Source organism: Excalfactoria chinensis, chromosome 19 (assembly GCF_039878825.1).
Source record: "Excalfactoria chinensis isolate bCotChi1 chromosome 19, bCotChi1.hap2, whole genome shotgun sequence".
NCBI lineage: Eukaryota > Metazoa > Chordata > Aves > Galliformes > Phasianidae > Excalfactoria > Excalfactoria chinensis.
Genome location: NC_092843.1, coordinates 8046600 through 8117597, shown reverse-complemented (window position 1 = coordinate 8117597; position 70998 = coordinate 8046600). Strand labels below are relative to the sequence as shown.

Sequence of the window (70998 nt, the reverse complement as noted above, 5' to 3'; positions counted from 1 at the left end):
GCGAAAAACAATGGCAGCCAGGTCCAAGGTGACTGTGATCTATGCAACAGAGACTGGGAAGTCAGAAACATTAGCCAACAATCTGTGCAGTTTGTTCAGCTGTGCCTTCAACACTAAGGTAAGGAAATACAGATCACTTAAACTAAGCAGAAGATGAAGTTTGCTTAGTTTTATCAGGTTCTGCAAAGTTTTTCATTCTCTAATCCTGTGTTTTGTATGTTCTCTAAATGTAAGTTAGACCTTAGATACTGACTTTTTTCACATAGAATAATGCCTTGTAAATTTGGTCAACAGTCACCTGACAATCAGAGAGATCTAAACTAGTAGTTTCTCATGAGCTTTATATCTTCCAGATTCTGTGCATGGATGAGTACAACATCAGTGACTTGGAGAAAGAAACACTTCTTTTAGTGGTTACTAGCACTTTTGGAAATGGAGATTCTCCAAATAATGGAAAGGTACTTATTTACCTCAGAAGCACATATGCAACTCAGCTCAGAGACTGCTGAGATGAGCACTTCAGAGTTCTCTCTGGTGACCAGTGATAGGACCTGAGGGAACAGCATGAAGCTGCTTCAGGGGAAGTTAAGACAGAAATAGGAGATGGTTCTTTACCGAGTGGGTAATTGGGCACTGGACTGGGCTACTTAGGGAAGTCACCATGGCACCAAAATGCTGGAGTTCAAGAAATGTTTATGAAACACTCTTAGACGTATGGTTTAATTTTTAAGTAGCCTTTTGTGGAGTCAGGAATTGAACTTGATTCTTTTGGCTCCCTTTCTTCTCAGGGTATTCTGTGTTTCAAAGACAAGCTTTCATTTCTCATGTACATAAGGTATAGATCAGAGTCTCACTTTTAAATCAAAGAATATTTTTCTAACATTAAATGTTTAATGAATTTTTATACAGACATTGAAGAACTCCTTGCTCACCCTGAAATTGCTGAGAAAGAAAATTAGGTAAAAATAATTTGTTATTTTGTTTACATATGGTGAGTCCTTTTGTATTTCATTCATCATAACATAGCAGTCTTATTTGTGTCTCCTGCAGATACGCTGTGTTTGGTTTGGGCTCCACCATGTATCCCGAGTTCTGTGCCTTTGCTCATGCCATTGACCGAAAACTGTCCCAAATGGGGGCTTTGCAGCTTGTTCCAGTGGGTGAAGGAGATGAACTCAATGGTCAAGAAGAAGCCTTTCGCACATGGGCAGTCACTGCATTCAAGGTGACTATATAAATAATCTAGATTATGTGTTAGTTCATTCATTCATTTCAATTATTTTGGGGATAAAATAGGGAATAATGAAAGAAAGCAGAAGTGGATTGTTATCTGAATTTTGAACTTCCCTTTCATCATCTGCTGCTTGTCTAAATTGTAGGAGAAACAGGATCCCTTTTGTGTAATTTCTTAGTATTCACATAAAGTTCCACAAATCCTGCTGGATAATGAGACACCCAGTATAAGTAAGGATGGTAGCATCAGACCTCTTAATTTTGCTAAGTTGATCTTTTTTATTTTTTAGCTAGATTGATGTAGAAGTGGAAACTTGGCGAAATGCTGTAGCATTACTGAATTCAACAGATTCAATAAACAGCAGTCAGTGAAACTGAAATCTCCCCATAAACATAGCACCAGCAAATGAACAACAAACATATGACAATGTAATTACTACTTTTTTCTAGACTGCCTGTGACATTTTTGACATCTGTGGGAAAAACAGTATTCGGTTACCTGAGATGTACTCATCGGATGACAGCTGGAATCCTAAGAAACATAGGATAGTACATGACTCTCAAACCATGGACTTGACTAAAGGTATTTGAACTGACTTTCAGCTTCCTCTATCAATTTTACTTCATATAGGTCTGGATTGAAAGGTTGTCTGATGTTGGTAACAGTCATACTACAGCACTAGGTGGTGGAATTCCTGTAATGAAATAGTGGTCAAAGAAAAGAAGATATCATTTTACACTGAATAAATCATTACATCTTCCAGTACAAAAACATCAGAATACCAGAGCTGATATACATTTTGACAAACCCAGAAGAATTAGAGTTGAGATGCTCTTAGTCAGAGAAGCCATACATAGCGGACATAAAGGCTGACAAGAAGTATATGGTGTTCTAGAGCAGGCGTGGTTCAGTTCTTTTCTCTGTATTCTTGGAAGATCTATTAAACAAACCTAACGAGAGAATTTTTCATTAATCATGTCCTCTTTTCTCAACAGCACTGGCAGACATTCATGCAAAGGATATAATTCCAATGAAGCTGAAATTCAGGCAGAATCTTCAGAGTTTCAAATCCAGGTATGATACCTCATTCCTTTGAATACTGTGGTACATTTTATTAAAATCTTAAATAATTGAGATGTTTAGTTATAAACATCTCTTCCCTGTGTTACTGATAAATATATTCAAATTTTGTACCATTCTCAGTAGAAGTAAATCATTATTACCAGACCACAACTATAGTTAGGGACGCCACCTCTGTTTTCATAGTAGCTGATTTCCCACTGGAGTCTCTGGCAGCAGAGGGAACTATATAACTTGATGAATATGGCCCTCTGATATCTAAGTGTGGAAGGTCAGGTGTATGGTCCCTCTCCTTTGCTTTATCTGCTACCTGCCAGACAAACATTTACTTCATTTAGGAGGGATAAAATGGCTCCTTAATAGAGGGGAAAAAATAAAAGTTGAGGATAGAAAGAGATAGTACAAGAAGCTGCTATGGGTTTTACTACAAAGCAAGCTGAGACAACATAAAAATACAAAAAGATAATAAATGCACTGGCACCTGTCTTAGAAACAGCATTCATGGATGCCTCTTCAGCATCCTCTAGGAAATCCTCTTCATCCCTGTTCTAAATGCAGTGTTCTTATAGGATGTGCTCTGAGCAGCTGTATGTGTGAGCTATTCAGTCTTCAGTAGGGCTGCATTTCCTGTCATTGGCTGACTGCAGGCATACTTGTTCTATACTAGGCAGATCAGGCAGCACTTCAGCATCTTATTTGTTTTCATAGAAGTCCTTCACATCTCTGTACTTTTTTTTAAAGTCTCCATGAATTATTAAGTTAATCTGATAATTTGAGAATGAACAGTAAGCCCTTGCCAGCTCTCACTTCACATCTGTATCTTTTCTGTGTAACTTAAGGGAAATCCTGTCCACGTAATCATGGTCTAACTGATCTCTTCTTTTCTATATCTAGTCGTGTTACCATTCTAGTTAAGCTTTCCTGTGAGACTAATCAGGAAGTGCGCTACCTGCCTGGAGAACATATTGGGATTTTCCCAGGCAACCAGCCAGAATTAGTCCATGGCCTCATTGCACGTGTTAAGGATGCCCCTGCAGCTGATCAGACTGTCAGACTTGAAACCTGTACTGAAGGTAAGTCAGTTCCTTTCACATCTGATAACAGAGGATATTTGATAAGTTTTCCTAAAACTCATGAGAATTCTTATAGGCTGAATTTTGCTGATGCTTTTAAGTATTATTCTAATTCTAGATTCTGTTTTTATGTACTAAGGGGGTTCATAGTAACTTCACCAGTATTATCTGATATTTTGGGCTGACGCTATTTGTAATTCAGTTCCTAAATTGACTATCGACTGCAATGAAATCAGTCTACAGTTTCCTTATTGTGGTTACCTATCAATATCTTAAAATGGATTTATATGTCATGACCATTTTTTTTACATCTTAGTAGCTGCAGTCTGTGGAATCATGGGAATCTTAGGATGCAGAAAGATGATTTCCATCATTCTTTTCCCTTAAAACACAGTGTTTTGTTACCATGTGACTCTCTGCATCAGATTCTCTACTCACGAAGAGCTTGAAAGCTCACATTAACCTGTGGTCCAGACCTGTATGCAACCTAATCGGAAGTCATATTTTAAAAGGCACTGAGTTTTGCAAAGCACCACAGTTGTTAAATGCCTTGGGAATTGCCACATGATCTACTTCCCTTGTTTCCAGGTGGCTATTGGGCAAGTGAGAAAAAGATTCCTGCATGCACACTCTCCCAGGCCTTGACATACTTACTTGATATCACCACGCCACCCTCCCAACAACTTCTAAAAAAACTCTCCCAGCTGGTAACAGCGGAAGCGGACAAACAGAGACTGGAAGTTTTATGTCATGTAAGTAATTAGGGCTGGAGTTACACTAAAAGCGCTACGTAATGGATCCATCAGCGCCTTTCTAAAGCAGAAGCTTTAGAAATGCTTGTAGTGATGGTGTTTGAGTTCCATTCCTCTGTTACATATTCTGTGAGCGTGTAAAACCAACCACAGTGAGAGAAAGAAAGGGTGATCTTATGGTTTAACTTATGCGTGGGAATCAAGAGTTTTCTTCAGATCTGGTATTTCCTGTGTGGTTATGGGTGGGTCATTTTTCCTGCCTGTTTCTCTCACTTGCCCTGTGGTGTTTTTTGATGAGACACCATTAAAAAATCTCAGAGTTTGCTGAGGGAGATGTTGCAGAGGAGCTGTTAGGTATTTTTGTCATAGAATTTGATACTGACAAAGTAGAAGCGAAGTCACTTCAAGTAAGCAAACACTCGTAGGTGTGGCTACTGCTTTATTCTGCTGGGATCAGCAAACACTCAGTAAGTCCTCAACAGGACCTGAGCCTACACAGCTTTGTGGATATCCCATAGCCAGGGGGCTGAAAAACAGTATCTACTTCAGTTTCTATATCCTCTCTGAGAGAACATATATGTGAGAGAAATGATGGTGGGTATTTCTGTTTTTAAGAATTAAACAACTTTTTCAGGAAACCCCAGTATTAGTCTTGGGATGGTTTTGAGAATTCTCTGCTGATTTTCACTTCATTGCATATTTGATTTAATATAAAGTAGGAATCATATTTTAAAAGTTTCTTTTCAAACATTTCCTGAACTCAACATGGCCTGGTAACATTGTGATGGTAACATTGTGATGGTGACTTTTGGCTTTTAGAGCACAGAAGAATACAATAAATGGAAGTTCTACAACAGCCCAAACATCCTGGAGGTCCTGGAAGAGTTCCCTTCTGCTGAAGTCTCAACAGCTTTCTTACTGACTCAGCTGCCACTTCTGAAACCCAGATACTACTCCGTCAGTTCCTCCTGTGACATGACGCCCGGAGAGATTCATCTGACGGTTGCGGTGGTAAACTACAGGACAAGAGGTAATGAACTGTTGTGTTGTTTTTTGTTTTATTTCTGTCTTAATTAAATGATATTTAGTCTAAGCTGTGGTTCAGAACAATCTGTGTATGCTGTATGGCATGAAACATATCTGTAAGAGAAAGCTTGTGTTGTGATACCTGCAGAATAGTACATAGTACAGACGCTCGTACTGTATCAGGATTTGTTAAAATACTGCATCACTGGTGTAGCCTTGTTTTATAAATGATGACTAGATCATTTATATCCTTGTTTATAAGCATAATATTAAGTACAAACTATGCTTTTTTAAAAAACAAACACCTTTTGAATGCTTACAAATAATTTTTCTTTCCTCTGATTAGATGGACAAGGGCCATTGCACCATGGAGTCTGCAGCACGTGGTTGAACAAAATAGCTCTCAATGAAACAGTCCCGTGCTTTGTGCGCAGGTGAGTGAATGCCATAGTAAGAAGCCAAGAAAAATCATGGAAAAGGAATCATTAGGCAAATACTTGCTGTATAATTCAGTGAAGCTTTTTTCCCTGTACATCTCCTGAAGTTAATTCCCGTGAAATTTTCAGGAAACTAATGAAAATTTTATTGAATTCTAATGAAGGAAATTGTTCAAAACTTTTAGAAGTCCATTCAGACACGTTTTCTTAGATTCTCCCAAGTGTTAACACCATATGTATGTGGTGCAGACAGACTGGGGAAAAGGAGGGGGCAAAGGGGTGATTGCGTGCTGTTGTCTACCATGTGTGTCAGCTGTACCTTGTGACCTCAGGTAAGGGCTGAATCCAGTTGTTTTTTCTACAAAATCACTGCTGGTTACTCTCCTGAATCACTGGGCACTTATCAGTGTTTATTTTGTAAAGAAAAAAGTAGTGAGTCTGATTCTTCAGTCCTTCAAGATACATTTATCCTCACATAGAAAGGATAATGAGAAGATTCAAGGCAGTAGAGATGATCACTAGATATCATTCTGTCAGCCTTCTAGGAATACTTTTATTCTGAGTGTTATTTTACCTAATCAACATATTTTTGCATGTTAGTGCTGATGGATTCCGACTCCCAGAGGAGCCAGCCAAGCCGTGCATTCTTATTGGCCCAGGAACAGGAATTGCTCCATTCAGAAGTTTTTGGCAGCAGCGACTCTATGACTTGGAAAAGAAAGGTACTTAGAGGGACTGCCACTTGGGGGAGGCCAAAACTCATCAGCCAGAAGACATCTGTAGTCCTCCAAAGAAAATCTCTTCAGGTGGATGTTTTGTTTGGAGAACTACAAAACAGGTGGAGACACTTCTAAACTTTATCTAAGTAACCCATGTAAAGATTTGTCATCACAAGACTGAATCAAACAGTGCACTGAAACAGCCAATAATTCCATCCCACATGTGACCATTCTGGGAGTATACTATGTGTGTAAGTACTACGTTGTTCTACATCTGCCCAGCTCTCACAAAGGGGCCACAATACAGAAAGGAAATATTTTGGCCTGTCTCTATCATTTTGCTTGGGAAACGTGCTTCAGTAGGTGATTCCATGTAGTACTTTGAAGTATCAGGCATATTCAGTCCTAATGCAGATTTCAAATCAGGAGCTGTCACTCTTGCACACACACTCCTCAGAGTTTTAGCAAAGGACTAATTAGAAATAGTGGTTACATTGCCCAACTAAGTTGATATGACAGGGCTCTCTCTGAGGGCAGTAGTATGAGATGATAGGCCTTACTAGGAAGGCTAAAATAACTGTCTGATCTTGGTTTCAGGGATCAAAGGTGGTGACATGATATTACTGTTTGGCTGCCGGCAGCCAGATATGGATCATATCTACAAAGAAGAAGTAGAAGAAATGAAGAGGAAAGGAGTTCTGAAAGAAGTTTTTACAGCTTACTCCAGGCAACCTGGTCAACCTAAAGTAAGGCTGGTTCTTTTGTTCTTTAAGAGTTGGCCCCTTTAGGAAGGGTCCTCCAAGTTAATGTTTGGGCTCTGTTGAACAATTTTATTGAAAAACAAGACAAAGCAAAACAAAACTGTTTGCTTCATTCTGAACAAGTGACAAAAGGCCCCATTCCTCCAAAACGAAGGAGCCTCTCATTGTTCACTTCTGAATGAGCACCATATATGTACAGATGTGTTTTAAATCCTCACTGCCTTATTGATAGGTGTGGTAGACATACAATTAAACCTTTGAGTGCAAAACATCCTTTGAAATTAGAAGCTGGAACATTTTTGGAAACCTTACATTTGGCAGGATATGATAAGCCTGTGAGTTAGAAATGAGCAGGCTCTCATCATCTGTCACCATTTCAGTACTGTTTTTAGCTGTCTTGCCTCTCTAAGCAAGTCAGGAATCTTTGGCAGTGGTAATTGGTTCTAAATAAAAGTCTCTTAATGTACTCTGGTTTAATCAAGGACAGCCTTCAAAGTTGGGACTTGTAGAGAGAGCATTTAAGACATTTTTCCCCTCCTTTGCTGTCATGCACCATGTGGAATAGTTAGGATGTACTGAACCTTCCTGCGTAGGCCCACACTGAGTTTAGAAAAGCCAATAGACAAAGCAGCATTGAAGAGACCTTTTCTAATGATATATATTTTTTTCTGTTTCTAAGGTCTATGTTCAAGATATTCTTCAAAACAAGTTGGAAACCAAAGTGTGTAATATCTTGCATAAAGAGGAAGGGCACCTGTTTGTCTGTGGAGATGTACGCATGGCCAGGGATGTTGCTCAGACTTTGAAGAGGATACTTGTAAAAAACCTGAACCACACAGAACAGCAGGCAGAAGAGTATTTCTTCCAGCTAAAGGTATCCTGTGATGTACAAGGCATTCTTTCCATTCAGACAGTGCTCCAACACAGGTTTCAAAGTCACATTCCAAATCCTACAGGCTGTAATTAGCTTCTTTTCAGCAGCGTGCTAAAGAAATGTGCTTAACTGATCTGCTTAGTCTACTCACCATGATTTAAAATGGATGGTTGCTGTTTGGTTAGGTTGTATGAATGACATGTCATGCTCCTCAACTACATACTGTCATTCTGCACAGTATGTATTTTTTTATGTAGAATTTTTTGATTCCGGGCATTAGATTTGCAGTGTTTCCGGAGCATCAAAAGTTTGACACTTTATTGTATCAAAATAGGAATGTGAGTTTAAGAAATGAATGGGGCAGTCACTGAAAACACAGTGTCTGTGTATGGTGGGCTTTGGAGGACTGTTCTGTTAGCAGAACTTGTCTGGAGTTTGCATGTCTGCAGTTTGGTTCCTTTATTGGCAGCAGGAAAGTCCACCATCACAGAATCAGTCAAGTGAATGCTTACTTAATGTCACAGAAAGATTAATCTCTGGGGTTTTTGTTCTTTGTTTTCTTTTTCAGAGCCAAAAGCGATACCACGAAGATATATTTGGGGCTGCGTTCCCACATGAAGTCAAAAGAATATAAGAGATTTGCAACCCATGTTGGTCCAGGCATGAACCAACAGACACTGAATGTGATATTTGCACATTTGTTCTTGTTTCAAAAATCAAGGGATCAAATGCTCTTCTTTATTTGTGCTAAATGCTGCACATCTGATGGTAGGATTTGACTTCTAAGCTCTAGCCTTAAGTAAGAAAAATATGAAATTTAACTTCTGTTCTTCTCAGACTCTTTTAAGAGATTAACTTAATACTGAAGATGCCAATTATTTTTTTAATTCTATCTAGGTGTACATCTGTCATCTTTTGCAAATAGAAAACATATAAAGCCTAGTCACAAGGAAAACATAGAGGGTTGTGTTTTTTGCTATTAGTGACATTTTTTAGTTTTTTGCCATTGCTGGAAGTGATTTTTTTGTTTGTTTTTTTAATGGACTATTTATGTTTGAATTTATTTATATTATTGTTTTACTGTGCACATTATCTTCACTTCAAAGCAAGTAAGTAGATGGTTGTGACACTTGGAAGCGTGCAGTGATTTGTTGTATCTAAAGGAACTCTTGCAAATGTGATAAAATACAATGGCTTATGAGTGGAAATACCTGCTGCATGCACTTCAAATGTACGCATGTCAGGAGGCAGCAGTTCTGATTTCTGCTCTATATGGTTCAGGTACACCAACCTGAATTTTGTTGTTACAGAGCCTGTAACAATGAGGTTCAGAAAATTCAAAAGCACTTTGTACACTTGATATCAATGCTCTGACATTACTTGATTTGTTTGTAATAAAAGATACCTTTATATTAAGACAAACAGATTGGTGTACGTCTTTGTCCAGTTATCTTCAGCCTGAAAAAGTGCAGGTGGGTTGGTAGATGGAGGAGAACTGCTAAACACAGCCTGAGCTGGTAATTGAGCACCTGGTGAGGGGGTGGCTGGCCCAGGAAGCACAGGTGCAAGCAATTCTCCTGAGCTTCCCACCCGATTGCAAGGGGGTCCACCCTGCTCTGGTCTCATTAAGAGCAAGCCTCTGATGGGAGAATATCTCCTGGGTGAAGGCTGCTTCTTGAGGTGTGTTTTATAACCAGAAGACCCTCATCACCAATTGGGTATGTCAGCTTCTTTTTGTATGTGACTATTGGTATTTCTAATGATGCTTTGCCTGGTATCGCAAAGAACCCATCAGAAGCAGTTTCTCTGCTTCTAAGGGCTGACATGGGGTGTTCTCCAACCAGCAGTCCCTCCTTAAGCAAGGAGCCTATCTATGTGAGTTATGCAGCCTATCTAAGATGAGTTACGCAGTCTTGTTCCTGCTGGAGAGGTGTGAATCTTGCCTTGTGGGCTGTGAACTAAAGAATGCAAAATAACAATTGGAGCAATGTATATTGCCTTAGTTATATTTTGAGTTTGGTTCCTGGCTTTTGCAGTTCCGTCACAGCTTCTTTTTCTGAAATCAGCAGGAATTTATGATGACATTAAAAAGAGATTTTTCCTGTCATCCTTTGTCTCCAGGAGCTGGAATCCAGTGAAAGATTTGATGCTCAAAGTCAACAGTGTCATGTATGTGCAGTGTGTTCCACGTGTACTTCAGGGCAGCTTTAAACATGAGATTAAAAACTGCACCGTAGTTGAAAGGCTGTGGGCAGTGATGGTGGAGAGCAGGAAGTGTTGGACAGCAGGTAGAGAGTGAAGGACAGAGGAGATTCATAGCAAGTATGTGAGTGTTATTTCATCCTTCAACAAATTCTTTGCTTCCGAAGTTTTGAGGTGGGATGGATGTAGAATGAGGCAACTTCCATCTCTGTTAAGAAGGTTCTCAATAAGCCCAGGACTTGCTGAGCTCTGGACTCCAAATAAGTCCAACATAGGCAACAGAAGTTCTATGTTTTAAAGTGCTAGTGTGCGCCTTGCACTTTCAGGAGGTGTTTTATAGCACGGTGTGTTTGCCCTGTGTTTATCAAAATAGGTGTGTTTTCTTGCCAGGAGTGCTCGTCAAGTGGTCCCCTCTGGGTTTAGGGTTTAAAATGCAACGAGTGTTACATCACTCCAGATGTCTGGAGCTCTGTGTGGTCTCTGTGCTTGAGCTTGTCTTCACTGAGATGGGAATGCTTGTTGACTTAGGAGAGGAGGAGGGAGGGAGGGAAGGAAGCTTCTGTTGTCATTCAGAGGAAAGAGATTGTTGGACTATTCACTGGTGAAAGATGGATAAAAAGCTTCAGAATTTTAACTAAGATATAAACAAATGTCATTGTAATAACAATGCAAAGTCATACAGCGTGTTGCACAGATCCCAGGTTGCAGTGTGTTCTTAAGCCTTCAGCAGGAGGTCGGTGATGATGCAAATGCCTCTGGGCTGGGTTAGCTGCTCTTTCTTGGGAGAAAGCATTACCTCGGGTTGGTGGGAGCTGTGCTGCAGTGCTGGGTTACAGCTGCTGGGATGTAATGCAGCCATTCAACAGTGAGCTTCCCTTTGCAGCTGGTGGGATGTAACCTTCCTGTTTGAGGTTATTTAGGGTTGTTTTTTTTTTAGCTGTAGTTAAATAAGTGACCTTGCCCTTCAAGTTTAATTGATAATTACATTCACTATTTCTTTTTCTTTATGAGAAGCATGAAAGCTCAACTTATCTGAGGGCTTTTACTGTTTGCGTAGGAAAGATCTAGATAAGATGGATGAAATGTAAGGCTGTGCTGTGAAGTGCCCAGTCCTTTTCTCTTCAGGGCAGTACAAGGCTGCCGTTATTTTTGGCGTAAAGCTGTTTGGCAGCAGCACAGTGACCCTGGGGTTAACGGATTAATTAACACTGCTGGGTAGTGTTGGCTGGAGCTGGGGCACCCACAGGGAAGGACAGCAAGTTCTGGGGCAGGAGGCAGCTCCCTTGTGTGGCAGCAGGTGGGCAGCCTTCTCCTCGCAGCTGTTGGTGCCTGATCAGTGCAGGCTGAGTCCTGAGGTGATGTGGGTGTGAGGGGACCCCACTGCTTCCCGGCAGCACGAGGGGGTGAATTCCTCCAAAAACAAACACTGTGGGGTGGGCTGTGTGGTGAGATGGGAGCTAAGAAGAAGAGCTTTCATCAAGATAACAATGTTAAAATCCCTTTTGCTGAAGCTTGCTGTGTGGTATCATAACTGAATGGGCAGCTCCACTAGGAGGCAGCTCCAACTGAGAGCTCTGCTCAGAGCTCAGGCCCTGCTCTTCCCCTCCTGTTTGCTGAGCAGTCCTGTAGTGCTGAGCTGGCTCAGCCTCGCTCCCAGTACGGTTTGATGCTCTGAGAAGTCAGTGTTGGAGCTCTTAAAGCCAGGTGACTTGTCCCATTGTAGCAGGTGGGAAAGCTTTCTGGTGCGTGCTGAGCAGCTGCAGTGATGTTGGGGCTGCAGGTGCAACCCGGAGTTGTGCAATGGGACGGGTAGCTGCTGAGAGGGCACTGGGTTCTCACTGCCATCGTGGTGCCATTTCATACTATTTGTGGTGAAAGTACGAGTGGTTATGGCAAAAAAGGAACTTGAACAGCATCTCTGTTCCATCTATTAAACAAGTTGAAGTTTGCTGGCTGTCCTGCAGCTGAAGGGCTTTTGCATTTGACTTATAAGAGGAAAGAAGATGATCCTTGTCTGCAGGGACAGTTAGAATATCAGCTGGGCGGATGTCAGTGACAGCTCAAAGCAAACCTGCCACAGGTTGAGTCAGTGTAGGGAAAGGGGCTGATGGACGTGACATGGTGCTTGTTTCTGAGCCCTTGCTATCACAGGCTCCAACAGTTTTTATTCCTCCCTGGCTGGGCTTTGCAGGACTGCAATAATTGAGGAACAAAGAAACTTATTTCTGCTGCAGCCCCGAGGCCAGGGGGCTCCTCAGCTCTGCGGGCAGTGCAGGATGAGCTGCTTGTGCTTTAGTTTAGCTACAAGTGGGTGTGGGGGTGGGAGGGAAGGTCAGACCACAATTCTGTGACAGTTGCTTTATCCAGAGCAAAGATTTATTTGCTGAAAAGATCGCTGTGTATCCTGGAGTTCAATAGCATAATGTGCACTTTTTTCCCCCCTTGCTGGTTGCATAAACTAATACAGAAACAGTTGTTAATACTAACAATCTTTAATTAATTTAATAGCAATTCTGGAAGACACTCTGATAGAAAATATTTAAAAAAAAATTTACTGTACAAAGTTTACAACGCATTTGAAAAGAAAAACGTGTCAATTTTCACCATATTACAGACTGCATTTACATTCACTATTGACGTGTGGCTATCGTAGCAGCATTGTACAGCCAGCTTCACATTTACACCTTTACAACAGGACGGGCTCTCTGTGCTTTGTGCCTCTCACCAGCACAGGTAGCCATAAAGCAGTGTGAGCCAGTGCCTGCTGCTCAGCTGTGACAGGTGGGAGAGCCCAACTTCATTCACAGCTGTGCTGCTCCACAGGTTGTTTGACTTCCATGTGCCTCACACAGCTGACTGCAGCACATCACCCACAGACTAATCAGCCCTGCTCTCTGGTATGCCGGGTTTTGCTTTTAAGAGCCATTTATGGAAGTTAAGTGCAAAACCAAGGAAGGCTGAGGCTGAATCTCAGACTTTGTGGTTTCAAGGCAAGATTGGAAAGTCTTCCTGCAGCAGGACAGCACTCATCAGCCCGCAGTGCTCTTGGGTCATCTGCTTTCAGCACACTTTAGAGTGCAGCATTAAGGGACGGGTGGCCCTGCTGACACAGGTGAAACTGCCTTGCTGGGGAGCAGGGCTGGCACAGCATTCTGCCTGGAAACAGCCTTCACAGCCGGGGTTTGAACCTCATGTGAGGACAGTCACACAGGGAGAACAACATCTTTTGCGTTTTAATTTTGTTTTGTTGTAAGCTGGGTATCACCCAGTGCGGGCTGCCTGTCCAACCAGCCATCCCATAGGAAGAGACTGAGAAGGTCGTCCTTTCTCAGCAGTGCTGTTGCACATGGCTGTCAGCAGTAATGTGAGTAAGGTGAGCAATCATTTTGTTTCTTTCCCACACTGAAAGCTTTGGGTGTCCCAGGTAAGACCTGCTGTATGCACACAGATGGCAGGAGTAGCAGTGAGGAGCATGGTGTGTGTTAGCAGAGGGGCTGCTCAGACCCTATGGCTGTGAAGCAATGTGTGTGCCCAGCTTCTGCTCTCCCTAAGGCAAGGCACACCGCTGCCCACGGGTTCATAATGTTAACGTTGCTACGAAGCGCATTTCTCCTTGCTTTGTATTGCACTGTCAATACTTCAGCAGTACTGGTTGGAAAACAAGCCCTGTTGAAACCTGTGACACTGTTATTGTGAGAGTGGAACAGTATCAAGGCTTGAAGAGAAGCAGGAGAGCAGGTGGTGGCTAAAAGGGCAGTGTGTGCGGAGGGGCCTATTAGCTTTACTGAGGTGGTGAGAGGGAGGCCAAGAGAACCACGTCTCCATGCTTGGCTACCACCAAACCGATTCTGTTTTATATCTGAGACATGTTTTAAAATCACCACAGTGCGGTACAGGACCGAAGCTCTCTGTTCAACAGAGCTTTGCTGTTTGTTTGTCTGTTTTCCTCCACTTGATTTTTCTGAGTCAGCCACCTGTAACCAAAGCACCTGCTGCTTCGTGTGCCTCGTGGAGGACTTCAGCACATTTTAAAGCCTTGAAACGGCAGCAGAAGATATAAAAGAGGCGTGTAATGCACTGGTGTGACTGAAGGAATGAAATATGACCATTTCCAGTGACTGCTAATGATCTGCCTTAACAATGAGGACAGAAGGGCTCTTTAATGTTCACTGTGTAATTAGCGTTGTTTGCTGCTCTGGCTGACAGGTGAAGGAATAAGAATGGAGGTGTGAGGGAACATTTAATGCAGCTTGCGGTTCATTTGCAAGTGAGATAATGCCGTAATCAGCTGTGTCCTCTATCAGTCTGTGTATTACACCTGGTAGCACGTGGTTTTGTTTTGATTTTTGGGGGCTGGGTTTTTTTTGGCCTTAAACAACCTTTGCAACAGGTCTGAGCTGTTGGACCGAGTCAGGTTCTCTGGAACAAAACGTGACTTTCCTAGCTGAAGGGGTTTGTTGTTCTTAGTTTTCCTCAGAACTACATCCTAGTCCTAAATTACTTGAATTCTTGCAGACTTATCTGACTGTCTGGAGGAGCATTTTGTGCACAGGGGAGAAATGACTCTGAATCTCTGAACGAGCTCTGTGCATCAGAACAGTATGCAACACGTTGTTTAGGGATGGCTTTTTCCCTTGATTTTCTTCCCTCCCTGGAGCTCTATCCAGTAAAAAAACCTCTTCTACAACTGAGATGGGGGTCAGGGCAGTGAGGGGCAAGCTCTGGCAGTGCTGCTGGTTCGGGGGACAAACAGGTTGTGCCTGAAGCTCCCTGGGAGCTTGGCTTCTCCAGGGGCAGCCTGCTGGGGTGGCCCTGCCTGAGCGGGGCTGGAAGTGGATGGACCCAGAGGTCCATTCTCACCTGAGCCAATCTGAGTTTCTGTGGCGCAGCAATTCAGCTTTTCCTGTGAGTTCTGTGTTTCAGTGCCTGGTTCTGTGTGTCAGTGGAGATAACGGTATGTTTGACAGCAAACTCTCCCTTCAGAGGCAGAATTTTACTACTTTAACTTAATTCAAGGTAACCCAGAGCTTAGATCAACCCTGTGGAAACAAACCAGAGTGATCGCAAACCGAGTTTTCAGCTTGGATGAGTCCCAAGGCAATAGACAAATTTTACCTTAACGAGAGAAAAACTTAATTTAAAACTCCCATCTCCTTGTATAAGATACTGACCATTCTGAAACAAAGCCGTTCCACTCATCTTAGGGGAAAATGCACCGAAGGCAGAAGATCATAGAAGATCGTTCCTATTTAAGCCACAGACACAAAAAGGAACTAGAAAAAAGGTTGGTTTCTCTTTGTGCTGGTTGAACGGCTGTAGTTAAAATGATTTGCTGTTTATTATGCGTTAAAAAAATGTAGTTCACACAAAAGCATCATGTAAACATCCTTCAAAGAACTGCTGGTGCTCAGACAGAACTCACATTTTGCCAACAACGAAGGGCTGTGAACTGATGGTCGTGTGGCTTTCAGCTGTGGCTGCACCAGTTTCATAGCTTGGAAGATTCAGTGAAGGTTTCTTTGTAAGCAGGTAGACATTGTCGCAAGACAACTACACACCGTGCTATAGCTTTTGATTACTTGGTTCCAGGATTCCCAAGCCAAATCTCTCAAAACGCAGGACAACTTTGCTACTGTTAATGCTGAAAGAGTGGAGAAGGAAAGGAAAAGGGAGGGGAAAAATTATTTATTTACTGTTGTTTTTGTTGTGATTTTCTTTAGAAAGCTACAGTCATATAAAAGGGGTTGGGTTCTGGTCTCGTGCAGCGTGAGATCACCCAGCAGAGTTTAAAAATTAAGCAGCAATCATTGGAAATTTATTCATGCTAACCTCATTAGTGAAAGCACGTGGCTCAAATTGGCAGAACGGGAGGCGTTTATAAGTACCTGACCTGAGGGGGGCAGGAGGCTGACAGACATTTGGATTCCTTGAAATAGAAATGGAGGGAAAAAAAAATCCCTTTTTTAAGGGGAAGGGGCGTTCTGACAAGGTACGGCAATTTCGTCAAAAAAAGCATCTGCTCCTCTTTAAGTCTATAGCAAGTGAACAAAGATGTCTTTTCCTTCAGCCTCCATCTGTTAGTGTAGCTAGAGACTCTTTCACTTCGAAATGCCTTCCTACACGTACATGTCAGGAGGCAGCAGGGCAGGGAGCAGGAATACGTGAGGGCTTCCAGCAGATTCCAGTGCAGTGTGCAGGCTGTCTGCCTTTCTGAGAGAATGACGTGTGGGTGTATTTGTCCTCACTGAACACAGGAAAAACCTCCCTGGTTCCTGCTGCAAATCCGCCTCTGTCCTGTCCCCCATGGAACAGAGTTTTTTCAAAGAAGGAATAAAAAACGACCTTTTGCAAAAAGGCTGCAGCACTGCCTGCAGGAATGCGAAGCTCCTACTGCAAAGTCAGGCATTTTGCTGAACCAGGGATGTAAACAAAAGCAAATCACAGAACTTAAAACAATGGATTTACAAGGGAAGGAGAATGAGGAACTAAAGGGCTTCCCTGCTTCCCTCCCCTTCTGCACAGTGCTGTAGTTGATCCCAGTTTTGGATGCAGGTGGTGCATTCCCAGGTAGGCTACGGGACTGCAATCTGCCCTGAGCACAAAAAGGACTATCCTCCTTTCTACACAGGAACTGCACCTGCCATGTGCACCCCTGACAAAGGTGACCCTTAGTTCAATGCAGGGCTGGATCTGGCCTTGCAGAAGAACTGACCCGATCTGGCCCTTAAGTCACATTGGTTTGCAATGCAAGTGAAGTGTTCAGTTGTTGGTTATGCCTGTGGAAAATGTACCTGCTATCTTGAGTCAAAAGCCACAGCCCAGCACTAAGGATGACAGCCACCACCTCAGACAGCAGCTAGGAAACTTCCCCCTTCTGCTTCTTGAGGCTTGTAGGACATGAATACCAGTGTCAGCTGAGCCCCAACCTGCTGCTGCCCATGCCAGGTTGGTCAGGGCAGAGCACCAGCTGCAGCCTGCTGCCATGGCTCAGAAGTGAGAGGTGCCACGTTGTTAGACAGTAACTTCTTGCAGGCAGGAGTTGTTATTCAAGCTAACAGCCCACGCCAAGCAGAAAAAGGCAGAAAAGGAGAATTTGGATAAAATGTTGATTATGTCCGTGGGTTAATTTCGTGGTTTTGTTTCCATTTTTTTGAATGGAAGGTGATTGTCCAAGTTGCTGGTTAGGATACAACACATGGAAGCATGCAAGGTGGAGCCCGTTATTGCACCAGTAGCTACAACCTACAAGGAAATATGGGAGGGAGGAGAAAAAGACACCATGAGAGTTAGTTTTCAGTTATTGTAAAGCAAGCTCTTGAAAACGACCTATTATAAAGCTTACAGCAGTCAAGCAAAGGGTTAGTGCAACATTTCTCTACGGAGCTGTCAGAGGGAATGTGGCTGCCTGCAGTAGGTTTTGCATCTGCTTGCTGGTTGATACTGCTAAGTGCTTTCTAAGCGTGACCTGAATAGAACACAGCTTGCAGGAGACAAAAACCAACTGAGCTTCCTGCACTTTCATTCCACTGAGCACAAAGTCAGCTGTCAGCATTGATAATTAATAGAGACACTTAAAGTACTTCTCTATTGCATGCTTTGAACAGAGAAAAAGCATTGATGTATGCAAATTTACACTTGCAGTAGGAGGGGAGGATCTGTCTGCCCACAGAAGAAATAATTCAGGTAGCTGCTGCATAAGGCACGATTCCACAGGCTGATCAAGAATTCCCAATGGAAACACTAACCCAAAGTAATCGCTTGGCAGACTGCTCTGGAAACGTGTGCTCTTGTGAACCGGCTGCCCAAATGAGAAGCATTACTTCAAGTAATTTCCAGTGTGATGTAAGGGACATGGCAGGATCCTCTGACAGTCTGCATGGGAATATTTAGGCAGCCTGGGCTTCCAGTCTGCACTGCAGTGTCTGACTAGGTGGGCTGAAAGATGCAAAATTGGCTGTGAGAGTCAATGATCCAACATAAGTGGATCTGACAGTATGGAGAAACGAGGGCATGGAAGTGTTGACACAGAGCCATCGTGTTGGAGGGCTCTACAGAAAAGTAAAGGAAAAAAATTAACAAAGGACTCTGCCATATCCTGTAAATCTCCTGACAATAGAACTGTTGTTGTCCATAAAACAACCTGAACTCATGATCCTCTGAGACAAAAGATGACTTTTTAAAAATACTAATCTGGGGCTGATACCTTTCACATCCAAGAACAGGAGACCCTCACTGGTCATCGCGCTCTGCAGCTTATCACACTGGACCAGATTCTGTACCTGCCTTTGGTGCTGACATCCTCCTCACTGCTCCAAGCACAGCAGCATCACTTGCTCTCTAACTCCCAATGTGCAGAAAAGACAGATTTAAATTTACAGTGCTTTAGGCCTGAAGAGAAAGAAGAGCTGATTCTCTCCGTTTATGAATGACAGACTGATATATAATTTAGCTCAAGTTCTGTCAGTTTCTCTTTAGATGCTTATTTAGGAAAAAAAAACCTTAAAAAAATCAAGGCAACTGAAATCCCCAGACTGGAGCTGTACCAGATCTGCTGGAGCAAGGAGTGGACAGGGCACAGAAAGACACCTTTCCTCCCACCTACAGTCACAGCCCAGTGCAAAGCAGAAACTGATGATGCAAAGAACTGTCAAATCTAAGGATCTCCCTGTTTTTCATTGTATCTTTTTAAAATGAGTGCTGTGGTATGAATATATACCTGTCTAACACATGGAAAAAATAGCAGACAGCTCTACTTATCAATCAGTGGACAGTAAGCATTCTACTTTTGTTGGTAATAGTTTTCTTTCGTATAAAGATGATGCCATCTTTTAATGTTGTTGGACATTATAACAAGAGACAAAGGGTAAAATCTGCAAGCAAAGCCCCAGATAAAGCACACACACCAAGGCACAAAATGCCATGACAGTCACCAGACAGTTAACAGAAGCAGTTTAGTGATGATAATGTATTACAGGAAGATCATGAAGAGTTATGGTAAGGAAGGGGTAGATTAAACATCAAAAAGGAAAATAAATAAGAAAATATTAGATGGTCAGTTAAAGAAAATATACCACAAAGGAAGTTCACAAGTGTCTGATCTCCCCATGAGTTTGAGGCAAGTGAGACTGGGATCCCTTATTTCCTGAGTGATGGGTTATTTGTGACATAGGAGACAAAGGTTTTAGGCCCTCTGACTTTATGCAGGTCTATCCTGACCTGGATGTAGTTCTAAATTCTGGTCTCATCTATCATAACAGATGTCATAGGATGTTCAGTGAGATATTCCTGAGGGGTCTGTCCCCATTTTGGCAGTTTACAGATGCTTGATCTTGTGATACTTTCTTTCCTAGTTTCAACACAGATCCTAAATTGGAAAGCATCGTGATCTTGGCTAGGGTGTGTGCTGCTACCTCTCACCCGTCCTTGATCCAAATCTTGATGGGATTCCAGCTTATTCAATCCAAAAGTAACAACTTGTCCCAAGCTGTCAACTTACTGCTTTTGCCAAGTAATTTAGAGATTCTGAAGATTTTAGCATGTGGCTTGTTTGTTTTTTTCCTTCAGAGGTCAACTATATGAAGAGCTCCATTCCTTCATCTGTCTGTGCAAACTGGGCAGTCCTCCATACAGAGTAGGAGGGGTTTGTGTTTTTTTTCCTACGTGCTCCTTGAGGAAGGTTGCTATGTTAAGACACTTCCATTAATTGATGGTTCAGTTTAAAGGGGAAATGGCAGCACGTTCTTTGGTGGCTCCCTTCCTCATTCAGTACCAGCCATTTAAAGGGAAACTCTAATTGCTTTCAGATCAGTGTGGGCACTTTCCAATAACGGTGGTAGATGCTCCCTGAAACCAAACAGAGCTGGATAAATAATCTACAGAAGGAGGGAAGTGAATATGTTGAAGTGGGAAATTAACTGCCTGAAGTGCATGCACGTTTCATTGCATAATTTCCTAGTAACTAGAAAAGCAGAACAGCACACTGTTACATTAAAGATATGACAGACCCCAGGAAGGCAAAATTAAGCACAGGAATGGTCGGTTAGCAAATTCTGAGCAGCGCAAGCTGCAAGCGTGGTTATCATCACAAGTACTCACTCAGCAGACTTCCAGAAGTGCCCTGGGTGGGAGAGTCGACGATTCAGTTTTGGCAGTTTTTCAAGCATATCCATGAGGACAGTGAAGCTGGGTCTCTCGCTGAGATCAAATGACCAACATGCTGAGAGGATTTCCTGCGAAGGATAATTAAGGCTCATTATTTCCACTTAGTTCACACGTCAACTGTACAAACTAAGCGACTGATTGAGCGGTGTGACTTGTGACAGCCCAGCAACAGCTACTTTTTAAGCAGTTGTCTTGGACATTGTTAAAATCAGTGTCCTGAGTACCAGTGAAGTCACTTCTATATGGCAACAATGGGAAGAGGATGGTATCTCATTCTGATCTGTTCTCTCTCCCGTCCTTTATGATTAGAATTCTAATAAAGGTAAAATAAGCAGCTTCCACTTTTCCAGCAACCCTGAGAAACAGTTTTTTGGAAGGTTTCCTGCAGCTGATGTACCTACATTGATTTCTTTCCCCAAACTAATTGTTGCAAGGATTTGTTTCACTCCTTCACCACTTCCAATCTGCCAGATGAGTGCCTCAGCAGGCTGGTTCTTGAAGGGCCATTCTCTTGCTTGGAGCTCATACCACACAGTCCTGCAACATAAACAGACAAATCAAAACTCTGACAGAATCCCAATTTCTTCAGAAAGCTCTGGAATGTAAATAAGGTTGTGCAGCAAATCCCTCCCAGCCCATTCACCCGCCTCCCTGTCAAAGGATCCCTCCCTGTAGTAGGTGAGGGAAATGCAGCCTAGCTGAATCCTGAACCTGACAGAAGACGGGCAAGGCTCAGGTCTGCATCATATCTCATTTAGAAAGTTTCTGTGATGCTCCTTATGTCTTTTCCCCTTACCCAAAGGCATAGATATCTGCAGCTTTGGAGAAAGGCAGCTTGTCTTCATCTTTCCCAGGGGCCATCTCACGAACGATTTCAGGGGCCAGGTAGCATAACCAGTCATGAGGAAGCTTCAATTCATTCTCCCTCCTGAGTTCAAAGGAAAGAAGTCATACTGAAATGCAATATTAAGTAAACTAAGAAACAGCATATGGCCCATATCTGTGGTTTGCCTAATGCTGTGACTTTTCTTACATGTTTTGGCTTGGCTAACATTCTCTTTCTAATTTTTGTGCCATATTAAAAAACATATGCAAGTATTGGCCTGGCTCTCCAGCTCATTCTTGGGCTTAAAATCATTTTTGTTCTGTGTTCTGAGACTCAAATCACGTATTACTTTCTAGCTTTCTGTAGTGTAGAAAGGCCTCTCAAAAAAAGAAGTGTATTCCAGACTATACAAAGGAAAGGACTCAATCTCCTCTCCCGCATCAAAGTATGTCCCTGTTAGATTGTTTTTAATCACCCCAGAAATGGACCAAGCACTGAAACCTCCACCTACCTTCCTTCCTGAACCACACCCGAAATTCCAAATAGTCCAAAGTCAGTGATCACTACTTTCCCATTGTCATAAAAAACATTCTTGGATTTCAGATCCTTGTGTACAATCCCCTTCGCATGCAGATAGCCCATGCCCTGGAAAAAAAGTTTATGTGAAGAGATGTAAATGTTGTCATGCTTACAATCCTCTATCTGGGCATGCTTTTCTTTCTAATACATGTTTATTTACTCCAACACAATAAATTAAGTGGGGACACAGCAGCTTCCTCCTCTGTACAGCAGGGAGGGTACTTCTAATTGAAGCAGTAAGTGATGGTGAACTTCACAACTCTGAATAAGTGTGTAGGTGTGTGAACAAGGAACAAGTGACACAAACTTTCTCGCTGAATTCCTAGGACACTTCAGCCAGCAAAGAAAACAAGAGCTTAAGAAACGCTACTTCAGTTGAGCAATTCTGAAAACAGCCATGGAAAACTGCAAATCTGGAAGATCATGTCTACTTCAGAATGTTTTAATGTAGCTGTAGTTACTAATAAAAGAGACTGGGAAGGAAATGGGCCCTGCATGCATTTCTTCATGGTTGCCTTTTATCAAAATTCTCCCTCCCCAACCCCAGATAAGCAAAAGATCAATCTCTATCCCTACAGGTTTTCAGCTTACATCCCACTGAATTAGCAGTTTTCCTTCCTCCATTCTCAGTTTTTCCCTGCTGCAGCACCCTGTGGTATGGCTGCTGAACTTACAGACCAGCTGTGCAGCCTCTCAGCACTTGCTGAGATGTTGCCCAGGAAGCAGATATCTCTGATAGCATAACATATACTTACCTTAATGATCTCCTGTGCTATCTGCCTGGTTTTGTTAATATCCAGGGATATCTTGGGGTCCCTTACAAATGAATAAAGTGTCCTTCCTTTGCAGAAGCTGTAAAAAAGAAGAACAAGAGTCCTAAAAAGTATCTTTAAAACATTGGAGAAACGTAAAGATGACCAGAGGATGCTCAAAGGTCACTTTTATCATGTTGATGGAATCAGTCTTCTTCCCTCCGCTGAGCAATGCCATGTTCAGTAACATAAATGGCTCAGTTGACATCTGTGTGAGTGTACACAATTGCAGCTACTGTTAACTGTCATTCAGTTATTGCTAAAGTGTGGTCAAGCAAACACTTATTTGTTTCCTCAGTGCCCTGATCTCATTATGGTCTTCTGACAAATAAGTCCAGTTTTCATAATCTGAGCACCAGCTTCTGCTGAGACTGCAGATTACTTTGTGCCGCTTCTTAAGAATTCAAGAGACTTTAAGAGATTAAAAAATAAGAATGAGATTGCCAATAAATAAACTCCCTAAGAAGAGACACCTCTAATATCCAAAACTCCAAGCAACAGAGGCTGCTTTGATGCCGTCCACTTTCAGACTGCAGAAATAAATATTACAAATTTATTTTTAATACACACATACATCATACACATGCATTAAATATTTGTTATGGAAATATATAATTTACAAATATGTTTATAGAGGTTTATTCTGTATTATTATTATAAATAGATAAGCAGGTGCAGTATTACTAACAGAAGTTGTTATATCCTTACCTGGTAATGATTGCTAAATGAGGAGGGTTCATGCACGCTCCCATGAAAAGCACCACGTTCTCATGCCGGGTTTGTCTGTAATTCATCACCTCCTTTTTAAAGAGCTTGAGATGATCCTGATTGTTCCCATCTATCTCCAGCAGCCTGATGGCCACTTCCCCGTGCCATTTTCCCTTGTGAACCTTCCCCCATCGTCCTTGGCCAATGGGATCCCCCAGTTCGATCTGTTCAAAGGGAATGTCCCATTCCTGCAGGTAGACACTGGTCTGGCTGGGTTTGCGATAAATCATCCCTTGCAGGTGTGGCCTTCTGTTTGGCAAATCTTCCACTTCATCCTCATCATCTTCAGGTTCTGATTTATTACTCTCAGGTTCTTCCACCTGCTTACAGAAAGAGAATGGAAAAACATTCTGAGAGTCTGTTTTGAGAGGACTTGGGAAGGTTGATGAACCTATTTGACGACAGATCTAGAGATCTCTTCATAGGACAAAGTCATCTGAGAAGGCTACGAAAAGGCACACACCTCCTCTGGGATGTGGCTCAAAAGCCACTTGAGAAACAGCTGCAGCAACTGAGTGAGCCAAAGATTTGAGCTCACCTGCTCCCTATTAGAAACAGTTAATTTTTGTTACAAGTATTTCATTGTTTCAGCTTGGCAACAGAAACATCCAATTGTCAGCAGATCTGTTGAGCATAGACAGCCCAGTGGAACTGAAGGCACAGCTAGTCTACATTCACAGCTCCAGCCACAAGCTTCTACTGCATTACAACGTGTCCTTTGGGATTACAAAAGAGATATAAAAGGGGAAACCACAAAACCTACCTCTTCTTCATGTTTAAGTCCATCTGTATTTGGCTGTTCTTTAGCACTAACAAGAGAAAACAGATTTGTAGTAAGAAATAAATGGAGTGCAGACAGTGAAAGCAGTATAGTCAATCAGATCAAAGTACAGTCACTTCTCTACTAAGGACTTTCTAAGATTACTTTGGCAAATAAGGGTCAAAGATTTTGAAGTGATTCTTGGTGTGTAGGAATTCATTGGCAGTGGTATGGCTGCATTATTACAATGTGCTTCAGTAACAGATACTCCTATTCCCAGTACTACAGAAACACCTACAGAGTGGTCAAGCAATTGTGAGTGCTAGGGTTGTAGATTAAAACATCAGCACACCCTACAAGCATGTTAGCTTGCCATGCTCTTCCATGCTGCTTCAATCACGAAACCTTCTACCTTTTATTTCATTTGACCTTTCTGAGCTGGGAACATGCACACAGAACCATAACTACATATTTGAAAGCGCAGCCCCACTTAAAATAAATACTTTCAGCTTTGCAAAACCAGAAATGCCAACATCACTCTTGCTGATTGAAACTGTCCTGTAGAAGTTTTCAGATGACACATTCAGCAGGATATTGGTCTCAGTTATAACAACGCCTTTGCGCTGACCTGAAGATTATCAGGTTAACACAACGTAAATAAAACAAGCAGTTCTTACTTACTTGGTGTCTGCAGCAGTTTCTGGAGGCTGTGCTATTTGTGCAGGACTGGGAATTTCTGGAAATTATGAAAATTATTATACATATTTTAGACTTAATTCCCTTATAGATCAGAATATTCAATATTACAGTACTGGCTGTTTTACACGCCTATATATCAACCCATTCCAGCTTTCTTAACATTCACTTATCTGTAACGTTTTGCAATGGCTGTCCTCATTTCTGAGCTGCTCACACCCTTTTAAATGGCCTTCAGCAATCAGAAATACTTGAATCCAGATGCAAGGATTAATTATTGTAGGTCACGCATTCCAACCACACTTAGTATGACCAATGTCACCAGTGCACAGGAAATTCGGTTTGGGTTGCAAATCCTTGCAAAATTTAGGGTGCAATACTCTGTACCTGGCATCCTATGTCACCAGTTCTCACTTTGGAAATAGACAGGCAGTTTCTGAGGGTTCATGAAATGTGAACAAGAAAAGAGCTTGCACATATGAATAATGTTGCATCATTATAAATCCCATAGGCAAGAACATCAATTCATAAATACAAACTCAGCATTCCTGAACTGCCAGCATTCGTTATTCTAAGCATATAATCCCAAAAGACAGCCTGAACAAAAGAACACAGCTGTGAGTGGAATCACACAGCAGAAATCCGTTGCTTTATCTGTTGTACTGGCAGAATTATCATTCTTGGGGAGCATGCAAAAATTTACAAACAGTTACTTTCTGGCAGCAAAAGCGTAGTTAGTTGAATTAAAACAGTCAACTCACCTGGGAAGATAAACTGTTGTCTATGCTGAATATAGTAGGCAGCTTTTGTTTGGTTAAAAAAAAAAACAAAACATAAAAACAAAACAGAAAACAAACAAACAAACAAATTAGAGCATCATCAGTAAGTGCCACATATGCATTCAATTAGTCCCAACTCACTGTTAGGAAGCAGATTAGTTGATTATCAGTCTGCTTTAGGGGTGAATTTCAGCACATGCATTTCTGGAAGACAGATGACACCTGTCACATGAATGCTGTGTTACCAAGAAGCAAGCAGTCTGGTGAAATAACCACCCATTCAGGTGTCAAGTGGAAGAAGCAAACTCAGAGAATCCAGGGCTGCCAGCAGGCAGGCCCAGGGAAAAGTTGGTCCTTCAATGCTCTCTCACATTGTCAGCTTTTCCAAGCTGCATGCAGAGAGGCTGAAGCTCAAGAGCTCTTTGCAAGATGTTTTGTGTGTTTTAATTTCACTTAAATTGAATTACTTGTCCTAATACAAAGTAACTGCAGTAGAATCCCTGCACTAAACTTGCACTGCTTCTGCTCCTTTTAAGTAGGCTAAAACAGCGACTTTCACAGGCAAGAAATCCTCTGCAAAACACAGTTGTATTTAAGGCCAGATGCAGCACCTGTTTAGCAGCATGTGAATTCATTTCCAGATAGAAGGAATTAAGTTTATTCTACTATGCAAGCCTTGCCTCTGTCAGCTTTGTTAAAGACAGCATATTTGGGTCCTTAATCCGGGAAGTATGTAAATTCTTCACCATACACACCTGTCTTCACTTTAAAAGCCAAGTGTTCATTGTTGGTTAACTTTTGGAAGGGACCAATAGAACTAATTCATGCCAGTCTTCATTTTAATATTTTTGTTCTAGCAATGACCTTACGTTTCAAAGCCACCGGTGACCAAACGCAGCAGGCAGCATGCATTTCATGATACAGTAAGAAAAAGGAAACAAACAACACCACTTTCTTTTAGTACTCATCGGAAAAGAAAGAAAACAGAGAAAGATCATATTGGGTAAGAAAGGGACCAGAACTCCTCAGTAATTTGTTTTCTGCAAAAGTATCTTGTTCCTTTGACTTAAAACCTTCTAAGAACAGACTGTGTCCCTTTATCAGATGACAGGAAAAACGTTCAAACCTTGAGTAAGACTCAACTATCTGTTCAGAAACCTGAACCTACTTATGAAGTCTTGGTTAGCCCCAGCTTCCACAGATGCCTTTCTGATCTTGGCAAAGCCCTCCAGAAAAAGATGGGTTTACCTGGGAAGTTAAATCGTGCATCCCTCTGGCCCATAGGAGAGAGGTTTGGGGGAGGTGTTGCACTGGGAGGGTTGGAAGACTGGAAAGGTGCTGGAGAAGATGGCGTGGAAGAGGTTGTAGAAGAGGGATTGCTGCTGGAGTCCAGATGATTTATTGCTGGTGGGTGCTCCTGGAAAGCAAAAGTCACTAATGAGTACATAATAAAAATATAGTTTCCATCAATGTTTAATAAAATGAGGAAGACTATCCCCAGCCTCAAACACAAGATGTGCACATCCAGTGTTTAACAGGGAAGAAAAGTCATTCTAAAGACTCTTTGCAAAGTGAAAGCTGAAGTGCCATTCTTGTTCCAGCCAGTAAGGTACTACTATGACCTCTCCTTATTGTAGTTCCTCACTGACTTTGAGGCAGAAGATTCACATCAGTCAATAAGTACCTTCTTAGTGAGTGCTTTGGGAAGAGTTCCAAACTGTGGTTCTGTTGGTCTGTCTACTGGATTGTTGATATCAGAAGGGACAGACTCTGTTCTCCTTATTTTGGTAACTGAAAAATAGGTTGGAGATGAGATGAAAAAATGCCTTTAATCAGACTTCTTATTCTTGTGATACCATCAGCTACACTGATGTGCTAAGAATCTGTAGTAAACTTACTGGGAAGGAATGATATTCTACAAGCAGGTGCCTCTTTAGTACACTTGTTGTGACATTTCAATCTGAAAGAGAAATATGAAATGCTAAATAGCACTTGTTCTTTCCTGTAAAGAAGCCTACCCTTAATTTATACTATTTATGTGCATCTTGAGGAGAAATCTGGAAAGCTCTAAGCCCCAAGGCAAGCCCATGTGTTCATATGAAGAATCCCGTTATATGCATCATTAGGCTAATGAAAGTCAGATAGATACCTTAGCATCTGATTTATTTCTAATACAGTTGTCTTCACTTATGACTATCCTGAAACAGGGAACTGTGAAAATTTCAACTCTCTGGACTGAAAATCCAGAAAGAATCAAAACCAAATCCTTGTTATATAGGCACTCAACTTCCAGTACAAGATTTGCCTGTGATAAGGTAGGAATCCTATAGTAGGGAACTAAATTTGCTTCCTCCATACATCAGGCTCCTCAGCCTAAGCACTGCCACGCCAAAGCAACCCACTGCCAGTTTGACTGAAAAATGTCAAATGCCACTGTTAACAGTGCATCACATCTTGAGATATTTGTTACTGACAGACCTGAATGAATAAAACCTAAAGTTCTTATGTAAAAAATGATCTCCGTGTGCTCACCTGCAGTACTTACACTTCACCCCGAACATCATACTCTTCTGACAAACTTGGCAAATCTGAGATAACCAAGACTTTGTAGAGAACCTAAGCAGAGGAACAAGGGGGAAAAATATGTTAACTGGTACCTAAAGAAAACTACATCTGTAGCTACAGACAGGCTACACTCCTTTAGCATTTCCAGAAAAGGATAAGTGGTGTTATGGAAGACTTCTCACTTTTCTGATCAATAGTAACTGAAAGAAGTCTAGCACTGATTCTGCTGGACTCAGGCTGGGCTAAACATCTTCACAAAGCTGGGACCCAGTCTATAGTGCATGCATTGCTGGTCATAAGAGTATTAACCCTTCTACTAAAAAGAGCTGATAGGTTTGTTTGGCATTAGTACTAGCTGTCTCAGTTTTGGTTTGGACTTGGGAAGGGGGAATGCAGGAAATAACAAGGAAAGAAAAAGGAAATGCTTCTTCCACGAAGGGAGGAAGGATCAGCTTCCCTTTCATTTTTAGCAGAAGTGCTTTTAGAAAAGGCACTGTTGCACATTTCTTCTACGTAGCCCTTTCACCCAGGACACAAACCCCAGACAAAACATTACTGCTGTTGGTCACTGAAGAATCACAAGTCAGTTAGCTTTGTAAAAAAGATTTCAGGAGCTGAACACATCAGAGATTAAAAACAAGGAGCTGAAATATACATTCAGAGTTGAACTTGACAAATGAGGCACCCAACCCAACTTCAAGCCCATCTTTACCACTACAAACACACTAAATATGATGCTGTTCTGGTCTGCCCCCTCTGTTTATTTCCTTTGTGGTTCCCACAGTATGTGTTGCTTACCTGTGTGTTACAGCTAAGCCAAAGTCTCTTCGTACCATTTGAGGGGATCCTTGGGAGAGTTCTGATGGAGAACAAAGAGATCTTTTAGGGAAGCATCACTCACAAGCACACTTAGCAGTTTAGACATAAATACTGTCATAGATAAAAACTAGTAGCCATGACTTCTGTAGGAGCACAGCTGAGATCAATTTGCCTTGCACAGTAAAACTACAGGATGGTAGTGCTTTTCATACAGAGGCAATGCAAACTAAGATTTGGTGTTATAATCATCCTTCTTCCTTCCTTACATTATACTGTTATATGTTATGTTTACGGATTAAGTAAGCCCTAGGCCATTCTCATAAGCAAGTGGAAAGTCGCACAACAGCTTATTCTCAGTTGGTTTTCCACCAAAACCATCATCCAGCCTTCATGTTGTCAGCAGATTTCAGTTTATTCTTTTACACTGAAAATTATTATCACCATTTTATAGACAGAACCAGAGTGGCCCAGAATAAAAAAATTTAGCTGGCATCACTTAGCTAGCCAATAAATGCAGAAAAGGAGAGCTGCACTCCAAGATCCCAGCGCAGTGCTCCAGCGCTTATACCAAAAAACTTCCTGAAAGCTCCCAGATATTAATTCTGCAACGTTTCCTGAATTAAATCTGTAGCCATTTTGCAAACTGGGAGAAAACTCAACCTGTAGGTATCAGCACAGCCTCAAGACGGAATGCTGTCAGTGCTTATAAAAGCCACTCTCTTTCTTTGACCCTAGATGGCACCACATTCTTTTTTTTTTTTTTTTTTTTTTTTTTTTTAATCATGAACCTTTCGAGGCATTTTTGGGCTTCAGCATTTCACAAAAGGCTGGACTGAATAGCTGATTTTCCCAAAGAATAGGGTTGAGCAAGTGTGGATGTCTAAACCACAACTGCATTAATCAGCATAACTTAAGTTACGACACGAGTCATACATTTTAGAATTTCATGGGACATAAGAGAGCCTACAGTCTAACTTTTAAAACAGAATATCTGCATAGAAGCATCAAAAATCCTAATTCATTTTAACTTTCTCTTGTGCCTTTGTAATTCATCACATAAATTCCATCACTCTCCAGAGAGAAATGCTCAGATTTTTCAGTTTTCTCTCCTTATACTTTTCCATTTTTTGAGAGAAATTTCTGGGATTTGTTCTAAAGGCTGCTAGAGAAATGTATGGTCCTGATATACATTTTCATGCTTTGCAGAAAGGTGAGAAACTTTCCTAGAGCTTCTAAGGTTATAAGTTCTGTGTCTAAGAGGCAGCTGCACAAAGTCACATTTAATAGCATTAAAACACCAAATGTGTCAGTGTATAAAAGCACAAGTCCTTGTCCTGTAAACCCTTGAGCGTGTGAATAGACTCATCAGCATCAGAGGAGGTATTCCAGATTTAGGAATGTGCTGCAGCATTTCTCAAAAGGTCACACACAACTGTCTAGTTTCAATGCAGGAACACTAGGCATTGAATATCTGAAGCCGCAATCTGAAGACAAATGGTTAGACCTATTTCTAGTACCAAGGGACACCAATATCAGCTCTCAGAAGTCAAAGACAAGAAGTTACACACAAACTCCTTGCTGTAGCCCTTAAATATCAGCATTCCTTTTTCCTGCTTTTGTCATCCAAAGAAATACCAGGTACAAAAACCCTGTAAGCATCCTGCAATTCTTCAGCTGGCTGAGCTCCTGTTAAAGGTAACAGGAGCTCTGGAATGCAAGGCCTTATTGAGGGCTTCCACAAGCTGGACGGAGGTGATGGTACTGCAGGCTGTTGACAAGGACAGGTTCTTCTCTCCCAGTCAAGGAAATAAAGACAACCCTGTAAAAATGTCTTACCGTACCTATAGAGCAAGAAAAAAAAAAAGCCTGGGTCAGTCAAAAATAAAGACTTAGCCTGAGACTACATGTCTTCATATGGAGGCATAGCTGTCACATAGATAGGCTTTTTTAAAGCTCACACATCAGCAGCTAAAATACATCTTAAGGTAAAATGTAAAAAGATACCAGCCACCTGAACTGAGTGTAACAATTAAGGTCAAAAGAGAATTACAGGATACGTAATTGACTATTAGATATTCGAGAAAAAACTGGTTGGGGCCCTTTCATAGCAGCAGTCATCCCAACCTCCCAGGAAGGTGCAATTTCAAATAAGGAGACTATTAGCAAGCCGGTTTTGTGGTTATCTTAGAATATCCCACTGATATTGATTAGAAGACTGCAGTGAAACCACAAGCAGGCAACTGGCCACCAGCATCAGAACTGGAGCACTGAATGCCTGTTGGTATGCTCCTCAGTGCCCACAGGGAAGGAAGTATCTTGCTTACTTTATTGGAGGAACATCATCTATCCTGTTTCCCAGCTGTGATTCATGGGACTTGCTCCTTGTGAGGGTTGGAAAATTAGGTAGCAGCTGAAAAACTTTCCGGCAAGGGGGAGGAGGAGTCCGTGGTGGCTTCAACTTGTGCCTTCTCTTGGCTTGAGGAGTGGTTGGGGGAGTGATGGTGATGCTGTGAGGAGTCCTTGGTGTTAACCTTCCACTGTGTGCAGGGAAGGCAAAAGGGTCCAGGAGGTTTTCTGCATAGATAGAAGGTCCATGACTCGAGGCAAGAGAATCCGAAGATGGGATTGTAGACACCAACACCGATCGAGCCTGCTGGCTGCTGCCCTTGGGAAGGTTCAGAGCACTGTGAGTCCACGTGGGCGCAGAAGAGCAGGGGGCCTCAGTCGTGTTTGTAGAGCTGTTCTCTCGGCGTGCTTCAGGAAGATTCATCAGCACATCATCTTTTAACTCCCCACCTGTTCAGTAACCACAGCAATGTTAGGTTTAAAAAGAAAGCAAAACAAAAATGCTGGCATAGGATACTGCATGATGCTATGAGGTGGTTTTTTTTTTGCTTTCTTTGCATCTAGCCAAGTAATTGCTTCTCTTCTCCTAAGATCCATCTATGGTGTCAGCTAAGGTTAACATTTAAAACAAGGAATGCATTATCTACCCTTTTTTCATATCTGTAGCTATGTATCTGAAGTTCCAAACTAAAATACACTTTAGAAGATCTTATGTTCTAAGATGGGTTGAATTTTAACAAATTAAGTAGTAATCATAGACTTAAGATTTAAAAAACAAAACAAAACAAACAACAACAACCAAAAAAAACCTCTCAAAACACAGATTTTTTTTTTTAAATGAAAAGAGAGGAACATAAATACAAGTGTACCTGAATTTGGGCTAGGTGCCATGCCTTCTGAACAATGGCTGATATTGCTACACATGGATGGGAAATATTTGACAATGCAGGACGAGAAAGATTAGAAAAAAGGAAACACGAGATTGAGCTGTTTGTTGGCTTTTCCATTAACTAATCTTTATGATTTGAGAATGGTATAAGCTGTCAGAATACAGGAAACAACACCTTTCAGTGACAGATGGGTAATTGTTACAAAGAAAGATCTGATGCACAGGAATGCCAGTATGCTGTCTGATACAAGCAGAACTTACAATGCTTTGAAAGTAGCCCCGGGCAGGTGGCAGAGGAAGATGGTGAAACAACACTCTGGGAATCCTCAGACTGTTCTTAAATAATTTAGTCAGATCCACTGGACATGTACGTTCCTAATTAAACAGACAGTATCCTTCTTTCCATAATTTCAGTTTAAATCAATGTTCTTTTTAGCTCTTACATCTGCTACTGGAATTTGGTTAATGATTCTATCAATTTCCAGTCAGAAAAATAGCAGGAAGGAAGCAACTTTAAAGAGAAGCAAGTCAATTGGCAGACTGCAAGCTATGCAGTGATAAAGGGTTGTCAGAGCAATGTTCTGCTTTTCCAAAGAATTAAGCTGAAAACTCTTCAGGTTTCTGAACTACATCATACAAAACAGAATTACCTTCTCTCTGAGTTGGCAATATATGTGGGGAGAGGAGGCTGCATTTGTTAAATCCAGAATACTAAATGATGGAAGATTCTCTGCAGCATCAGACCCAATTCTGAACACAGAGGGAACAATCATACAGTCTGTTGAGTTGGAGAGTTTATTTCTACATACATTTATTTCCAGAGCTGAAAATATTCTCAAAAACCAAATCTCATTTATAGCACTAGTTACGTTTGATTGTTCTACTTTCATGCAGATACAAGAGCCATAACCTGACATCAGTTATAGCATATAACCGAAGACCCAAAGGTTTCTGTAGATTGTCTCAAATGAAAGGAAGAAGGATGCGATCTGGGTTGCTGAGAAACTAATTCCATAGAACAAAAAGCAGTCTCATACCTGATTCAGTCACCTTCCTTAAGCAGCTCAGCGCCCCATTGAGTCTGGAGCACTCCTCGTCTCTGGCGCCACATCTCTTCATTGTTTCTTTCACCTTTGATTCATTCATTTCAAGTAAGGCATCTAAGGTTAGCTCCTCAGGTATTCTCTGCAGAAGAAAAAAAAAAAGTGCATATACTTTTTTTAATATACTCATAATAAGACTGCCATCTTTGTTTCTGATGTAAAGTAGTGCCACTGTCTCACTGCCTGGTCTGACTCACAATTTACTCATTTGGTAGTGTATCTCTCTTAGGGATCAGTGGGTCAGTAGTGATCACACAGCAGCAAATGGCTCAGAATCTGCCCTCTGTTCTCTGTACACCAAGAGAGATCAGGCACATGCTCTGTATCACTAGGATGTCATTGTCCTTCTCCAGTATTTAGATCAGGATTAGAGCTGACTGAAATATTCTTCTCTCCTTCCCCTGTGAAAAGTTTTCACTCAGTATTTCTGAAAAGTTACTAATTGAAGTTATCTTTACCATTAAAACAAAGCACGCCAAAAATCTGAAAAAAATGGCAAATATTGGGCTTTTCACTGGAGAAATGAAAAGTTCAAACAGTGTGGAAAATGGCTTCTTTCATCAACAGAAAGAATGTTTTGACAAAGAGGTATTGATCTCCTCCTTAGGCAATTCTACCTTCATTAGAGGACCAGCCTTACTGATACCCTGCTTAGGAAGATATTTGTGTAGATTTCCTTGTGCCTTTTATAATACACCAAACCCCCCAAAAGATAATCAAGCAGACACAAAAGTTACAGGATTCGGGATGTCACAAAATGATCGAATACTCCCTGACAAAGTTAAGCTGTATTGCCTCTCTCCTCCCTCATTCAAATGTTTCCAGCGTAAGTCTGCAGCAATTGTGGTTAATAAACAAAACCAGGATACTTAGTGCAGATACCCAGGAATTTCCCCCACTGTTTTGCCTAAACAAACCTCACTGCCGCCTGTTCTCACAATGAGATCACAAATTTCACAATATTTGGCCTCCTTCCTGAAGTTTCAGCTGCTGGAACCGTGCTACATAACAAAGTTTCAACCTCTATTTAAATGGAAAACTGAGCCTATCTGTTTGAAAACAGAAAGCTTGAAATGTTGTGGACATTTAACACTGACCCTTCAAACCCTAAAAGGCTACAAATCAAATTTGAGTGTGCATTGATGAATGTTGTTTTAAGATCACACCTCTCGCAATCCAGACCAGGGACAGAAGTCAGCCTGGGTCCTAAAATCAAGAGGTTAATCAAAACTGCTGCCATTGCTTTGACACAGGTAACTGGTCTCAAACATTCTGAAACGGTCAAGTAGTGGTACTGAGAGCGCTCAGCTAATCACACCATACTTCCAAAGTGATTAAGAGATAAAGTTATCCTGCCCTAATTTAGGCATTTCAATGCTAAACATCTTAAGTTTGAACTAATCTCCCTAAAATCCACCACTCAAATATTCCAGCACAAAGCCAGCCCAGCTTTGATCACAAAACTCCCCAGCCAAACTGTACTAATTCCAGCATTCAACCAAGTCTGTCTGACAGTGAGCTGTTTCCCAGCACCCTCTGGATTCCACTCCTCTGCACGCAGACAGCAGCTCACAGAAGCATCTTTGTTCAGTACTATCACAAGGCCGGCTGTGGTGCAAGATGTCGGTGATGGGTGCAGCACAAGCACGATGCATCCCCGCAACATGGGAGTGCAGTGTGTCAGGGGGACAGAGTCATCCAGAGACATCCCAGCTCTGCCAGTTCCTGTACCCCAACAAACACCTAAAACAGGGTATAAACCTTTCAACACCACCGTGGGTGCTCCTACTTGCTAAAGCAAAGATGCTACTGCTTCCGTTAAAGCATAACAGAAAGCCAGTGCTTCTTGTGAGACACACTTATCCCACTTCAGGCTTTTACACAGTCACAGAATAGGCAGGATTACAGCAATGTAATTCTTGAACTATCTGGAAACATTTCCTCACTATCACCACTCCCTGAGCTGAGATTACATAGCTGCTGCCTTAAGTAATGGCATCATGCAGCAGTATGAGCTACCAAGTCACATTACCCAGTACCACCCCACTTCCCTATCCTTTGCAGGACACAAAAGTAACCAGTAACTTATTAGAGCTATTCATAAATCAATCAAAAAATTAGTCAAGAGACTAAGATTTCCTCAGAAAGCTGAACATGTCCATCACAGACAACCCCACCCCTTGCCCAGGCTTCAAGCAGTAGCTCAAGCAGATGAAATGCAGGGCCAGCCGGGACAGGGCGCGATGGATAGAGCAGGTGGGGATCAGATTCCCTCTGCTTCTGCTCTGTGGAGGCCCCAGATTGGAGAGGCACGGCTGATCTGCAGCGCTAACATTCAGGTTAACAATTGGCACAGGGGGTATCAAGGCTTGGCAGCTAATGATATTTGGGCTGGCAGAAATTCCAGTGAGCCACAATGCTTTGCAGCAGCAGGTGTGGCATCACATACCAAAAACAGTTCTCCTTGCTCAGTTCTGAGATTGCAGTAAAGTCTGTAAAGAAAATCCCAATAAAATGTCAATTTAAATGTATATTTAAAATAAGCAGAAGCAAGAAGAAAGAAGGAAGTCAGTCTGTTCTGCAAACCTACCTCCCCCTAGGAACCCAGGATGCAATCAGGTTCTCTTCTATCTTTTCTCCTTTTACAAGGAGAGCAGATTACAGCAGTTACCTAGGGCATGTGCCACAGCACCTCTGACATGAGCCTTGTACCCACACAGTTCGTCCTCAGTGGAGTAAGAAATGGTCTATTAGACCTCCACAAAAAAAAAAAAAAAAAAAAAGCAAGCATATATTGAATGTGTGATTCAAGTTGTATCAGTGAGGAATAACTGCCTATTTTTACTTACCCCAAATTAGCTCTCCTGGTTGTGCTAGTATGGACAAGGCTTCAGTGGGGAATTCCAATTCCCTACTGCAGGAGGTATGAGGAATGGCATCTGGGCTCAGCTCTGCTCCTATGAGCACATGCTCACTGCTCCCAAGGGACGGTCCACAAACACAAAATTGTTCATCTCCACCAGTACAGATGGTTGGGGATGGCAGGGAGGGGTTGCCACAATGGTCTCTGAGCAGAGCTGAGTCCTGCACAGCAGCAGCTGGAGCCCCACAGGTTCTCTCATTCCCACAGGAGCATAATCAACATTTACTGATACAGAGAACCAAGCCGACATCTTGGTCACACTGCAGTCCCACAGTTAAACCACGGGACTGCCTGTTCTTGCAAGGCTGGAACTGTTGGTTGTTACTCGTTTTAAAGATCAAATTGCTGCAGTGAGGAATCCCCGGATTTCACTTCATTTTTCAAACCATCCCCATTTTAGAGAAAAACCTTAACACAACTTTTAAAAGATGACAAAGCACTCCAGGCTATCTTTCTACAAGTGCTCAGGCATCTCTTCCTTTGCGGTACGCAGTTGCTGCAGAGGGCTTGAACTCTGTCACCCCAAGGCTGACCAGTTTCACTTCCGCCAGCAGCGCTGTGCTCTGTACCTCAGTGCGTGCAACACAAGGCACAGCACAGCACCACATGGAAGCCCCGGCTCACTGCTGGCTTTGCTCTTTATCCTAAGCGTGCTTTCACCCAGGCACACCCCAACCGTGCAAGCTCATCTCCTTCCTGGGCCAGCACACAAAGTCCAATCCACTTTTTTGCTCACTAGTTTAATTTTAGAAAAACAGAATAGCAAGTTGTAGGAAAGTATAAGTACAGAAAAGGAGATTATATTTACACAGCCCCAGTGACCTTGAGCTGGGACAGCTCAGACTTTCTGAACCTGCTGCCACACGACAAAAGAAATAAGCCTTTGTAGAGGGGGAGGGAGGGGAAGTAAGAGGCTTTCTTTAAAGAACCACTCTTGTTGCACATACACAGTGGCTTAATATAAAACTGGCCAACCCGAGCCCCTAAGATCAGCCTTATATAATTTACCTGTGTTATCCTCCCAGCCAGTGTGACAGTGATAATGGTCACCAGTTCAAGATGGATCTTAAAACAGGCCAGCTGATGCTTTGGTTCAGCTGCTGAGCTGTGCAGAAGTGGGCTCCAGCCCCACACAAGTGCAAGTGCAATTCTGGGCACTTGAGAAGCAGTTATTCCCATTTTTCAGCACTTGAGTGAGCAACATGGGTTCAACAGACTCATCTTCACCTCATTCTTCACAGGTGCTGTGCCTTCAAAATAAATGCAGCTTATGGGCTGACATTAGGGCCAAGCTAAGTGCCATCTCCCTGGGCACACCTTTCCTTGACTACAGAATGACACAGCATGCTGCAAGATATTCACATACTACTCTATTTCAATCTTTCAGCACCTCAGAGCAGCACCAGCAAAGCTTATAGCCTTACTCACATACGCTGTGCAGCAGAAATGATGTTAAAAAAAATCCAACCCAGGAAAAGAACTTCTCTACAAAGCTCGCCTGCTTATCAGACATACAGACTGTGCACTTCATAGCATCCGTGTTTAAAAGGGAGAAAAGCAAACCAGAACATCCCAGAAGCCATCCAAAGGTTTCTCTGAATTAGCCAGGGTGAAGAGTTCATGACAGCATAATATCTTTAATCTTATCTGGTGTCCAACTTAAATCCTTGAAACATGGCAAAAATGCTGATATCTAACACAGTGGATGAGGTATTTTTGGTAAAGATTCTTTAGTGCAGATAAGCCTACAGAGCTAATGCTGCTGGGACTTGGACAAATCAGCCTGACCTGCCCCTCAACCTAGTAGACATGGCTCTTCCTGTAAAGCCAGACAGTTGACAAGGCCCCAGGTGCCTCCTCTTAAATCAATACATTCTCTCACCAGCCATCCTCCCATCAAGCAGCAGATGTTAGAAGAGAAAGCTCATTACATAAGGTGCTTAAATTCCCACTGATAGCTCTAAGCAAAGCACATCAGGGTGCTCTTAAGAACATTTTGTGCCTGATGATTTTTCCTTTGCTCTGGTTTACTGGTGTCCAATGAAGAATTTACTGAAAATTTGTTCTGTTCTTAGATTTCTGTAGATTTTACGGGCATTCTGGAATGCCTCCCACGCTGAATTTCTAACTTGCATTAAGTTGTATGTACAGGCTATGGTTTTGCTTAACATCTTCACATTTTAGCTCTCACGCAACCAGTGGGTGGAGATGAGCTGATAGACTCAAGGCAGTCCCACTCTGCTCTTTGTGAACAGAAACTGCAGCTTTTCTGTAGGAAGGCAGGTGTACAGCTGCAGCATTTCACTGAAGTCTGGATGGGCATGCGAGCCTCACTAACACCATGCTATAAGTGATTCAGTGCAGTGAGGGGCACCTGCCTGCCATGGCAAGGCCAGCAAGCCCTGGTAGCAGCAGGGATTGGCTGCTTACACTGGGGAGTGGCCCTCAGCTGGCATGTGGTGATAAAAGTGCAGGTGCACAAAGCCTGCATGACAGAGTTTATTTGCATGCACACAATTAGCAGATTCAGGATCTCAGCTATCTAGCCATCATGTCAGAGTTTCTGCTGCTGGAGCCATGGAAATCCCAAATAGATATTCTTATATTATAGATATTCTATATATTGAGAAATCCCAAATAGATATCCTTACAGGGGATGAGAGGACACACCTGCAGAAATCTGACAGGGTTAGGCAGATCTACCTCTGGTATTCCCCAAACTAAAGTGAAGATGGACACACAGAGATGCCACGTCTTTCCTCAAACAACTGATCAGCTTGATCAACTGCAACCTAGAGCCCAGTCCAACCAGCAAAACCATGGGCCATGATCTAACAGTATCAATGCTGTATCAGGGCCTCATCCTGTACAGCCTCTCACAGGGACAGCAGGAGGATCTTAAGTTCATTCCTACTCAATGCTCTGCTGCTGTCTGCCAAGTGCTGCCCTGGTTTGCTCAGGAACCAATCTGCCCCTCCCTATGCAGGACAGTTATCTGTACTAAAAACAGCTTTCCAGACTTGATTGACTGGAACCCCTGCTACATAGTGAGCAGGACTGGTTCAGACATGCTTTGGGAAATAAGGAGATGACTACATTTCTAATTTGCTTTTTACGATGATGACAAGTTATATGCAGAAATAGAATATTGAAGTTTCTGGGAAGAACAAGAGAAAAGAGAATTTTTTCTGTGCTAAAGAAAGTAAGTGAATAGAGACTTTTTAATCACTTTTATTTGGAAGACATGCTCCAAGCCCAGAACCCAGCCAATAGCTCTGCAAGAGACTCCTTCAATCAGCTTAAGAGCAAGGCTCACATCCTCTTTTCTTCACACTCTCCTCAATTCCCATCTCCAGCTCTCAAGGGGAGCATGACAATCCAGAACAGTGTATTTTTTCAGGTACATTTTACAGAGCAACTTTCACCCACTGGAGACAACTACATAACTTAAATGCATCTTTCTGTAGATTTCCTTGACCCACATTTTTTCATTCTCAGTTCAACTACCTTTTTTTCCTCAGTTTCAGTTCACCATATTTAGCTGTATATGCACCATATATGCACTAATCCACCTCCAGAACTCCTAGACAAAAACAAGGCATTTCCTAGAAAAAATGCTGTATTTAAAAAGAAATAAAGAAGTTACAGAACAATATTAGGCCAGCTCCAAAGCAGAACCTGCTCTATAGTAGCCACTGTTTCCTATGATACAAATCTGTCTGGCAACTGATTAGAGGCACAGTAACAAAGAAACAGAAATAGCACGAATTAGGGCGGGGGGGTTCCTTTTTTCCTTACCCCTCCAAATAGTGTATTCACAGACAGCAAACAGGATCACAAAGTCAACACTTGTATTTACCACCTACCTCCAAGTTTTCTAGGTCCACACAGAACAGCCCTTTCACTCTGCGCAGCATGACTGGCTGACTGTTATCCATGTTCACAGGAGCTTGAGCTGTCACCCAATGCCATAAACAGTGCATTGTTATTACTATAATCTCTTCCAGAACTAAAGGATTTTACAAGCAGTCATTATTCTTGTTTTAAATATAGGTTTTCAAAGAAAGAAAGGAGCCCAACAACAAGACAGCAATTATAACAGCCAGAGCTTTCAAGCTTCACAATGTCTAGAGTAAGTCACTGGGCAAAAATAGGCTTCAGTTTGGACTAGAGGAGTCAGCAGATATTCTAATTTAGAGCTGCTGCTCTATTTCTGATGAGAGAGCCAGGGAGCTTCTGTACTTCCCTGCATGGCAGCTTTATTTGGGAGAGAGCTGGGGGCAGGGGGAAAGGGAAGGAGGAGGAGGTGGAGAGGGTGAAAAAGAGCGTTGTTTCTCTAACTGCTGAGCTAAAAAACTGCTTTGCAATTAGGCTGTTTTTCAAAGGTGTTGTGTCAGAGATTAGTACAACCTTGTGGTGCTCCCTCAGCAATACCAGAAGTGAAAAGGAAACTAGAACCATTTTAAAAAGCAAAAAATCCCAAGAATATAACAAACAATGCATGAACTCAGGCCTTTCTCCTGAAGCAAGCAGTGGGCCACAGGGGAGCCCTTCACCTGCACACACCTCCACTGTACCTTCAGACCTCAGAGGTGGCCACAGCAGGGCCCTGTTGCAGCTGGAGGCTTCTGAGGATCACAGAGGGGATGGTTCTCCAACTCTACAGGTAGTTGGCAACTTTTTCAGTCAGTTTCAAAGCCTAAAAGTCTCAGAAAAGAGAGAGCTACGTGCCTAACATGAAAAGATTATTACAACATATCTGAGGTTTTCTTTCTCCCTGTAGTGTTGAAATCCAGTATAAGTATTTCAGTTTTACAGACAAGCTATCAGACTCTTAGAGATGTTCAGTGATTCCCCAGAGTAAACACGTACACTAGCAGCAGAACCAGGTACAGGAACTGAGTACATCCCCGCTTTCATTGCCTGACATACTCAGCTATCTCTTTAAAGGCTCCCTTATGGCTGCTTCCCAGTCAAGTCACAGACAGTGCATAATGCTAAGGGCAGCCATTTTGTATTCCATAATAGCTAATCTATCAAAGCACTTTCTGTCAATGACTGCCATTTTCAAATGATTCAGCTGAAATGTTCACATACATGACCCTAATCCAACAACAGGAATGATCCCATGACACCTCTAACATTTCTGAAAGACAACCCATCACAGACAGACATCTCTACTAAAAAATCACTGTAAAGACTAAACGTATTGCAGTTCTCCTGCTCACCTAACCTAAATGCTCCAGGAGCACTCAGCAGCTGCATGAAGTGGATGCAGAACTTTTAAAAAATAGCCACAAATTTGGAATCATGGAGCAATTTCAATAAATGTACCTCTTGTATTTCTGATCCAGAGAACAGAAGGAAAAACAGTTCATACCTTGGTAACTGACTGGGAGAAGGTAATAAGCACAAAGAAAAAGAAAGAACAGCTGGAAAACGTTCTCTTCCTGTCTTGGATCAAAACCTTTTTTAGTGACTACATGTACAGAAGGACAGTCTCCCTGAATTATCAGGATATGGCAGATTTGAATTATCCACCTCCCTTCTCCCTGCTCCCTCCTCCTCTTCATCCCTTCCCCCAGTTTTGCAGGCACCACAAAGCATTTCAAAAAGAGCTACAAAGACATTCTTTTAGGCTCAAGCAATTCCAGTAACCCTAGAAACCAACAATAGTTGTGAGCCTGGCAGTTTGGCCATAGCAACAGGCTGCTTTTCTGTTCTCTCAGTCTCTGCTGCACCTTCAGCTGCACCACCCAAACCCTCAGTGACCTGGAGGACAATATCCATTCTAAAGCATTACATTTAAAATAAACAGTAGTAAATAAAAGGTACAGCTCTATCTCCAACTCATCCTATTTCACCAGAACCTGTTCAGTTACGTCAGGACCAATCTGGAATAACTTTCATAGAAATCTGCTACATTTTCCACTTAGTCCTTTTACAGGAAGATTCCTGATGAAGTCTAAGAAATCGTGGCTTCTGTAAGGATCAGAGGAAATCAAGTGCAAACACTCATGTGGCCTGCAGGGCCAAAAAATGTGAAAAAAGAGTGGAAAAAGCCTTTCCTGCTTTGTTTAGCTGCCAGTAGAAAGAACTCTACTTATAATGCCATTAATATTATGCAGAACAGAACTTTCCCCAGTACAAAAAAGCCTAGATAAGTCATGCACAGGCCAAACCCAATGAAACAATCTGAACCTTGAGGTTCTACTTATCACCTAAATGCAGACAGAATTTCAGACTCTTAAAAAAAAATGTGTCCAGGCAGGAGCTGGGGGCGTTGGCTTGTCTGGTCATTGCTGATTCCAGCAAGAGTATCAGATTATTCTGTGCAATAAAAAGGTCTCCAGTGATTTGCATGTTAAGAATTAAATGATAAAGAATCTGTAAAGATCAGAAACGTTCACGGTCTGTGAGCATGAACAGCTGATGCTGGCCACCACACAGAACACCAGAGGAGTTATTCATTTCATTCTTTTGCACTGATGCAATACTCTTTGGTATCAGTTTGAATCAGACTTCACTCACAGGAGGAGGCTTTTGTGTCAAATAAAAAAAAAAAAAAAAAAGCAATTATTTGTTTCTGAGTAAAGACTCCCACTCTGTCAAAATCCAGACCACAGATTCACACCTGCCCAGAAAACTAACTCAAACCCAGCAGGCAGCTGGGAAAGTCACATGTGAGGGGGAAGGAAGGTTCTGTGATGATGGTTGCCTTCTCCTTACCTGTACAACTTCTTTCCTCACATTGACAATGTCTAACCAGTCATTGAATCTCGGGTAGCTGTTGAGCTCTGCTGTCCTGTCATTCAGGGGCACACTCAGCTTGCACTGCCGTTGTCGGTGGATGTAGTCAATCAGTTTCACCTGTTGGAATCCAGAAAGCAAACCATTAAGTTCACTGGGAAAAGCTGACAACTTCACAGGCAATGCTTGCATAGTACCAAGGCAAAGGAGATGTTTGATTGTGAGTGGGGCTCTTCTGTGATATAATGATGACATACTGTTACAGGCACTCAGAAGCTCATACATGGAAGCATTTCTCTCACACTGAGTATCTTTATTCTTTAGAATTTCAGGAGAAGGTAGTGCAGAAATTTGTCAGAGTTACGTTATATATGAGTTTCCCAAAAGTATACTGCATATTCAATGACTGATTTCAAGCAGGACCCCCTATTGCCTTCGTACAAAGACTCGGCAGAGCTTCTTTATCTCCTTGGTTCTGCGACACAGCTCTTCCTGTTTCCTGAACCAATTGCCGGGCAGGGCATTAACAAACACTAGCAAGCTTAATGATACTGTCACAATTTGTATCAGTAGGACCCTGCAGGGTCAGTTCCTGCAGGATGCAACACTAAATCCATATCTACAGAAGTCCTGGACAGCAGCTGGGCATCCCAACAAAACGTGAGCATCCCAGCCACTTGAAACAATTAACTACATTCAGGTTAACGGCATTGCACAGGTAGATGCAATCTCATTCTGGATGCAGTGAGCACTGCTAGTGTCACGTGCCAGATTACCTGTCCTCTGACCCATTGCTCCCATATGTTTGTTACACTCTCTTTCATCAGGCCTTCATTTGGAATAGAAAGTCAGTGAGGCAGGAATAACCAGTGTACCAAAGCCCATTTCTACTATAAATTCAGCATTAAAAACATTGTCTTCTTAAAAAAAAAATGAAAACTTAAGATTTATTCCAAAACTCTGGTTGCCCATCTCATGCTTAATGCGCTACACAGAAACTGACATGTCAAGCACCAAATATAAAAATGACAAGAAAGAGCACAATTTGTACTTTATGTCTGCTTATCAAAAACAAAATACTCTCAAAAGATTCCTCACTGTGTCACACATTCCTGTGGGGCAGTCTTAAGCTTCAAAACCTTCTTTATAAAACAATGCCTCAAATCAAGTTAGCGGGTCCATGATTTATAAACATGTTTTAGTTTTTAGTCAATAAATTGTAGCCTTTGGAGCAAGATCAGACCGTAAATGAAAAAACAAACACAAATTCTCTGACCACTAAAACCTCTCTCCCTCTGGAGCTTCTGCTCCAAATAACTATAGTCTCTGTATCTGAAGAATGCTGTATGTTACTTGTATGTTACATATGGGAAAGACAATTAGACCATTTCCCCCTCCCCCTAGACAAAGGATATGTAAGAAACTGGAGGGAGAATGGATATTGTTTTTGATCTCAACTAAGTGATCGCTGTATGGAGTACAGCAGTGCTTTTGGCATGCTCATCAGTCTGGAAGAGCTACTAATACTAGGATAATTATCCTAGGAAAACAAAACAAAACAAAACAAAAAAAACATACATTCTTCCTTGGCAGTACTGGGAGCACAGGAGTAGATGCTATTGGATGCACGCTCTGATGACAGGCATATAAGATGTGGGAACATTTGTCATCCACCTGAAATCAGAGGAACCTTTTCACTCTTCACTTCTTAACACGGCTTTGGAGCATAACGCCTAGCAGAAATCACCTTGGAAATCTTTCTCAACCTCAGCACATACTTCTAAAGAAAGGGGAGGATAACACTTCCATTTTGCCAACCTTTGCTTTCTGCAGTCAATCCCAGTGCTACAGAGCAGTGCAGGGCATGCTTTATATGCAGCTGTGGCTCTGCTGCAGGCAGCTGTGCCTGCATGCTGATGATGGGTTCATAGGCCCATGGTACTGTCCCCATGCCAGCTGGGAACAAGTCAGCTCTCACTCCTTCAGCATAGTGCCATGTGCTGGTGTGACTGCAACTTCTGAATGCTGCTGCAGCTTGGTGTGCTTGTACTCATTCTCAAAGACTGGCTGTCAGCTATGCCCTCCTACACAGTAGCACCTTCATCTGTATGCAACCCTAAATTAAGATGTCTTTGGAATATGCATGCTCTGTTCCTCCAGAGTGAACCTAGAGCATAAAGGGGCACATAAGATATCTTGGCTGGCTTAATCACGATGTTCTGCTTTCTCTTTGTCATGAATTTTCACCTATCCAGTAAGGTTAATTTGCAGCCAGGTCTGTAATGATCCTGGAGATGCAGTTCAGAGTATTTTCATGCTAGCTGCTTGTTTTTTTCCTGCTGTTCAGCATTCTTTTCCCCACCTCATGCCTTGGCTTTTTGTCATATACAGTCTGACACGCTCCAGCCAGCTGGCCCACATTAGACATGGTGTGACTTTGAAAATCTTCCTAGTAATTAAAATAAGTCTGCGCATATTTGGAGTGGAGGTAATTCCCATGTTAGGGGAAGGAGCTGGAAATCTTACATTCAAAGCAATTTTCCACAGTTTAGTTTGAATATTGTCATGGATCCTACCTAGGATTTTTGCCCATCTGCCTCAAAACTCCTTTGTTAATGAGACCAACTCACATTCTCATCATTTGGGTTTAATTCCACTCAGGATGCTTGGTTCTGCTCTCACTGCCTCCAGACATAGCATGTTTGCATCCTAATTTATTTCCTCAGAGAACATTAGGGCAGAAGAGATTAGAAAACAGGGAATTAGCTGTGGGGAAGGATAGGAACAGAACAACCAAAACCCTGACAGAAGGGATGGGAACTAGAAGTCCGGGTAACAAAGCACACAGCAGGAATGGAGGCAGTAGGAATGAAGAAATGGTTTGAAAGGAGAGGGAAGGGAAGGTCTGTTAGTGAGGGTCAGAAAGAAGAACTTGCATGAAGTTTGAGGACCACTCAATAGCCTCCAATATGCCAAAAGTCATCCTACATAAATCAAAAATAGCACAGCTTCCAGGCTGTGCAATTGACATGTCACGGAGAACGGAGGGATGACAGAAATCAACCAAGCATTCTTTTTCTGGAGGCCATTCCAAGTAAGGTTCAATGACTGTGTGCACTTTGATACACAAACAGCAACCACAAAATCCAGCCTAAGGCAAACTAGTCAGCCACATGTTAGTAAGCCATAGCATGCAGAACTCCCAGGGTGCTGCTTTATGTTACTGCTTCTTTCCCCAGGTCATCTCACCCCTTTGCCACTCCCGGGTATTCCTCAAGGTTGCTGAGCATCTAGGGAAAGGTTGGTGATTTTAAAACTGGTATAGCCAGCCATGAAATGCCAGCCAGTCAATGTAGCAGTTTGGCTCCTCGGTCTGTAATGTTATTTTACTGTAGCACCTCCCTTCAGGCAAGATCTATTTTCCTGGAAGAAGGATGAGGTATCAGCATAGTCTCTAAAGCCGGAGTGCCACTTTTAGTTGAATGCAGAACTAATGACATGCAAATCCCTTCAAAGTAGCACATGACCCAGTATAAAGCAGGGAACTACAAGCACTGCCTCTGGTAAAGTATGGGGGAATCTGTTCCAAAAACCACGGTGGAAGGCAGGATGAACTTAACATCTATTTAGGGGGGGAAAAAAAGAAAAGAAAAAAAGTTACATCAAAGACATTTTCCAAATCTATATGTATATACATATGGCCCCACATTAGCTTATTACAATCTGCAAATAGAATGAGAACTGCATCCTGCTTTAAATAAAGATATTCCTGAAATGCAGTCACTTTTCTCACATCCCCCGCAAAAGCTTTTCTCACCCATGTCAGTGCAACACCAGAAGCACTGCATCAAAAATGGGACCTTGATTCCAGGCAGCCGAGCCCCCTTCCAGCTCCACCACCAGCACCTGCTGTGTGACTGTAAGCAAACTGAGTAACCAACTCTCTTCTGTCCCACACGCAGCTCTGCCTGCACAAATTCCCTGCAGCAGGCACTGCCTTCCGTGATCTTCACACAGCTTAAAGACTCCAACATTTTCATTTGAGAAGGTTCACCCAGAGCAGAACCTCCTAAGAGGACACCATGGGGAGGTACTCTGTGAGCACAGATTTCAACAAAACTCTTATTCACCACTGGATATGGCAGAGATGTAATCTTCTAAAATGGAGCAATAGTCTGACAGCACGGATCTGAGTATCTCAGATTGCCAAGTCTGGTTTTCCCATGATAACTCCTTCACATTTACTGATTTCCCCTCTTCCTATAAATAGTATATTTGCATTCTTTTCCCACCCTACATGCACCACGCTTCTCCCCTAGGATGGATTTCATTTTGTTATTTCCTGCCCAGACTTTTAACTCAAGAACAGTTAGGCTTTAATAGCTGAGCTGTTGCAAAACCCTTTTCTGAGAATATAATAAAACTTCTGGGTTCAGTGACGCATGTAAGAAACCCACAAACAACATGCAGGTCTCCAACCACAAACTAGACAGAGAGATAAAGCCAATAGTAAGCTATTCACTGCCTGCCTGCCAAACAGCACAGCCTACTCATCACAAGTGGCAAGTCCCACGACAGAAGCAGCAATACTCCAACTGCCTGAAACCCACAGAGATGGGAAGGAAGAAGAACAGAAACAGGATATGGAGCAGCTGGAGCGAATCGCTGCATACAGGGCGTGCTCTATTAGAGCCCTCCTCCTCCCTCTCTAGTGGAGTTGATGGCAAGAACATCCAGTTCTCTTTCTCCTTAAGAACTACACATGAAAAATTAGGTTTCATGCATTTGGAAGTCAACTATCCCTCAGAGCTTTACTCGTCAACTGCATTTTGTTCCTATTTAGAAAATGGCAGCCTACTTCAGAAGTCACTAAAAGGCAAATGCATTATACTTGATGCAACTCGTACACAGAGAAAAAAAAATCAGTCTGGTTTCAAAGCAGTTGATCCAAATAGCTTATTCTCATTGTTTGAATGCTCCTATCTTTGAATGTCCTACAAATGCAGCAAGATTCATTATCTTCAATTTTAAAAAGGGAAACTGACGGCTAGAATGGAAATTATACATTAAAGAACCTGGGGACAGTCAAAGGTACTCTGACAGGGACTCTACCAAAGTAGCAGCCAAGATTGCTTCAGAATATCTGCAATTTGAGACTGTTGAGAAAATGTTTTTGTTTTTTCACAAAACCTATCATGTTTTCCTCACTGACGCCTTCAACTTCTCTAGATGACCTAAAATGTATGCAATAGGCAGCTGACATTAATCAACAAACAAAGCACATGTTAAACAGCAGTTCGTGCTTCTCCTGTCCTCGGAGATGAAACCTCATGGAGTCTGGCAGCACTTGGAAATAATTAATGTGAGTTTCCACCAATACTTCTGCTTACTGCCCTGCAATTTAACAAGCCAGTGGCTGAAGTTTTAAAAGGATCAGCTCAGTGGATGACCAGCTCTTACATGCAGCTAAGAGAAATGCATATCACCATATCCATAATCAGGAAGGAATTCCTCTACCAACCTGCTGAGAACAGAACCCAGAGGGCAGGGTGCGCTTTGAAGCATCAAACAGCAGCTTGTGCTGCAGCAGGACACAGCGCATGTCCCTTGCAGCATGGGAGGGGCAGCATTTCTACCTTTGGAACATCTTCTGATCTTGAAGCTTATCTTCATGAGGACACTGGGGGATGAGTCATCTAAAGGCATCCAGTGAAAAGTGGATTCAGTTTACACCTTTAGCTGACTCTTATGTTTTCCCCAGTGCCAGTGTATAGAAAAACCCTAATTCAGACTCCAAAAATCTGGAGCAACCTGACTGCTAACGGGATCTAAAAAAGTCAGAATCTGACTAGCCAAATTTATCTCTGAAGTCATGCTCAGAAACCATGTGAGAAACTGATTAAGATCTCAACAATCATTCAGAGACCAGCAGCCTGTGAGTGTACTTCAGGAGACTTTTTCAAAGTCATCTAAACTGAAGAAAGGTGCCAGTGAATTGACCCATGGAAATTTAAGAACTAGTATTTCATTTTTATAGGGAAAGGTATGCAGAAGTATTATACAGAAATAGTTGTGAGGTCTGTCCAACAGACTGCACATGGAGCAAGGAGCCGAAGGATGGAGGATCACAAGACACAGCTTCTAGTCTCAGCTCTGTGAGAATCTGCAAACACACAATGCAACCAACCCCACAAGCACTCATAAGCCCCACTGTTCAGTCAACCACCCTTAACAGTTCTGGTTCAAAGCAATGGTTTGCAGAACTCTTCAACTAACAACAAACCAACTGCCTTTGCAATTCCTACGCACTACCCAACATACGACTGAGCTCAGCTTGCCTGAAGCAGCTGACTCATCTCAGTGCCTCCTGGCTATCTAAATTGTTATCATCTGATCACAGTATCACCAAGCAGCATCTGAAGACTCTGAAATTCTCCTTTCCCCTCTGCATTCAGAGGAGTAATTTGTTGTGAGCGTAAGGACAAAGATACCTTACGGCAATGTGGACTGTTCTCTCTCTAGTATGAAGAGAACTGAGTCAGAACTGCTCCCTCTTGCTTGGCTTAACCACATCTGCCTGATTAAGAGGAGACAGCAGGTCTGTAGTCTTTAAACATGATGTGTTAATTTAGCAGGTAAAACTGATCCAAAGCTGTTCATTAAAAAATTTGTTCAATTGCATAGAAAACAATCTTTCCCATCTGATCTTTCATTAGGAACACTCAGCTGAAACAGAATTCAGGTGATGAGTCAAAATGTCACAAACTTCAAAGCTACCTGGAATCCAGTGTGGATTTCAAACAGCTTTTTTCAAGGCAAGCACAAGAGCGACACAAGGACAAAACATACAACACAAAACAGAGAGATGTATCCTAAAAGTAATTCACTCAGTTTCTCATGCATATGATTTTGCCCTCAACAACAAAACTGAATACATTAAAGGATAATATGTTGACACGAGCCTTCACCAGAGGCCAAGTTCACATTACAAAATGGCTGGTAGCAGATTCATTTACTTGAGATATTTTCTGAGAAAAGGAACTCATATAAATGTCAGACTCCGACCCACAGTCAGCAGAATTCACATCGTGTACTTGAGCCCAGCTGCCTCATTCAGCAGGCAGGTGGCTGATGGAGCAGCACTCTCGTACCAGACTGAGGGGCCCATCCCCTAGTTCTGGCTAGAACTCAATTCCTGGTGTCTGTCTCCCATCATCCTCTATTGATTACACAGGGGCAAATGCATCAGGTAAAGAAGTTCTTGCTACTCTAGACCACAAGCACGGTCTCCTTTGAAAATGACAACTTGGATATTTTTGAATGCCAAAACCAACTGAGCATACATGCAGGACCCCAGGCAGTATCACTTTTTTTAAAAATAAGAAGGGAGGAGGAAGAAGGATTAAACACAATTTGCACAAGTCAAATTCAAGGAGCAGTTTTAAAAACAGGTCAGTTTTTTCAGTCCTCTGATCTCACCACACCAGACCATGGCAGCAATGACTGCTACGGAGCTTCTAAAAAGCAGAGGAAATTGGAATGACAGGAAGGACAGGAACAAGTGCTCTGAGAGACAGCAGCACCACAGCACTCTGCACTGCATGTCACACCAAGCCACAGTGAGGAAGCTGCAGGCATCTGCATCAGATGGAGATCTGTGCATAGGGTTTCCATGTCAGCCTTACTTGCAACAGCTACAGCAGAGACATCTGAGGGCCTCCCACTTCTGCAGAGCCCAAATGTCTGTACTGGCTTAAGGACTTTTGGTTTGGGTTTGTTTGTTTGTTTGTTTAAAAAAAGGAAATAGTTTCTTAATGCATTGCTAAACAAACCCTGCAGAACAGGACCCAGTACAAGCCAGCAAAAAAAGTGTATGCACAAGGTACATTTTGGGGGGTGGAAATAAATTAATAAATTAGTAAATTAAAAAAAAAAACACAGAGAGGTAGAGGGATGGGGAGAAACGTAACATCAGATGACTGCATTTTCCTTTGAACCTTCAGTCACGCCTGAGGCTGATACAATAGCCACTGCTCAAACACTACAGTATGTTATTTCTGCTTTGTTAGATGATGCAGACAGCATAATTTCTGGGTCACTTGGAGGCCACATCCCACCTTTCCCCTCTCCCCTCCTTTCTTTTTCACAAACCCAACAATCAAGAGCTGTAAACACCCAGCTGAGGCCTCCCAGCTTAGGGTGGTAGTGGGAAAATGACACTGCATAATCAAGCAGTTCCCTGTATCCGATAGCAAGATTCTATTTGGAGATTTCATACAAGCCTAATGCAGCTGCAGGCACAGTCCTCTGCTTAAAGATCACAGTTTTCACACACAGTGCACACTAACAATGAAAGCTCTCCCCCTTCCTCTGTAACCCAAAGTCATGCAACTGCAGCAGAATGACTGACAGAGCTCTGCAAGACTAAGAACTGCATTTACTGTTTGCTATGCACAATCGTGCTGCTGCCACATCAGATCTGCAGCTCAACCTTCCCTCAGCTCAGACTTCTTTCCAGCATTCACACAGCAACTTTAGCTCAGCCATGATTTACTAAGCTTAACTGTATTTCCAAATGGAGCACAGGAAGAATAATCCTTCCCCTTGCAAAAGGACATCATTATTGCCAGTCACCCTGAAGACCTGTTAAGGTTTCTCATGCACTCATCGGTTTTCTCCTCAAAAGCTAAGGCTAGCAAAGCCTAGTTCAACACAATTTTGGCCCTTAACCAATGTCTTTAGCAATAAGATAACAAATGCCTGTCAAAAATGGACTAGGCAGAGCTAATGATGCCTTCCGCAAGACAGTAAAAAAGTTCTCCTGCATTCCCTTCCAGAACTTTTATACCTCAAAAGGCAGTGCCACAGCTGACACACTGACCCTTGTCATAACAGCTCTGATAGAACTCCAGAGAGCCTCAGCAAATTGAAGACTTCCATCTCCCTGCCTCAACAAAAGACCAGCCTTGAATAAATAGTTGGAACCTAGCTTCAGATCCTTGCTCTCCTTCCTATTTCTTGCACGCTCCTAAGTGAGCCATCACAACAGCAAGTTTAGAGATTACATGTGTTGATATGTGTAAAGTAACTCTCTAGTGCTCTTGATTCTGTAGTGAGGGAGGTGTAAGTTCCTAGCACAAATAAAGGAGTAGAATTTACTGCACAAAATTTTAAAGCCAGGCATTTCCTTCAGGAAGGTCAGGAAGGGAATGAGTAATTCTAGGCTCCCATCATATTCTCACACTTCCATTTCCTCCTCATTTCAAGCCCTATCCTACGAAGTACCAAGCACCCTCTGCTCTCATCAAAGACTGCAAGGGACCAAGGGATGGCTATTTGCATGACTAGCCTGAATGCTCATGAAAGCCTGGGAGGTCTCTAAGGTACTGCTCTCTTTTAGTAGTGCACTTATTACACACCATGCTGTCCCTAATCCCAAAGAATTTTTTCACATTTGACTTCTCCTTGTCAGCTGCCCACCCAACCACCAGTTTGTTTCCCGGCACATTTGCTACACATGCTGTACCTTTTGTCTCCTGATCAAGAAATATGTCATACAGTCTTATATATTTGAATATAATAAACTTTATATATATATACTTTTAATTGATACAACTACATCCACAAGACCAGTTATACTAGTATAATTACACCAATACTAAAAAAAAATCTAACTTTGTACTGGTTGAAGTTCAGAGTTGCACTAAGAGAACTTTTGTCACAGAGAATTGGACTGCATATCATTAGTCCTTTCTTGTAAAAGTGTTTACAATTTCTATATCTTTGACTTTTCATACTCTACATTCTTCTTAGGAAACATTCTTCGTAGTATTCCTTTGTCAGCCCCTCTGCATTACACGTGCTTAATTACATTTCTTTTGTCTTGAAATATCTCCTCTGATTATCCACAGCAGCCCCAGGTTCAGGATTTCTGCTCCATCTCTTGCTCAGATGACTGCATCAGAGGAAGAACCCTGCTGAGTGACAGCAATGAGAAAAAGAGATAAAAACATGCCTACTTATGAGAAAATAAAAAGACATTGTTACAAGCCTCTATGCTGTTCTGTAATGGAAATATCCATTCCTAAGGAGCACTGGCAAAGACAAAGGGATTCTATGTTGTATGTTTCTGTCTGTGAACTGACAATTCAGGGTGCTGGATACAAATTCATTCCTCGAGTTCTGAGATTGTTCACAGCAGCCAATCAACACTTCATAGTTACACAGAATCATTTCTGTGTTTTTCGGGTTCCTTCCATTTACGGTATTTCATCTTGATATTTCCAAAAGGAATACAAATATGTTAAGCATTATGAAAAATACTAACCTTTCCAAGATGCTTCTGAAAACCAAAGCACCACACCTATGCAATGAAATACACTAAATGACACTGGTACTCTACTATACCTCCTGCTATATGGGGTACAAAACAGTGCTGGAGTTAATTTTTACAGTGCTCCTCCAGAGTAACAAGGCCAGAAACTTGGTGAAGGCCTACAAACGTTTGAGGGATCCAGCAATGCAAATAACAAGCAGCAGACTGTTACTAGCTTTTCAACTGTGATCTGATTCAAACAATACTGGAATTTTCACAGATCTCCCAGCATGCTGGATTAGGTCCTGCTTGTGTTGTCTGGTACAAAATAATACTGTTGTCTGGTTTAGAAACAAAAGCATTGGGGAACTCAACACAATCAGTTTGGCTGCCCATCATGCACTTTTCTATGCTAGCACTTCTCTCCAAAATGACCAAAAAAACCTTCAGGCTTAGCAGCAAAACCTGTTTCTAAATCACAACCCATTCAGAAATTTAAAAAAAAAAAAAAAAAAAAAAAAAAAAAAAAAAGTATGTAAAAATAAATTATATTTAATTTACAACATATATTTTATGAAGCATTTCCTACATTCCCTACCACTTCATACCACCTCATTTTATCAGTTAAGAGATGTTTACGTTATGCAATGAATCCAAATACAATAGCATGCTGCTGATAGGCACTGGCCTTCCACAGTTTCCCCAGGAACATTCTCCTCATACATCTAAGTGTTAATACAGGGGTTGGGGCTTCAGTGTTGTAGGTTGCTTTTGTTCTGTTGGGGTTTTTTTGCATCTTCCAGTGTAAATGGAGGGAGATGGCTGAGAAAACAACATCCTTTTTTTAAAAAAAATGTCAGCTATAGGAAATTGCTTAACTGGAATGTGGCAACTTGCCATGTTCTCTGAAAGTATCTTTTAAAACAGCAAACCAACTATGAAAGTGCAGTTTGGGATTGTCAAAAAAAGCCCGCACCAAAGCACACCAAACCCCCACCTCTGCTCAAAATATTTTGGACCTCTACAATGTCTCCTTATTTCAGAATTTAAGAAAAACGGCCGTAGTGATGTGCCATGCATTAGAGATCAGAGATGTCCAGTTTGTTCACCAGTTTTACAGGATGCTTCCTAAGCGCTATATCTAACAGTGAGGCGCAGTCAAAGCAGGAAATACAAGAATGAAAAATCTTTTGTAGAAATATAAGCCACCAAGTAGAAAGTCGATCACCCACAGCTCAGCTCTGCCAAAGGTTTCTGAAACAATTCAAAAATAAAATGGACTGTATGAATTTTCTTTTTCTTTCCTCTAGGGCTGGATATGCCATTAGTAAGTGGAAATCACGCTGAGCTTGTTTGCCTGGTCAGCTTTCTTTCCTTCTCAGTAAACAAACACATAAACCTATACAGCTTATCCTTCCAGTTCCCTCTTTTTCTGCAGTACCACGTGTCCTCAGGTTACCCATTCTGCCACCTCAGAACCAGCAACATCACAATTGCTGACTAACCTCTCTTCTCTTACAAGTGGGCAGACAACATAAAGGGACACTGAGCTTTTAGTCCAGGATGCTTAAGGCAGACCCCCCTTCAGGCAGGCATCCCCAAAACAACTCTCACAAAACATGCCAAGTGTATCTACTAATTGTGCTACAGAACACTGAACACAGGAATTCCAGTTATGCCTGAGGTATCCTCAGTTCAAGAATGACCTCTCCTCAAAACACTCCTGATTTCCTAGTGGAGAAGTATTCATTTACGCTCTAGTATATTCACCTAACTCAGCTGTCTGCAGAAGGCGTGTGAGATTTAATGCAGTTTAAGAAACCTACTTCTGTGCATTTGCAAACAAAGGAGAACAGCATTCTGGATAGCCAATCACCCAAAAACATAGGAGACACCTTCCTGCAGTAGATTACAGATAAAAACTCCTCTCTAACTCCCCTGGACAATCCCTCTGAGGGAGTCTGTGTTGTAATGAGAATGAAGGACTATGTGAAGAAGTTTTAAAATTACTGAGATGAGCTACATGCAAAAACTGAGCTGTTTGACGGTGCTGTAAGACTGTTCTTCAGTTACTGGGTTTCTGTGACTGTGTTGTATGAGGTTTTCTACTGGACTGGGTTGCTCTCCCTGCTATTCTGCAGGAAAATGAGCACAAGTGAGGCAACAGGAAGAGTAGGAGTTCCCTCTACAGAGACAAAGCAGGATGTGACCTCTGTTCCCTAAATAGGGTAGAAATGGTTGGAACTCAAGATCCCAGTTGGTGCTTTCCTTAAGCAAGGAAAGACTATATCAAGGACCAAAAGAATCACTGTTGATCATGGGTTAGAAACTATGCATTTGATGATGCTGGGACAGTGTTTTGTAAGATAAACTTAATTAACATTAATAACTATAATGATGTATTCTTGCTAAAGAACACTTAAACACTGTAGTACTTGACTGCCTCAACTGCTAACCTTTGATTTTACCAAGTATTGGTGCTGCTCCTACCTGAGAGCATCCTGCAGCTTTGGTGCCCTGCTTTCATTGGGACAGGGTGTCTGGAACCTGTGTGACCTGTTTGTCCAGCTGAGAGGCAGCCCTCACCCACTCTGTGCTGCCCTACTAAACTTTGCCATTGAGTTTAACAGCCTCTCCTGACACTGGTTTCCACGAACTGCCTGACCCCTTGCCTTCCAGAGCACTATACAGATTACCACCTGGAACAAAGGAAAGAGTGTGACTTCTTGTAAGGTAGCCTCATCTCCAAGTGCAGATTCAGAGCCATACAAAGTCTTTTCAGTCTCAAATACAAAACTTCTGTATTAGCATGCAGATGACTAGAGTTGAAGGAGGCCTTTTTGTCTAAGTACGTCAGCTCCCTTACTACTTCAGTGTTTCTGTGCTGGTTATGGTTACAATTGACTTACTGTTGTCAAGGCTGTACAGAGGGCCAAGTCAGTACTCAATGCTAGAAGTGAACACTTTGTGAATATCTAAGTTTAGCCTCTTATCTCTAGTCTAGGAGACCAGCTTCTATATATGCCAGCCTTCAAAGCCAGAGCCTTGTCTATTAGGGATTTCTGGTAGTAATTAAAAAACGAAAACAAAAAATTGGTTAAGATAACTAGCTGGGCTAGTGGTAGCTAGGATGACTGAACTCCAGAGTAGCTACACCCACATACCAGGACAGGGCTGTGACAGCAGGTGTAGTTGCTCTGCCATTAAAGTCAGAAATAGCCATATTTACCTGAGCCACTGAGTTCTGCCCTGCAGCCCAGCAAAGTAATTCTGCATATGTTTTATTCACATTTGCCCTAATTCAGGAGTTTGAACACATAATTGAGGCAAAGGTAAGAACTGTACAATACATCTCTAGAGACTAAAAAGGCAAACTTCCACTGCTATTTTAGAGCTTGGTGGTCCTTCTATCTCCTTTCTACTAGAAGGGGCCCTACTTAGCCTACTACAGATGGCTGCTGAACTAGCTCCTCACAGTGCTTCAACTCTAGCTTGCTTTTCCTTTTAGCTGAAACACTTTTATGTGAAGCTAAGTAAAAGTGACCTAGAGTTTGTTTATGCTCTCAAAGGGTATATGTTTTGTGCTGGAAGCAAGTGCCTCTAACCAGACTGACTCCATACTACAATAATAACTGGAAATGAACTCTGGACCATCAGCTCCCAGCCGATCTGGGTTAGATCATGTTGCATAAATAATAGTCAACTCTGGGGGTGGGGAAAGGAGAACCTGCTGTACTTTCAGTAACACGGAGCAGCCTCCTTTCTGCTGCAAAGGCAGATACTCCTAGGAGCTGCACAAAGCCTCGGATCAGAGATTATATACATGGAACCAACAAACAGCACTGAGAGGAGAGAGGAAAAAGCTTTAGGGTTACACAGCAGCTGAAAGGAAGGATCAGACTACTAAACAATGTACCATACAGTTTCACTTGAGTTTGAACATTGAGACTAGCAGATAGTCTGTCACAAGTTTGCTTCATATACCAGACCCAGATAAGCAGTGCTAAGGCTGCATTTGTCTTATAACCATGTCATCTATGATAGTCATTCCCACATGAGAATTAGAGTGCAATGTGTACAGTGCAAGATAAGAGAAGTCCCTTCTTCTCCTATTTCCACCTTCATCCTAATTTCCAAATACTAAGGAACACCAGGACTACCAAACACTTTCTTTGAAAGTCTGCCCTACCTGCTTGCTGGAAGAGGTTAGAAAAACTGCAGAGTAGAAATGTTCTCAATAAATAGGTGGACTGCCTGCAGTTCCTTTTAGCTTAGACTATGTTGGACTTGGCCATTCTAGAGAATGAAGAAGTAAATTAAAAGTCCTTGTCATGTGGTCTTGCAATCTTGTAACTGTTCTCTGTCCTTGTGTAGTGAGTCGGAAGAAGTTGCAACTTTTGATCTCAAATCATCTGCCTTCTGAGCACAGCACACTTTTCAGTACAGATGATTAAAGGTTTTTGTAGGTTGGAAACCAGCAATGGCAGAAGAGCTGGAAAGAGAACTCCAATAATGCCTATATTCTCTGTTAAGCCTAGTTTCAAATATTATGCAAGATAACTATATCAAATTTTGCACTTGGTTGTTCAACTGCAATCTAGACAACTATACTTATGTGTAGGCAGGCTGGTATCCTCCCTTGCTGGGGCTTTCTCACAAAGCTGATCTGGAAACAGTCTGAAACAGTCCCTGATCACTCTGGAGAATAGATATGCTTGTGCGAAATTACAGTAAGCTGGAGCTTAGTACATGCTGATCTACTGATGTTATAGGCTCTCCAGAAACTATTCAAGTGAGCTAGGAAATTTGGTCATGAGTCAGAGCAATGCATGTAACACTGTTATTCATGTAGTTAATAACAGAACAACATTTATTTTTTGAGCTCTAATTTAACAAGTCCACATGAACATCCAACTTCCATCTGCTCATAGGGGCTTGGATAGGGCTTGACACCTATGAGTTTGTACTCACCCTTGACAATTCCTGGTACTGGCTTCCATCAGTAAGGCAGAGAAACAATCCTTCTGTCTTCTATAAATACCACACTTTCTCAGTTTGCTTTCCTATTCGAGTGCTGTTTCCTATTACCTTGCTCATCAAAAAACACTTATTTTACATCAGACCAAGTCTGAAGACAGTACAAACAGACAGCACTGCTGTTGAAACAGCAGGATCTTCAAGTGAGGGTCAAGGCCACACTGTTTAAGGTATTCAGCCTTGAAAGGCACTTATAAAAGAACTGAATCAGCAGAGAGTAGAGCTAAATTCAGCTCTTAACTCTTGTTTTAAAATGCTTCAACTCCACCATTGTCAGCACAGCCATATTCAGTATCTACTACTGTATGTGAAACATGGGCTCATGTAACCTGACATTCGTTTAATGCCAACTGGATAACTCGAGGGAACACAAATGGGGTCCTAAGTTAAAGCCAGCTGTGCTCTTTGCTACAGGTATGTCACTTACATGATAGCTTTAGCAGACCAAGTGTTTCATCAAATGATATGGCTGTAAATAATTTACCAGCAACCTCATAACACTTGATTAAAACCTACTGAAAGATCTAATTGAATTGGCTCTGAAAGAACAGATAATGATATGACAACTGTGTAAAGAGCAGATGGCAAGTGGAAGCTCATCAGAACATGAGAAAACAATTTAGAAAAAAGGTACCTTTATCTGCATTGAGTTGTGATGATCTCTACTTGTCTGATGTTGGCTGTTATGGAAGTCAGTTCTTTCTGCCTTTGGGCATCTGAAGTGACAGCAAGATTACTGGCTGGCCTCACGAGTGGCATTTGGGCATCTGTGGAGTATGTACCTAATATCTTAGGCAACCAGGTTAGAACCGTTCACAACACCTTTTGCCAATGAGCAGCAGACTGGATATATCCTATTCTACAAATAGGTCAAACTTGGATAAGTCAGGCAGTAGAAACATTATGGAGTTTCAAAAGAAAGGAATGCCCTGGCCTAGAAGTTATACTTATTTCTGGCTGGGGTATAGGCTGCCAAGTTGGGTCTTAAGCTCTGAGCACAGGAGATCTGAGCTGATTTTTTTTGAGTAGCAAAACAAAGTTACAGTAAACACGGGAATTGGGCTGAGTGCAGAAAGCTGAGTGGAAACTGCTCCAATAGAAGAGTGAATACTTTTTAAAAAGTTATCAGAACCCAGAATAACTGTTGCTTGTACTACAGGATACAATAACCAAAATAAATCATCTCTTGATCCTCTTGATCATACAAGTTCATACCAGCTCTCAGCCACAAATGCATGCATATGGGCCACTTGTCAGCACCTGGAAACAGGTTCAAGGCTGTATTGCCAACTACCTGCCCCAAGCCCTAGCCGTGAAGATTTAAAAAACAACAAAAAAAGAAAAACAACCAACCACAAAACCACCAGCTGGTCACTGGTCACTCTGCCTCTTTCTACCTACATCTCACTTGGCCTCAGATTTCAAGCTGTGAAGTCTCCCCACTGTTTCAGAACTTCAGAGAATCAGAACTGCCCTGGTATCAGGACTTCAAGGATAAAGATGCTGAGGAAAAAACCTTATCATCTTTTTTCCCCAAATAAACGAGCCATTCTCACTAGTAAATTTCAAAATCCCTCATCCATTAGAATGGCTCTCCAATTTCCTTTGCCTCAGAATTTGAGGCCAAAGAAATCTTGGAGCTACAGCAAACTTCATTAAGCAGCTGGAGGTCAGGCTCAGCATTTAGAAGAACTCCAAAGAATTCTAGCAATGCAGAGACTTGCAGTGCTTGCTGATACTGTTCCCACAGCACAGGCACTTTGTCAGGTAGCCCTGTGCTGCTAACTCACCCTGAAAAATACAGTTTGAATGTGGAGATTATTCTTTGCAGTATAAAGGGGCCGTGCCTCATATGTTAGAGACCTCACACCAAGCTCCTCTCCTCACCATGACAGGATGACAAAAAGAAGCCTGATCCAGCCTATTTATTATGCACAGAATCTGTGATGAATAGAGAGGCAGGGATCAGACTATGCATTTCATCGCGTGCTTCCCCCTCCCCCTACACCTTGGTTTTACAGCTGCAGGCTCCAGCAAGACAAAACTGTGCAGAACTGCTGAGTCAGGATCTCCTGTGGGGTCTCTGAGGTCTGCAATGCTGAAGCCAGGTAGCAAAGCTCTGTGACAAGGCAGAAAGTGAAGCATCTGAAAACCCATATCACATCGTGGACATTTCCAGTCTATCTGAATAAGGTCTGTCTGCCTTCTCCCCCAACTCGCAAGGCAAGCCAGCATTCTTGTCATGCCTTATGCAGTTGTTAAAGTAAGTGACATGAGGGGCTGCAAAAAACTCTGAAGCCGGACAGGTAACAGGCATTTTGTTCTTCCCCCAGAGATCTTTACATTGGTAGTGTGCTAACCCCAAACTAGTGCAAGAGCAGCTGCGGCAGCAACTGGTCAGCTTCAGAGCTCTTACTGCATGAATCCTGTAGAACTAGAATTGCCATTACAAAGACACCTGGGCCACCAGCACTGGTCCCTGCTTCCTCTCCTGAAGTCATCCTACCCTGTTCCAAATAGCTCTTAGTTGCTACGCTGCATCACAAAGTCATCTGTCTCATCAACAATCAGAGTAATTTCTGTACACCGTGTTAGGAAACAAATGCACCTTGTAGTTACCAGGTCTGCACACTGCTCAGTGTGTTTTGTAAGAATACCATGGAGATCTGCTAGTAGAATGTCATGGGCTGGGTAACTTGCTCCTTCACTAAGGAAGCCAGTTTGATACAAAGCATAAGATGCTGTGAGAAGCTCTCAAACACTACAGTGGACTTCAGCTAAGAGCAGTGCTGCATCACCGCTGCATTGCTCTTGTCCTAGTAGTTCATTTCTCAGCAAAGGAATGAAGGAATAGATGCTACTACCTTCAATTTGAAGTCTTACACTGTGAGGCAGCCATTGACTTCAAAGCTCTTAGCTTCAGACCACAAACTAGTCATTATTGGCAAATAGGGCAATCTGAATAACACAGTAGGAAAAAAAAAAGGGGGGGGGGGGGGGGGGGGGGGGAAGGGGAAGAACACATCAGTGGAACTGCTGCATGTCTTGGCAGCAGGATGATGCTGTAGATTAAGTTTCCGTAAGAATGAAAACCTAAATACTACCAGCAACCTAGCAGAAGTATTAAGCCAAGTTAGTTGTGCCTTCAGTTGCAGACCGGCAGCTGGTACCAGATAAGTCCTGTTTGGTTAGATGCAAACAGGTAACTAAGGCCACCATCATGCATTGAACATCATTACAAAAGAATCTTCCCAAGAAGTTGGATAGTATTTCCTACAAATGCAGCCTCAGAAGAAACACAGCCACTATTCCAGTGCAGCCATTGACTACTTGTGCTCACAGAGGCTCTCCTTTCCCACTCCCTCTGTAGACTCCCTCCAGGTCATTGTCCATGACTGCTGATGACCCAGGAATTGAGGTTGCCATGGCAGGCAGCCCACAGCAGCTCTGCCTCATTATAACCATACAAAATACCACTGATACAGCATGGCTAAGTCAGGCCTGCAGCACTCAGCCAGTTTTAACACACATAGTATCCTTACTTAATACAAACAGGGTTAGCAAGCCCTTTGACATCCACTCTGGGGCTTCTTCCAGCTTTGTTGTGTAAGGAAATGCTAAGTCTTTGGTGTTTGTGCTCACCTTGGTTTATCTCAGTGTCAGCTGTTTCCTTAAAACAAAAGAAAACAGACAAGAATATAGCTTCCAGAATTCACCAAAATTAGGAAAATAAACACTGCATCTGACCTGCACCTGCACTAAGAGTCTAATGCTGCTAACTGGTGCTGGCCTGTGGGAGAGTTACATTACAGGTTTTTGTATGAAGTGTTTCCCTTTGTGGAAAGTTTCAGTTTTAATCAGTAAGACAAAGGGCCCATAAACTGAAATGTTTTGCTTAGTTGATGAAGAAGTTTTTAAAAGGGAGACATCTGAAAGTCAGAAGTCTTCTGTGGAAAGCTCAGTCAAAAACAGTTTCTCTTTTCCCTGAAGCTCTAAGCAACAAAAACTTTCTAACTTCTGCTTATTTTGGTGGAGGTGCAACTATCTCCTAAAGCAGAGTTTAACCCTCTAGCTGACTAACGAGGTAAAAAGAAAACAAAAAACACTGCTCTGGAAGATGAAAACCTTTGATAGAAAATTCTCAGTGCTTTAAGGATTGATAAATTATTGAGCACTATAAGGCAGCACAAGGAATACTGTCGCACATCTTCCACATCTTTCAGCAATTACTTCCTGACCAATCCATTTACATCCCTTACCTAATAACTTGCAGTTGTTACACCTGATTGAAGTTCTCAGTCTGGAAATAAATACTCATTATTTATTGTTTCTAGCTTAGTCAGCATAACTAATAGCTAAAAATACAGCCACACTGGAATCTGCAAGATTCTACAATAGCCTACGCACACAGCAGCAATGAGCAGCTCAGGACTTCCTTTCTAAAATTAGGTTGCTTCAAACAGAAGTGGAAGTTCTTTAATAAATTGACAAACCCATGTTTTAGAAGCAAATAACAAGAGTAGGACTGGGCAGGAAACTGCTTGCCCAACCTTTACAACTTCCTTGAAAAAAAGCTTCCAAACATTTTCTGGGATTCAGACCCACAGACCAGCAAACTGCCCTGTCCACCGCCTGGCTGCATTCTGAAAGCCATGCTCAATTAGTTCTTCTGGCAATGTCACATATCCAAGTGAGAGCCTGGATCTGCTGCATCCCAGCAAGATTCCTCAGTGCCATGCTAATTACTGCTCTAAAGTAGATCTCACAGTTTCTGCTATTAGAGCTATTCCACTCGGGATAACTAAGAATCACAGAATAACCATCAGATCACAGGCACTCTCCAGCCCCTCATCAAGGCATGATTCCTTATTCTACTGATTAAGTGTCCACAAGATGCACACAATGCAAATTAGACTTCCTCTCTACAGAGAAAAGGAATGACAGACAACTGACCTCCACTCACAAAACATTTCAAAGCAATGAACAGCATTCACCATTTTTATTCTTAGAGACTTGTTGCAACTGGGCAGAGAACACCATGGGTCTGCATCTGATAATTGCACCAGATAATTTCAACAACTTCCCCAAGCAAAAGAAGAAGCACATGAAACTCCTTGTTTTCTCCTTTTAGGAAAATCACTGCTGAGAAGGCTGGAAGCTGTTTCTTTTTTCCCCTCATTCATTAGATATGCATTTCAGTCAGACATCTAACTACATTTTCTCATTTACATATACTCTTGCTGCAACCCCTTCCCCAAATCACTTCTGACTGATCAAAAGTATTAGTAAGTCAAACTACAAAATTCTCAGCCCATACGTAGGAGTGGGAGTTTCTAATGAAAAGCTATTGCTTTTACCTGTCATCATGGCTTCAGTTTGTAAGAAATGAGTGTTTCTTGTGTCTCCCGTGGCAGTACTGCAGGGCTACGACAACCCTCTGGGATCATCTGTAGCTGGCATTGCAGCCTTGCTCAGGAGTTGCATCTTCAAAGGGCTGTTCATCTCTTTTGGAACAGGTGTGCTTCCAGATTCCAAGATCCTGTTTCCTTGCTTATCAGCTGTGGCAACTAAGCCATTGCTTTGCTGTAGCTGTCAGTCATGTGGGATTACTCCATGGGAATGGGAAGTGAGCTAGGAAGAAAGTCTCTGATATGTCTGAGTCAGTATCTCTACGTGGTGTCATCTTTACATCATTCTGTGCTGTCCCTTTCACCGCAGCAGTAATCTAGCCAATACATTCTCCAATTCCCAAAACAGTGACAGATAGCCAAGAATGATTTCATTATAATTTATCTTTTGGGAAGAGAAAGCTCCCTTTTTGGTTGAAAATAAGGATAGGAAACCTTAGTCTTAAAGAAAGTGAGTTCAATCCCACCAGCATCTGAAAGTTAACATGGTCTGTGGTGTCAATATATTCGTAAGTGTAGCTGTTCCCCAAATAATTCTGCGTGTTACAAGACTTTTGTTAATTGTTCCTATTTATGAACAGCAGGTGATAAATTTATGTACCTCCATGCTGACTCATATCAGTAAATCTGTCACCCGTATGCAACCGTAACACTCAGTGGGGTTTTTGTAGTGCAAAATGCAGTTACTAGCTGCTGTCTGAACTTGAGTAGCAGATCAAGTTCTGTTCAGGTGCTATCTATGCAAAACTGGTTACAGCCACAGGTTTAGCTAGATATAACTGGAGTTCAGGCTGGGCTACTTGCCTGATTGCATCAATTCTGAACAAGCAATACACATCAGAATTTGTATGTGGAGAGCAAGGCTTGTCAAGCACGACAGCCTGTGGGTTCCTGTTAGTGTGTGCAGGCACGTACATACAGAGGTCCTAACTCCAGGCACCAGTGAACTTCACTGGAGTTCAGTTGCTGTAAGGACTACCAAGCTGGTTCTGCACAAAAAAATGAGCAGAAACAATTCTGCTGTAACACAATCCAGCAGCCACACAATTTTGGAGAGACAAAGAAAGGACTCCCTTCTTGCTTCCCATTTAGCACTCCATAGAATCCAGTCAAGGAGATAAGTACATACAAAGCTTAAAAAGTGAAAAGAAGGCCATTTTGCATCTTCAATGTGATGGCAACCTACACATGAGAGCTTATCCCAGGCATGTTAAAACATGGCTGGTGACTTTTTATGTAAACATAGAAATAAAATTAATTGTGAGAGATAAGCTAACTTCAATTACAACATACAAATTCTGATCATATGCAGAGACACGCTGTTAGAAAGAACAGGTGATGTCTACAGACTTTGTAATAACACATGGTTCATTCTCCTTCCAAGTCAGAGATTCTCTGTTGAAAACTATCTTATACAAATAGATGCACAAATGTAGGAAAAAAAAGAAAGCTTTCTGCTCACCTCTGAGAAAAAACAAATGCATTGCATATATGCAAAAAGTAAGATGAAGTAAGGGAAGAATGTCTCTTACATAAGACCTGCTGGAAAAGGAAGTCTTTTCAGCTGAGCAAGGCCTATAAACATGTGGCTACAGGTTGCAGTTTGGCCTGAAAGATTCACTGCTCCCACTACTTAAAATTTAGAAACACACAATCTTTCTTTTCTTATGCATACCACACAACCAACTTCCAGTCTGCAGGTCTGGACAATTTACAGTTCCTCACCTTCCATTCCTCCCCTCATTTTCAGTGCATTTGTTTCTGCTTAGAGATTGGTTGTTAAGAGATAAGCCTTTTCTAGTCAAATTACCAAGTGAATGAAGATAATGATAAAGCAAGTTCAAACATATTTAATCTACAGGTATCGTTCAGCCAATTTGAAAGACTGATTTGAGGAGTCATAGACTTATTTGTGGCACAGAGCAGCTTTCTAATCTGGTATTACTTTTTCTGGAGATGCTGAACAAAAGACATTCCTGAGGAAGAGGTCAAAGTGATGTCTTCAAAGTGATCTCTGCACCCTGGGCCAAGGATGTCTCCATCAGAGACACAGGTCAGTCAGAAAGCATTAAAGCAGTTTTCTTAAGAGCAGGCAGATCTCAGCAATGCACGCTGCTGCCCCACCCCGACACTCCCACCATAACCAGTTTGCTTCCTTCCCAGAAGCACTCTAGTTAGCTCTTATGATGTAAGAATCGAGGTAGAAAAAAAATATATCTCCATTCTAAACATAATCTGGGTCTCAGTTCAGCCTGATTCTGCCTCATCTTTGTTGCAATTAGTAGTGTTGGAGGATTCATCCTGTTATCAACTTCCTGGTCAGAGAGACAGATCCAGAAAGTTATCACTTTTATAAAACAAACAGGCAAAGAAATAAACAAACAAACAAACAAAACAGTGAAAATAATACACCTCTAATTTTGCAAAACCAGTTTAAGGGGTGATGCAAGGGATTAGCACAAGGACAGAGTTAAAAACTCTGACAGTTGTTTCTCTGCGAAGATATCTGGGGGCAATGCTGGGTGCTTACTCCATGGCAAGAAATTGTTTGCTCTCATTATTTTCCACTTTGGTTTTGTAGTCTACTTGAGAAATGAGTAAACCTGTGAGGACAGAGCTGAAAGAAAACCATACACCAAAGCACTGGGTAAAAACACTCAGGCACTTACTCGGTAAAACATATAAAAATTAAGAAAATACAAGATCTTGTGGTATCAGAGAGCCTACTCTGCTAGGAACTAAGCCAGCACAATCCACTTTGCACTACAGAGAAACTCCCTGCCCCTCTAAGAAACAGCCTTCATACATGTGAAATGGGCTCAGCTCATGGAAAATATCTAAACTCAACACACTATTTTTAAGTAATTCCCGCAGTCCTTTCCTTCAGCCCCTCTTCTTTCTATGTTACAGAAAGCTCTGCCTGTGGTCTTTAGACTGAGTGCTTATTTTTTCCTGCTGGGGTTCCAGTTTGACATCCTTATCTACCAAGCACTTCAGTTTGAGACCTTGTGCACGAAGAGGAATGAGGAAGGACTTGATGCATTTCAGTAAATTGGGAGGGACATAAACATGCACACAACCTAACCTTTAGTTATGTTAACGCTTTGAAGTACACATGCATTATGAATCATGTGGTGTATATGACAGGCTGAGAAAACTCAGAGGAAAGCGGTGCAAACAGGATAAAGATAGTAGATCTTGGATAAAAGTAACATACATTTAAATTTGTTTTTCACTGGTGCTTTAGGCTGCTAATTCAATTCATAGTGCTACTGCTTTCAGAACTTTATTACAGGGCTGTGTTAACCTGGGAACCAGAAGTGGCAGTGAGCATGCACCTGCTGTCTGACCTGCATGACATAAGGTTTAAGACAGCTGTGTTCACCCAGCAGCACTCTCTGCTACACCTGTGTGGTCAGAACATCTGTTGTTTATGGATACAGAACGTTGTATGCAAGGAGATATCCCTTCACCTGTCACGTTCACACTTCTGACACCAAAACTAGACATTACAAAAGTTATCAACATACATGAACTATGTATTGACTATTTTAGAGAAGCTTCCTCTGCTTTTTGTTCTTTATCAGTTTCACTTGATGTTTTTAATCAAAACTGTTTGTTGACATAGTACATTGGACTGTCTTCAACAGACACACACGCAACCTTGTATTTGGCCACGGGAGCCACTTCTTAACTTCTAGAGTTAAGTCTCCTCCCCTTCCCAAATTAATACTTCTGCTTCCAGTTTGTTCCTTGTATTTATCTCATGGTTTTATCACATCCTCGTGGCTTTGCTGTACAGTTTACCAGTTATATACCAATATACATGAACATGAGACATGCAGGATCAAACCAAAGCACTGATGAGACTTGCAGGCCCAGCAACCGTATCACCAGTAGCTACTAGGCAGGATCCACAAAGCCATTCAGTGGCTCCTCAAGGCCATGCAGAGAGCACAGCAGGCACTGGAGATCTCCAAACTTGCAGCTTCTCACTGCTACTGACTGGCAAGGAGCTGCTCACAGGCTGCACAGTAACCACATGCTGCAGTCAGGCTACTGCAAATGCTGGCTCTGTGCATGTTGTGGAGCACCTCCCTGAACTGACTTGATCGGATAGCCAAATGCATATGAATACATATGCACACACTTCTGACACATTAACAAGGTACAGTGACAACCAGGAGTGTAGGCCACCTGTTTCTGGGGCAGCCCTGCAGCCCTCTGGGAGTCCCCATGGCACACCATGAGAAATCACAACTTATGAAAACAAACACAGACCCTCAACTCCCACAGCCCGGTTTTGTGCTCAGAAGCAGCAGACAAACCTTCTTCAGACTGTGCAGTCAGTAAGTGGGAGACCCAGCCCCTGATGACATCATGTCTTCAGGCACAGGCAACTGAAGAGAGCAAAGGGCAGTGTCGTACCCATTCCCGTAGCTTCATGGGCTGGCAGGGATTCAGTACTTGGTTGAATTCCCAGAGAAATCACGTACTGGGGAGTACATCAGAGATTTTTCTGATGAGGGACAAATGTTACGATCACCAGCAAAAGTGGCACCCATTGGTTTAAGCAGATGATTGCTTAAGGAACACAGACTGCAGACACATACTGGATAGCTATCACCAGCAACAATTTTTGTTGCTTTCAGAACAAACTGAAGATGATAGCAGTACTTCAGGCTCTGTGATTAAAGGTTTTCTTTCAGAATGGGTCCACCAGCAAAGTACTGATGATCGTTTTCCAACTGATGGCGATTTACATTGTTTGAGCACTGAAAAGACAACAAGGTTGCCAAAAGTCTACAGAAGCACTGTGTTATAAAGAATAGCCTTTTGAAGGCTATTTGGAGGTGGCAGGAAAAAAAAAGAACTACCAACTTTTTTTTTTTTTTTTTGGGGGGGGGGGGAGGGGAGGGCTGAGGAAGAGAGAAAAAAGAACAACAGATTTCTAAGAGGCCATACAGAGAGTTAGCATCCATTGTTTCTCCTAGCTTCATTTAAGTGAGGGATTTTCTAGTATATATGTTTGCTATAGATTCACAAGGATTTTCCTTCTTTAAGCCTGATGCTCCAGCTCTGCAGCCTCCAGTATTGGACTAGAGAAAAGGAGCACTGGCCTCTGCTTCTGACCAAGCAGGGGGCTAGGTGGGAACTGTGTGCTCTGCTTGGAGCAGCATTACCTGCACACAAGGCAAAGGGAAGCACTACGCAGTATTAAAGGTCAAACAAACGGAACAACTCTGAATTTCCTTTCTAAACACTCATGCATACAGTCAGATCGTGTTTGAAAGCATCACAAAAGCACACGTTCTCTGCATGAAGGATTTTGTATAACCTCTCTTAACAGCAGAGCATCTCTCCAACCTGAACTGCAATGCTGCCGTCAGCCACACCAACAGAGTGGAAAGGAGGATCGGATTAGCTCAGTGAAACCGAGCCAGGGATAGAGAGACAGGCCTGGAAGGACAGAGCAGGAGCCACCAGAAACAAACACGAGAGACCGGCGGGAAACATCTGCGCATCCAGCATCCTGGGACAAGGGATGCAGCGTCTCATCTCTGCTAGGCACTCGGGAAGCACCTTGGGTCCCCGCCTCACCCCGCACCTGCTCCCCCCTCCCCCCAGGCGCCCAGTCCGCGGCAGGCCGGCAGCCGGGCGGCAGCAACGCGGAGAGGCGGGGGCACATCGCGGCCTGCCCGAGACACCCGCACCTGTCCGGCTCCGGCGAGCCTTCCCTCGCCACGGGCACCGGCACCGCGCTCTGCCGGCGGGATGCCGCGATGCCAGCGGCCCGAGGGGACCGTGGCAGGACGGCGAGGCCCTGCAGCCTGCGTGGGAAGGTGGCCGACCCCCCTCCCTGCTTCCCTTCCGCGTCCCCCAGCACCCCTCTGCGCCCGGGGAGAGAGGAAGGGGCTCCCACCACCTCCCCGCAGCCCGGGCACCGGTGAAGGAGCGCGGCCCCCGGCGCTGGAGGCAGGGCCCGGCCCCAGGACCGGCGCATCACGACGGCGGGGCTCCCCCGGCCCCGTACCTCCAGGGTGCGGATCTCCTGCTGGGTGAGGTCGTTGGACGCGGCGCACTTAGTGCGGAGCCCGCGCAGGTTGGACAGCGAGATGTCGATGAGGTCCTGGAGCAGCCCGCACTGCTGCAGCGTACTCCGCACGGCCGGCAAGCCCCGCACGGCCGGCCCCGCCGCCTCGCCGCCCCGCTCCTTCCTCTCCAGCATGCCGGCGGCTCGCAGGGCAGCCGCTCTATCCATTCCTCGGCATCAGGGAGGCCGGGGAGGAGAGGCGACGGCGGGGGGAGCGGCGGGCAGGGAAAGAGGGAGGGAGAGAGGGCAGGCGGCGGCTCGCTCCGCCCCGCCTCGCCTCTCCTCTCCGGGCAGTTACCGCGCATTAGCATGCAGCACGCCGAGCCGGCACCGCGGCTGCGGCCGTCCCGCGCCGATGGCAGCCGCTCCGCGAGGGGGCGCGGGCGGTCGCTCCGCCTCAGCAGTTCCCGCCTCAGCAATTCCCGCCTCAGCGCTCACCTCAGCGTCCCTGAGCCCACCGCAGCGTCCCTGTGTCGGGCTCAGCAGTTCCCGCCTCAGCTTCTTGCTGCCTTCAGCACACCTTAGAGTCCCTCAGGCCCCCGCAGGTACGTCAGGACTTGGACCTCACCCCGGATGAGCCTCAGCACTGGCACACTGAGAGACAGGGAGAGGGGTGACACCGGACCTGGCCCGGTCTGCCCTGTGGGATGTGTGAGCTGGGGCTGATGGGTGCACTGTCCTGCTGAGGATCGGGTCCGGCCAAGTCCTCACGTCTGTAGACGCCAAATGCCAGAAGAACCAAAACGGAGCTTAGAAATGGCATGCAAACAGTGTTGCATGTTCTCAGCACCATCCCACAAAAGCCCCTTGGGTGATTCCAGGTGGGTCGGCCATGGCCATGGCACGGTTGGAGGCACTGGGGCTCTGCACTGTGGGGTGAGAAGTTGCGGAGTTCAATGATGCTGTCATGGTTCTTTGCTGTTACATGGACACAAAGCATGTGCTGGCCATAAGCAAGTCCCTTGCCAAGGCCATCGAGTGTTTTCCTAAAATAGGGTTTCCCAGATGTTCTATAACTCCATCAGATATGTGTGTTCTTTGACATAAGTGTTTGCATAGCAAAGGCCCAGCACATGAGGTGGGAGTTATTAAAAACAACTTATAAACACTTGAGTGTGATATGGGTTTATTCATATCATAAATAGGAGAAAACTTCATTATGGCCTTGTGAAACAACTGTGGGCTTATATTTCACAGTGGAAATTCTAGA

The 70998-nt window shown here is 42.7% G+C and overlaps 2 protein-coding genes across 4 annotated transcripts in view; one reads left to right on the top strand and one right to left on the bottom strand.

Annotated features, from left to right (window-relative positions):
* Positions 1-9376, top strand: part of NOS2 (nitric oxide synthase 2) — a 17511-nt gene extending 8135 nt beyond the window's left edge. The window contains exons 13-26 of the mRNA XM_072353687.1: positions 1-118; positions 354-458; positions 910-959; positions 1051-1225; positions 1684-1816; positions 2230-2308; positions 3209-3387; positions 3976-4139; positions 4959-5169; positions 5512-5599; positions 6203-6324; positions 6919-7067; positions 7762-7956; positions 8525-9376. The exon at positions 1-118 is cut by the window's left edge and continues 27 nt beyond it. Of these exons, the coding sequence (XP_072209788.1) occupies positions 1-118; positions 354-458; positions 910-959; positions 1051-1225; positions 1684-1816; positions 2230-2308; positions 3209-3387; positions 3976-4139; positions 4959-5169; positions 5512-5599; positions 6203-6324; positions 6919-7067; positions 7762-7956; positions 8525-8590 (1834 nt within the window). The 3' untranslated portion in view covers positions 8591-9376. The remainder of the gene's footprint in view (positions 119-353; positions 459-909; positions 960-1050; positions 1226-1683; positions 1817-2229; positions 2309-3208; positions 3388-3975; positions 4140-4958; positions 5170-5511; positions 5600-6202; positions 6325-6918; positions 7068-7761; positions 7957-8524) is intronic.
* Positions 9377-12601: 3225 nt separating this feature from the next.
* KSR1 (kinase suppressor of ras 1) lies at positions 12602-70073 on the bottom strand. 3 transcript variants are annotated; one of them, XM_072353522.1, is made up of 20 exons: positions 69729-70073; positions 42914-43054; positions 33196-33343; positions 31248-31719; positions 30760-30764; positions 28903-28963; positions 28072-28155; positions 27438-27499; positions 27224-27330; positions 26788-26956; positions 25522-25563; positions 24746-24800; positions 24068-24113; positions 23245-23624; positions 22480-22576; positions 21657-21790; positions 21116-21247; positions 20721-20856; positions 20254-20387; positions 12602-15799 (listed from the first exon to the last, which is right to left on the bottom strand). In XM_072353522.1, the coding sequence occupies exons 1-20, from the start codon at positions 69954-69956 to the stop codon at positions 15721-15723; spliced, it is 2712 nt and encodes a 903-aa protein (XP_072209623.1). In that variant the 5' UTR covers positions 69957-70073; the 3' UTR covers positions 12602-15720. The 3 variants fall into 3 exon arrangements, with proteins under 3 accessions (XP_072209623.1, XP_072209620.1, XP_072209622.1); XM_072353519.1 differs by lacking the exons at positions 30760-30764; positions 31248-31719; positions 33196-33343; positions 42914-43054; positions 69729-70073 and having other exon boundaries at positions 23245-23627; positions 28903-28958; XM_072353521.1 differs by lacking the exons at positions 25522-25563; positions 30760-30764; positions 31248-31719; ... (1 more) ...; positions 42914-43054; positions 69729-70073 and having other exon boundaries at positions 23245-23627; positions 28903-28958.
* Between the last annotated feature and the right edge of the window lie 925 nt (positions 70074-70998).

What these genes read in the sequence shown, in the direction of transcription:
- KSR1 (XM_072353522.1), bottom strand. Translation starts at nt 69,956, where the DNA reads ATGGATAGAGCGGCTGCCCTGCGAGCCGCCGGCATGCTGGAGAGGAAG. An exon ending in GGCTTAGCTGTAACACACAG is followed by an intron (nt 28,156 to 28,902) that starts GTAAGCAACACA and finishes TCCTCTGCTTAG; the next exon opens with GTTCTCTACAAAGTCTTGGT. An exon ending in ACAACAGTTTATCTTCCCAG is followed by an intron (nt 24,801 to 25,521) that starts GTGAGTTGACTG and finishes CATAATTTCCAG; the next exon opens with AAATTCCCAGTCCTGCACAA.